The sequence below is a fragment of the Arachis duranensis genome, chromosome 1 (assembly GCF_000817695.3).
Source record: "Arachis duranensis cultivar V14167 chromosome 1, aradu.V14167.gnm2.J7QH, whole genome shotgun sequence".
Lineage (NCBI taxonomy): Eukaryota > Viridiplantae > Streptophyta > Magnoliopsida > Fabales > Fabaceae > Arachis > Arachis duranensis.
In genome coordinates this window covers 94,204,104-94,271,114 of record NC_029772.3, presented here as the reverse complement: position 1 = coordinate 94,271,114, position 67,011 = coordinate 94,204,104, and the positions used below count along the sequence as shown (strand labels likewise).

Here is a 67,011-nt window from a genome sequence, read left to right as displayed (position 1 = left end):
CAAAAATATTTTATTAACTATAATATCTTTTTTATTTCTATGATTGTTATTTTTATTTTTTTATAAATATTTAAAGAGTATAATAAATATAAATTTATAAGTACTTAAAGAATATAATAAATATAAATTAATTGATGAGTTATTAAAATTAAAATAATAATTAATTTAATATTAAATAAAACTAAAACAAGGTATTTATTTTAATTATAACTAAATTAATTAGTTCAATCCGTAATTATTAATTAAATTAATAACTTAATCATCTTTAATCAGTTGGATTAATGATTTGATTATGAGAACTAGTTGGGAAAGAGAGAGTGAGTTAGAGAACCGTGGGCGTGAGTGTCCAATAGAAACAAAAGGAATGAAGTCACGACATACGTAATGCAATGGGTATCCAAACAAAAAGGGCCTAAACCTTGTTGCCCAAGCGTGGCTGTGGCTGACCAAAGAATCTGATGCCAGTCATACCCAATTTTTGTGGACCCACCAACAATTTCGGAGCCACACACTCTCTCTCGAATTGAAGAATGAAGCGTCTTTGACAATTCACAAATGAAATCAAACTTATTATAACATCTTATTTTCATAGCTCTATAAATACGCCCTCAAAACCCACACAAACCAATTCCTAATTCTCATATAAAAACTCTTTCTTTCTCTCTCTTTTTCGAAACCAAAAAAACAAAAACAGAATGTGTCCTTCTGGCAGGAGCCTCCGCACAACTGCCTCCTCCGGTTTCCGACCAGCCTTCGACATCCTCGACGCTGACCACGACGGAAAGATCAGCCGCGAGGACCTCCGCGCCTTCTACTCCTCCGTCTACGGCCGCGGAGAAGATGACGTCATCGGTGCAATGATGACGGTTGCCGACACCAACAAGGACGGCTTCGTGGAGTACGAGGAGTTCGAGCGCGTTCTCTCTGCCGTGGGAAACACCGAGAGGTGCGGCACCTCGAGACCGGTGGGGTGTGGAGCCATCGAGGATGTGTTCAGGGTCATGGACAGAGACGGCGACGGCAAGCTCAGCCACCGTGACCTCAAGGTATACATGGAATCCGCCGGATTCTCCGCCACCGACGACGATATCGCCGCCATGATACAGTTCGGCGGTGGAGACCAGAACGGCGGCGTAACCTTCGATGGCTTGCTTCGTATATTAGCTCTTGATTGTGCTCCGCATAATTAGTCAGTTAGTTATTGTTCGATTTGAATGAATTGTTATAATCGGTGGGAACGTGACGAATTAAACTTAAGTTTCTGTCTTGGTGTTTGTATTTTTTATTATTAATTTACAAAATGTTGTTTCCGTAACTATGGAAAATGGACAAGCGTTTTTGGCTTTTAGCATATGACAATGAAAGAAGCATATTCGTTACAAGTTGTGGTTTTGATGCAATGAGACACTGGGGTCTGCAGCAGAATGCAGTTGCAGATATGATATCACGTTCTATTGTTTTGATTAACTCATCGACTGAATCCAGAAAGCATTTTTTGATTCTTAGACACAAGTTTTTGAACTTGTTGAATTTCGTATAATGACAATAAATATCTTATATATTTCAACTATTATTCATATAACACATTTTGCTTCTTCCAATAATGAATACAAGAGCAGAACATACTATTTCAGTGCTAGAAGAGATTTTGTACACGAAAAACTAGCGTCATAATCTGGACATATTTAGTTAGAATATTATTTTACTATAATAGGACATATTTATTTAGGATATTATTTTGCTATAAGAAAACCTATTGTCCGAATTGGATATATGTACAGTATATAACACCTATAACTAGAAGTTAATCAACTTTTTTCATGAGCTTTTAAAACTTCAATTTAAGCTTTACCATGTGATTCTCTAAAATGCGTGTTTTATCGATTTTTAATAAATAATGGTCTAAGAGCGAAACCTACTTCTCTTTTGTGGGTATCAGTTTTATTTGTATCAAAATTTATGCCTTCGATTAAGTTTTCTGATCATCATCTTCGACACTATTTCCCACGTGCATAGAATAACTGCCATCAATTATATTCACTTATCACTCTTCTTCGATAAGACTTATCTATATTCTTCTGATCTCTTCTTTAACATATTTGACCTCCGTCGAGTCTGTCTCTTCGATTTCCACACTTGAATCAATCGATTAATAGAGAGTACTTAATTGGCTCTAATCCAAAGTTAATTGTAACATGTATTTGGAGGTTAATCGAAATATTATTTTGGCACTTGGCAACAATCAAAGTCTAAATTTGTCGAACATTGGTTTATCAAAGAATTCAATAACATCTTTATCGAAAATATTATTTTTTGATATAACAAATACCCCATAAATATTTATGTTTTCGACTAGAAAGAAATACTGTTATTCAATATTTTTTACAACGATACTAGGCATTTTTTTTATCTTCTTCCTGAAAATATTTCTCATTAACATAGTTGAATCTATTTTTAGGAATGAAGTTTCAACTGCTTTACCCCTAGAAAGATAATTCGATTTAAAGGAAAAGATTTTTTCCCTCATCGAAAAGTAAAAGGAACACCAGTATTAACTCGACGCAATTGTCGACCATTTTGGTTACCACCCATTCGATTTCGAAAAATGATATATCTATCACGGCCTGAAACAAAATAACTATATCGAGTTTGTTGCTGTTGATATTCTCCCATCTTTTCAATCACCAAACTCTTGCAAATTTTTTATCCATCCAATTCCATTAGCTATTCTTTGTCAAAATTTTTTATCATGCTATTCTTGAAGAGCCAAGGATAATAATTTTTTTTTTCAATTTATCGAAGAAAAATGATCTTCGATATAAGAAATGTCCCCAAGCATTTGTTTTCGACATCTTGAAGCAAAGTGGCTGTTTGTCGAACAATTAGATCTTCGACATTTTGTTGAATATTTTCAGCCACATTTATTTTCGATACCTTATTGAATTTTTTTATGACAACATATTACCCAAATTATAATAATTTTCCTTTTTTTCTCGGATTATTGTGGTAGGAGAGTTGTCATATTTGATTATTCAAAAAATTATGATCAAGATCCATGAATCCTTTTTTTTTGAATTTCCAACTTCACAATTTAAAAATTGAATAGAGAAGTTTTTTCTTTTTCGAAATTTGATCAACTTTATAAAGTTTCAAAGTTGATAAAAGATTTTTTTCTTTTTCACAATTATATCTAACAACTGTCAATAACCGCTTCTCAAGAACTTCTTTTTACAAATATATTTGTACATACTTTTATAGAGTACGCAATTCTTTTCAAAGTGTTCCAATATGCACCTGTAACTTGACAAAGTTTAAATTTGTCAAATATTGGCTTGTCGAAAATATTATTTTTGAAGATTTTTTTTGCTAGATAGACAAAAGCAAAAATACTTATCATTATTGAATATTATTTTCAACAAACTCATATTCAACAATTTCTCTTTTTTTTTCTTTTTTTCTTCTTTTATTTTTTCAACTTGTCGAACTCTCTCAACTAAATAGGATAAATCAGAAATATGCATATTGAGTAATTTTCGACGCATATACAAGCCAAGACCTTTGATGATTATTTTGACGATTTCGCTTTCAGGATCTATCGATTCTCCATCATCTCGTTCTATTGCAAGCAAATCTGTCTACGAGAAATTCAATTCTTCCTTATAAAATTGAGCATAAAATGCATTTTTCAATTGTGCCCCTGTTAAAATTGAAATGGGTCTCAGATTTGAAAACCAAGTAAAAGCATTTTTCTGTTAATGAAGTAGGAAAAAATTTTATTCTCAGGTTTTTATTATTTGCCAAATTTCTAATTTGACCATATAGCGAGCTATATGCTCGACAATTGATAAGGGTGTTCATGGATCGGATTCGATCCGAAAATTGCGGATATGAATCCGATCCGCAAGGCTATCAGATCAGATCCGCACACTAATCGGATCGGATTGCGGATTTTGTGTAGGTATCCGTATATCCGATCTGCATATCTGTGTATCCGCAAAAATAAAGAAATAAATAAATAAATATTCTTTTTATGTTTTATTTTAACTAATAATTATCATATATGTTGTATTATTTTAATTTATTATTAAAGAAAAATATATTTAATATTATTTTAAGAGTAAACGTATTTTTAAAAATAGAAAAATGAATTTTATTGATATTTTTTAATAAAAATAATCTTTTTAAAATATTTTTGTGTTTTGCGGATATATTTGATATCTGATATGATCCGATCTGCAAATGTGCGGATCGGATCGGATCCTAACTAAAAAAATGTGGATATTGGATCCGATCCGATCCTATGATTTTAGTGCGGATCGGATCAAAATTTTGGCCATATTCGATCCGCGTTCACCCCTTACAGTTGACTCTCCAGCCTCTTCTAGCAAATTTTGTAATTATTTTGAAATTTTTTACACCCATTGGCACTTCTATCATTTGCACTGTAGCAGGGAAAGGATAAACAAAATATGGTCGATGCATGAGACCCACATTGATACCCATTCTATTGAGGACATCCTCGACAATCTTTGTCACTTGGTAATGATATCCACACTCTGTGTGAAGTTTATTCAAAACTTCATCAGCATTTTGATCTCGTCGAATGACATAAGAGATATTTTCTTCCCTTTCAAGATTGTTAAATACATTCTCCTCATTATATCATACATTCTCCTTGTCTACTACCAAATCTTGGGGAATATGCTATCCCTCATTATAATAACAATTTGAGCAATTCTCTCGACTTGTTTAGCCAGTCGATCATATTTTGACTCATTGTTAGCCAGGATAGGATTCACAATAGTAGTCATTTGATGAGTCAACAGGTTGACAAAATCATGATGGCTTTCATCAATATATTGTCTAAACTCAACCATCAACTCTGAATTATTCGGCGAAAAGCCCACTTGATAATCTCGATTGATGTCAGGATATGAAAAAGAAGATTGGTTAGAAACTGTACCCGGCACATTTTCAAATCTAACTGGAAATGTGTAACTGCATATGGGAGGCATATAGCCAGGAGGAAGGCCAAATGGAGGCCAACTTGCGGTTACTTGCGGTTGATTCTGCACTGGGGTGATCCTAGCACGTGGATTTCGCCCACTACCACCAACACTTGCACCAATAACTGCAATATTCTCCTTAGAATTATACTCTGCATGTGAAATCAAATCTACAGAAGTTTGTGTATCAGTTATTGGGGCGTTATTACTTATTTCTGCATTGTCATTTGAAACTTCTTCAGACATGATAACAATTCTACCACTTCTTAATAGCATGTGCCAAATATCAATACTGCATGTATAATGAAACAGTGGAAAACAAAATATTTTGACACAATTAAATTTTAAAACTGTCCCACCGGGCGTGCCAATTTATTTTGTCAATTTTTAACAAATCGACGGTGGTTCAATTCTAATGGTCTAAGAGCAAAACATACTCTTCTTTTGCGGGTACCAGTTTTATTTGCATCAAAATCTATGCCTTTCACAATGACGAAGAAGAAAGAACCAAACTTTGCAGAAATTCGGAATGAACAATAACACTTAAACGGCTTGAATAAAAGGAAAATTAAATTACAGAAAGGAAGAGTGTTTGGAAAAATAAATAAAAAATTAAAAGATAAAGACTGGAAAGGGTAAAAGTTGCTAAATTTAAAGGAAAGCAAAGGTAAGGAAGATAAATTGCATGAAAAGAAAGTTGCATGGAATTTAAATGAAAAGTAAATACAAAGAAAAAAACTCTTGACTGACTCAGAAAGTCGCTGTGGATGTGAGTGAGTGTGAGTGTTTTTTCTGAAAAGATTCCAACCCTTTCTTCATCTGCATCTTGTCAATTTATAGGCCAATCCGTCCAATTATTTGCTGATACGTCATTCTGACTAGGGGTGTTCAAAACCGATCCAGACCAAACAAAACCGATCAACCGAACCAAAAAAACTAAAAACCGAACAAGCCGACAACTGAAAAAACCGAGAAAAAATCATATTTTGCTGTTTTTTATGCGGTTCGGTTCGATTTTCGATTCTAACACTGAAAACCCTAACCAAACCGAACCGAACCGGTCAACTTAAAAACCTAAAATCTATTAGACCATTACCCCACCCCACCCCCACTAGATCAGATAACCTAGTGTTCTACACTCCTAACCTAGCGCAGCCACTCTCTCTCAATGAAGCCCCATTACCTCAACCCCTCATAGCCGCTGATGAAAGGATTTTTGACGGTTTAGAATTTCTCAAATAAAATCTCGTCGAAGTATAGTTTCTAAACCAAGCAATAATCCTTTCATACAAAAAGTTGTTTGTCACTAAAACAAACCCCTGAATTTATAAACCGAAGTATTCAAACCTCGGGTCGTTCTCCCTAGGAATTACAATAAAGTGTCTTGTTATTGGTTTGAGTTGTTTTGGGGTTTTGGATAAGAGACATGAAAGTAAATGGCAATGAAAATAAACTAACAACTATAAAAGGCTCTTGGCAAGGTATGAAAATTAGAAGTTCTATCCTAGTTATCCTTCTCAATTGTGATGAGAATTGTTCATTGCTACCACTTAGTTAACCCTTGCTAATAAAGGAAAGTCAAGTGGATGAATTGACTTGAGCCACAAGTCCTAGCCAACTCCCAAGGAAAGACTAGCTTTAGTGCACTCCAAACCAATTAGCAATCTCTCCAATTACCAATCAACAAAGGAATTAGATAACTCAAGTGTCACTAATTACTCTACCTAGACCAAGAGGAACAAATTCTACACTAAAACTAAAAGAGACATTTCAACAAACACATAAAGTGCAATAGAAGTGAACATTATTAAATGCAAGAATTAAAGGAATCCACAACTACAAAAACAAGAGATCAACAATAGAAAAGTAAAGAAGAACAATTATTATGAATTACCTCTTATTGAATTGAAAGAAAATGGAAGGAACAATACTAGATCTACAACAAAATATAAGAACAACATAAAGGAAATTACAACAAAAGAGTAGAAGAAGATGAATGTAACAACAAGAAATTGAAAGGTAGAAGTAGAATAAAGCAAAGATTAAAACCTAGATCTAAGAACTAAACCTAATCCTAATCCTAATCCTAGAGAGAAGTGAGAGCTTCTCTCTCTAGAAACTACTTCTAACCAATCCTAATGAGTGTGTAATGATTGGAATTCCCTTTGCTCTTCAATCCTTGGCTTTAAATAGCATCTTTGGCACCAAAGTTGGTTGCAATTGGGCCCCACAATCCTCAGAATTCGTTGGCCACGTTTTCATTAAAAAATCATAAAACAGCACCGACGCATACGCGCACAGCACGCGTACGCGTCCATGGGGTGATTCGCAGGTGCGCGCGAGCGCCAAGTGCGCGCGCGCATCCATGGGCAAGTTCAACTTCTTTGACTTTTCATGATTTCTCCACTTTGCATACTTTCCTCTTCACTCCTTTGATCCATTCCTAGCCTTTTCAATCTGAAATCACTAACAAACATATCAAGGCATCTAGTGGAATCAAAGGTGAATTGAATTTAGCTAATTTAAGGTCTAGAAAGCATGTTTTCACATCTAAGCACAAATTAGGAGACAATCACAAAGCTATGCTTATTTCATTAAATAAATGTGGGTAAAAGGTCATAAAATCCCCTAAAATCAATACAAGATAAACCGTACAATTGGGGTTTGTCAGCCGCGCCTCCCCAGCCCTTCCCAGCCCTGCCTCCCACTCTCCCATCACCTCACAGCCCCACCTAGTCCCGCCGATCCAGCCCCTCCCAGTCTCCCCGAACCATAGCCTCGTAGCCCCTCCCAGCAGCGCCGAGCAGTGCCGTGCTGTGCCGGACCAGCCACCCATCAGCGATGTTCAACCGTTCCTGGCAGCGCGAACCAGTGAACCCAACCCCTCCCAGCAGCGCCGAACCTGCGCCTCCCAGCCCCTCCCAGCACCTCTGTTCTATGTATTATCTATTTGTTGTTGATTGTTCACTTATTTGTTGATGATTTTTTGAAATTGTTAATAATTTTATTTTGTTTTAATTTCTGCTACTGTTTGAATAATTTATGTTCTATGTTCAGTGTATTTTTGCAATTGCTAATTGTTGTTGATTGTTGTATTTGTTTATGCAATTTGTTGTATTTGGGGGTTTTAGCTTATGAATGTGTATTATTTCTAGTTGTTAGAGTTCTAGCCTTCTAGGTTCTGATTGTTAAAGAAGGTGTGTTTTTTATTGTTAGGGTTCTAGGATCTGATTGTTAGAGAAGGTTGTCACCTCTTAATTTAAGCAGATTTTGATTTTTTTATGACAGTTCCATTGATGGAGTTATCAAGGAGAACTTTACGGAATAGTTTGTCCTATTTGTTATAACACTTATAATTTTGGTTATGATGTACTAAAAAAGAATATGCATGAATATGAATATCTTGATAAGAATGGAATGGATTGTCAACTCTTTGAATGAGTGACTGATTCCTTATTTTAAACTCAGTGACTCTGAGATCTTGTGGAGAAAACTCTAAAAGTGGCTCCAAGACTTTCCTTTTGTTCAAAATTATAGTTACATTAGTAAAATTGCATATATGATATATGTGTTCTTATAAGAATAAAAGGATAACTTGAGTAGATATTATACATGCAAAAAATTGTCACAAACAGGTAGAAAAGGATGAAGAGGCAACATTTTTAAAAACCGAATAAACCGAACCAAACCAAATCGATTTTAATTGGTTTGGTTTGGTTCAGATGGTTTCGATAAAAAAACTGAATCAAACCGAACCGCAGTTTAATTAAATGATTAGATCGAATGATTTTTTTCTCAAAAACCGAACCAAACTGCACCACGAATACCCCTATTGACTAATGCATCCTCCTAATTAGAAGCACTTGTCTCAAAGTCACGGGAGATAAGTCAAAGTAGAAAACCTCATAGTTCTGATAAGTCAGAGAGTCGAAGCAAGTCAAGAGGAAAGTACAAGCCAAGAAAGGAGTTCTTTTGTCACCATTGTGGCAAGTCAGGACATATCAAGAGGTATTGTAGGTTCTTGAAAAGAGAACAATCAAAGGGAAGAAACGAAGACAAAGGTAAAGATAGTGATAAAGAGACTGTTGCTATTGTTTGTGAAGATGTTCTTATCACATATGATAAAAATTATGTGAATCTTGTATGTGATTATTTCACTTGGATTATGGACTCTGGTGCCTCATGTCATGTCACTTCGAAACGTGAATTTTTCACTTCCTATACTGCTGAAAATTTTAGCAAGATCAAATTGGGAGATAAAAGAGTGTGTGATATCATTGGTATGGGTGATATGTGGCATGAAACCAACATGGGATGCAAGTTGCAGTTGAAGGACGTTAGGCATACGCTAGATATGCGGTTTAATCTCATTTCAGTGAAGGCATTGGATCAAGAGGGGTATTGCACTTTCTTTGGTTGTGAAAAATACAATATTACCAAAGGGGCTCTCATTATTGCTAGAGAAGATAATAGTCTCACTACTCTCTACCGGCTGTAAACAAAGTTGTGCAAAGAAGATGTGAATGTAGCTGATGATTCCTCTTCTGATTTGTGGCACATACGTCTTGGTCACTTGAGCGAGAAAGGACTAAGCGTCTTAACCAAGAAGCACTCACTTTCCGTAAAAGGTACAACTTTAAATACTTGTACTCATTGTTTTGTTGGAAAGCAAGCTAGAGTATCATTTCATATTTCTGGACCTCATATAAGATCACATGTTCTAAATTTAGATCACATTGATGTTTGCACTATGGATGCTAAGACACTAGGTGGTGCATCATATTTTGTTACTTTTATTGATGATTATTCTCGAAAAGTGTGGGCTTTTGTTTTGAAATCTAAAGACCAGGTGCTCGGTATCTTCAAACACTTTCATGCAAGTGTTAAAAGAGAAATAAGAAGAAAATTGAAATGTGTTCGAGCGGATAATGGTGGTGAATACAGGGATCCGTTTGAAGACTATTGTAAAGGACATGGAATCAAGTTTGAGAAAACGGTTCCTAAGACTCCTCAACATAATGGAGTTGCAGAGATAATGAATCGCACTATTAATGATAGAGTCAGGTGTATGCTCTCTCATGCAAAGTTGCCTAAATCCTTTTGGGGTGAAGCAATAAGAACTGCAGTAGATTGGAGAAAGTTTGGAGAGGAAAAGATGATAGTTACTTGCGAGTGTTTGGTTGTAGGGCTTTTATTCACATTCCAAGAACTGAAAGGTCCAAATTGGATGGAAAGTCAAAGATGTGTATCTTCATGGATTATGGTCACGAAGACTTTGGTTACAGATTATGGGATCCGATAAGGAAGAAGATAATTAGAAGCCGAGATGTGATTTTTCTTGAAGACCAAACTATTAAAGATCTTGAGAAGACAGACAAGCAAACAATAACTGTTAGACATTCTGCTGATAATGAACCTGGTCCTTCCACTAGACCTCCTATTGATGGAGAAGATGTACAAGTTGATAATGATGGTGATGATTTGCATGATGAACCTACACCTCAACCTGAGGTGCCAAATGTTGAAGTTCCACCTGAACCACCAGTTGAGCCTGAATTGAGAAGATCTACTAAAGAGCGTCATCCTTCTCAAAAATACTCTTCTCATGAGTATATGATGAACATTGAGACTGGGGAGCCAAAGAGCTACTAGAAAGCTATGTCTGATGAGCATAAAGAAGAATGGTTGAAGGCCATGCAAGAAGAAATAAAATCCTTGCATGAGAATCATACTTTTGAATTGGTGAAGTTGCTGAAGGGTAAGAGAGCATTCAAGAATAAATGGGTGTTCAAATTGAAAGCGAATAAAAATGTCTCACGACCAAGGTACAAAGCTCGATTGGTTGTGAAAGGTTTTGAGCAAAAGAAAGGTATTGATTTTGAGGAGACTTTCTCTCCAGTTGTGAAGATGTCCTCTCTTCGAGTTGTGTTTAGATTGGCAGCCAATTTGAATTTAGAGGTTGAGCAACTTGATGTGAAGACTGCATTCCTTCACAGTGACATAAATAAAGAAATTTATATGGAGCAACCCGAGGATTTCGAGGTTAAAGGAAAGGAGCACCTTGTATGCAAGTTGAAGAAGAGCTTATATGGGCTGAAGCAAGCGCCAAGGAAGTGGTACACGAAGTTTGATTCCTTCATGGAAGCTCAGTAAGACTTCTTCTGATCATTGTGTATATGTTAAGAAATTCTCTGATGATGAATTTATAATTCTTTTACTTTATGTTGATGACATGTTGATTGTTGTCATGATATTAAGAAGATTGAAAGTCTTAAAAAAGACTTGAACAAATCCTTTGTTATAAAGGATTTGGGTCCTGCAAAGAAAATCCTTAGCATGAGTATCACTCGTGACAGGAAGAATGGAAAACTGTGGTTGTCGCAGCAGAAGTACATTGAGAAGGTTTTAGAGAGGTTTAGCATGAGTAATTCCAAACCTGTTAGTACTCCATTTGCTAGTCATTTCAAGATGACTTTGCAGCAATGTCCTACAAGTGAGAAAGAGAAAGCAGAAATGAAGAAAATTCAGTATGCATCTGCAGTTCGCAATTTGATGTATGCTATGGTTTGCACCAGGCCGGATATTGTTCATGCTGTTGGAGTTGTTAGCCAGTTTCTCTCTAATCGTGGCAAGGAACATTGGCAAGCAGTGAAGTGGATTCTCAGATACCTTAATGGTACTTCCAAAGTTTGTTTATGCTTTGGGAGTGGCCAATTTGTGTTGGATGGTTACACAGATACAGATATGGCTGGGGATCTTAATTCAAGAAAGTCTACTTCTGGTTATATGATGACTTTTACAGGGGGAGATGTGTTGTGGCAATCTCGACTTCAGAAATGTGTGTTGTTTTGTCTACTACAGAGGCAGAATACATTGCTGTTGTTGAAGCTTCTAAGAAACTCTTGTCGATGAATAAATTTTTACAAGAGTTAGGCATCAATCAAGAGAAGTTTGTGTTATTTTGTGAAAGTCAAAGTGCTATCCATCTTAGCAAGAATCCGACATTTCATTCCAGATCAACATAGAGGTGAGGTGTCATTGGATATGTCAAGCGCTTGAGATGAAGTCATATGCACTTGAGAAGATCCACACTGATGATAATAGTTCAGATATTATGACTAAGAGTTTATCTGCAGTGAAGTTTGATTCCTGCAAAGAGAAGGTGGGCTTGGTGGAGCAGCCTATCTCCACTTGAGTTAGTGAGGGAGAGATTTGTTGGTGGGTCCCCAACCTCAAGTGGGACCCACAACCTTTTAAAATAAAATAAAGAAATAAAGAAATAAAGAAAGTGGCTAACGCCACGAAGAGAGAGTGAGAAGCTTTCTTCAAATTCCAAAAAGAAAGCATAGAAAGAAACAGGGTTTTGGCGTCGAGAGAAGAAGAAAATTAGGAAAAAGGAGCATTGCCATTTTGATCACATTGACTTGGTAAATTTGCTCCATTTCTTAATGAAATTTTAGTATGTTGTTTCTGATGTAGAGATGAACATTAGGATATAACTTGCTAGTTGTATTGCCTTCTCTTTTGCCTGATTTGAGATACCCACTTTGTGGAGGGTTTAGGTTGATTCTATCAATTTTGATGATGTATTTTGTTGATTGTTGAGATGTTCTAGTGTCACTAGGAAGACTGTTTGTGTACCAAGGTTGTCAAACTCGCGAGTCTAAGTAAACTCGTGGAGCTGACCTAGACTCGACTCGCGAGTTAACTCGTAGACTTGTACGAGTTCACTTGATAAATTAAAATAATAGCATACATTATAACAAATACTTTAAAATACACATTCAAATCATCTATAATTAGTCTTATACAAATACAACATAGAACACACAAAATTAAAAATTCTAAATCTGTAATACTAAATCTTTAATTGAACATTGAATAATATCAAATAATCAAATTAATTCTAATAAAAATAATTAATTACTAATCAACCATGAATAGATGAACCATCTGGCTATCTAACATAAACGATAAGCAATAAAATTTTAAAAGCAAAAAAAAAACTAAATCAAGAAGCAAAGGCTCAAAGAAGGGGCAAAAGGCATACAAAAAATAGAGGATACAGAAGAAAAGAAGGGGCAAAATCCCAGCAACAGCAGATTGAAGACAAGGGTGCAGCAGGCAGCGGTGGTGAGGGTGCAGCTGCAACACGAAACGACGGCGACAAATAGTCATGGATTTCATGACGATGCAAACCAGAGCAAAGATAGGACTGTAGGAGAAGTAGTCGAACTCATAAACGGTGATAGCACGATGGAGTTGCAGACAGTGGAGATGTGAAGAAATACAAAACAGAGGACAACATAGGTAAAATTCGCAAAGACAATTGCACAAATCAGAGCAGAAGTAGCAGACGCAGGCGAACAACGGCAGCTCGACAAGGAACGACGACTGCGACAGAACATGGAGAAAGTGAGACTTGAGAGAAACAACGCAAATGAGTGAGTTGTGAGTGAGTTTTCTTTCATTCTTTGGGAGTGTTATCGTAATCCTAATAAAAAAAGTATTTTTTTTGGTTTCAAAATGACGTTATTTTGAGCAAAAATGAAGAAAAACACAAACTCGCCAACTCGGTCCTAGACTCACGAGTTTGTCCGAGTTTGACTGAGTCTAGCCGAGTCTAGCCGAGTTTAAGCAAGATAGAGTCTATGTCCAAGTCAACTCGATTCCATATCTAAACTCGTAAACTCGTACGAGTTTACGAGTTAACTCAAGAGTTTGATAACAATGTTGAGTACCCATTATTCTAATAGTGGAAGATTTTACTGGACTAGATCCCGTGAGTTTTTTGTCCCTCTTTTAAGGTTTTTTCACGTTACAATTTTGGTGTCGGGTTGTTTAATTTCTGCCATTATATTTGTTGTTTTGAGTATCTTTAGTATTGCCTATATAATCGCACAAATTGTGAAATAATTATTTTTTATGCTTCCGCTATTAGACAGGTTCTTGTTTAAACCTTTGTTGAATTTTCCAACATATCATAAATGTTGAATTTTGGGAGATTATTAAGGGTTTCAAATAACAGTTGCTAATGATTCCTAGAATATTATTGTGAAGTGTAACTCTTTAATGACTCTTCAAGTTATTAAAATAGGATGTCCAAATTCTCACCCTTTGTGCAGCTTTTGTGCAAGATATACTAATCCTAAATAGACACATGCAGAATGTTAATTGAAATCACATGTTCAGAGAAGCCAATGCAATTATAAATATAATGACCAAAAAGGAACATAATCTCCCCATCCGTCTTCACATTTTTTTATGCAGCTACATCTGATGTTATTTTAACTTTAGTTTTTAATATGTATGGGTTTTTTTAGACTTAGAGACTTGTAATTTTTCTTACTTTTTTGGAGTTCTTGACCCTGCCCCTTTATAAGAATTTTTTCTTTTACTTATGTTGTTTTCAATCAAGTTTATTTAGAGAAAAGAAAAAATATATTTTTTAATTAAAAGGTTGACTGATGTGCTTGTAAACAATGTTATTTGCAGTGCAATTTTGATCGAGTTTAAAAGAAAAATAAATCCAATTCGAAGTATATAATTTATTACAGATTGGATTACATATGTTTGATTTTACTTTTTAAATTCAATCAAATACAAAAAAAATTAACATTTTATTATTAAAAATAAAAGTAACTTTATATATGGATTTGGATTAGATTAGTTAAATTTTGAGAAATAGATACTGATCCAACCTATGTAGTTTCGTAAAAATAGAATTTAATCTAATTTAAATTAGTATAATTTTTAATTGATTTTGGATTGGATAGCATATTTGTTTGAATTGGTTTGAATTTAAATATCCTTATTTGTAAGTAATGATAAATTTATATTTAACTTTATTTTATATATTTAATGATTTAAGTTTAAACTTTGAAGTGTTAACATGTATTTTACATTTATTTTATTTAATTTATTGATAATATAAAAAATATTTAAATAACTTTTAACAATGATAATTAAGTCTTATATACATTACAAAATTTTATTATTGTTGTCTACTTTATCAAAAAAATATTTTATATACGTATATAATTATTTTATAAATGTTTTAGACATGAGATTTTAATTAATTTTTTTAAATGCTAAAAATTATCATTATCAGTAGCTTATATTAAATACTCAAAAAAATATATAAATTTTCAAGATATAAAAATAATGTAATGCTACTTATAGATATGCATACTGATGAGTTTGGAAAACTCTAATTTAATTTTGATGATAAACAAACATTATTAAAATAATTAATTACAAAATTATTAATTTGATGTTAAATTAATTAATAATTGTGTTCTGCAGGATTTTTAATGTGGACTGAAAATAAAAAGAAAATTACAAGCCCAAGTACATTCAGCATTGATACAAAAATATTTTGTTTGGCTGAATTATTGTTCTTGTTATTGGGCCAGAATTCAAACTATCATAAGCCCAATTCATCTTGCATGCTTGGTCCGAAATCATAAGGAAATGGACACAATGCACTTCTTTAACTAAAACCCATTCCTTTAAGCATGTTACAAGCTTCCAACGGATTCCATTTCCCACTTTGGGATGGATTTCAAATTTAATTTAAGCATTGGAAACATAAGTGAGAGAGAGAAATTGATTTGATGGCTTTAATGATCCTACACGTCTATCAGTAAAGGAAAGTGGGAAACTTGAGTGCACTTTTATTCCTTCTCTTTGCTACATTAAATTATTTGATCAAATCAATTGAATATCTTCTTTCTTCTCTCTCTAATCTTTCTTTCTTCTTCTCTTCGGTCATGTCACAGCAACCATGGAAGCTACACTAAGCTACCAAAAGAAAAAAGAAGAAGCTGCATGCATCAAGACCATCAAGTTAATGATGGCGCGAAAAATAAAACCAAAAGTATGTTGTGGCTGAGATAATCACCAAATGTGGTAAGATTTGGTGAGGTAATCTCGGATCCTTCATACTCAAAAAGAAAGATGAAGATTCGGCCAGCAAGGGAGATTCTTGAAGTATGGCTTGTCTTTGATTCTGCTCAACCACCACAGGAAGTAGCTAGAGTGGCGAAGTGTGGTTGAGGCAGAGATTGAAGCAGATGAAGTCATCATCATCATGAAGCATCAAGGGGCAGAAATCCATCTTGGAGAGCAAGCCAAGGATGGAGAGCTCGGATTGATGAAGCGTGATGATCAAGAAAGGACTAGAGGTAATTGCATGTTGGATTTTGCATGGTTATCTCTTCTCTCTCTATGTGGCCGAACCAGTTCTGTTTCTTGAAGGAGGAAGAAGTTAGTTTGGGTATTGGCTTCAAGTGTGGAGACTTCCCTCTTCTTTAAAAAGAGAGAAAAGCCACTGTTTGGAGCAAGGAGAAAATTTGAGAGTGCAAGGCACAGAGTTTTCAGAGCTACCTGAGCTAACAGTTTTCTCTTCTTCTTCAATGTTTTCTGTTTTGTAATTTTTCTGTTTAATTTTGTCATGTCTTGAGTCTCATGGAAAAAGACAAACAAGTGAGGTTTGTATGAAAAAGTCATAGAGCGGAAAAAAGCAGAGAGTGCAAAATTAAAAGAAAAAGTCATAGATGTCTTAGAGTTCCTTTGTTCATCTATGTTGTGTTTTATGATTCTGTGGGAATCCCCTTGTAAGTTGGGTTAGCACTTTACAGTTGAAAGCTTGGCAGTGACCAAGTCAAGTTCATGATTGGGTTTAGAATTCTGGACTTGTCCCAGATAGGAAGGGTAGTTCTTAGGAAGAATTGGTGTATGTAATCAAAGTTGATTATACTGAAATTTCATCATTGTTGTGATGGAGACTGGATGTAGGCTGCACTGCACTTAGCAGCTGAACCAGGATATATCTTGGTGTACTATTTCTTCCTCTTCTACTTAAATTCTGTTTCTGCTGCCCAGGAGATAAAGCCGAAAAATATCTCGTGACAAGTGACGAGACAAAAATCAAAAAGTCTCCTGAAGTTGTTACAAAGACCAGCAAGTGTAATTGAAAGAAAAATGGGCTAAGATTCAATCTCCTTCTCTTAGCCACCGAAAACCATCACATACTTTACTCTTAAATTAATACAAGAAGATATAAAATTTAAGATAAGTTATTTAACTAAAATGAATGAATTTTAAAATTATCCAATTACAAGTTTACAACTTTTTTATATATCTATGTAAATATTATAGGACAAACATAAGACACTAGCACAATTTAGGTGGAACTAATACTAATAGAATATTAATATAATAGAAATAGAACTGTGTTTTTTTTGTATACTCTTCTCGATTTTGTTGTTATTACCCACTTTACGCAATCGATCTGATCATGTAAATATCCTTCAACATAACGTAGATTCTTCCGGCGAGAGGTTAAAAGTATCTTTTGACAGAACAACGTTTTAGAAAAAAGAAGCGATCACACTTTCTTAGTATTTTTTGTGGTTGGGTTTATCATCATAAAAGTGTTTAAACGAAAATCACTATAGAATTTAGCTCATTTTTTAGGTAATCAAAGACTAATTTATCGTTGAATAGTGTATATATACTGTTAATTTTTAACTCATTCAAATGTCCTAACTATCTCTCATTTCAGTCTAACTATAATTTTTTACTATCTATCATTCTAATATACTAAATAAAAAAATTAAATTAAATAAAAAATTATTAAATAAAAAATACTAAAAACTATTAAAAGTACTAGAAAGTACTAAAAATATTAAAAATATATATTAAAATTTATTTTAAAAAGATTATTTAAAACTTTTTTATTTTATTATTAATTATTAAATTTTTTCTCTCATCTTCAATCTCATAAATAATGTAAAAAAACTAGAAGTACATTAAGAAAGTTAAAAAAATAAAAAAAAATTATCTATTGAATTGGATAATATATTTATTTATATAAACTAAAAATATTAAAATTATTTCTAATTAATAATTATACATACACTTTATAGTAAAACGAGGATCGAAGATGGAATAACAATTTTCACTGCTTGGATTTGAGCTCGTACTCATTTATTTTTATTCAAAGTAGTAGGTTCATTATAAAAAAATTAATAAAACAATTTAACTTTAATTTATGTCACAAATTAATTAAGTTATGTTAATTTAATTGTTAATTCATTAGTCTATATTAAAGATTTAAATTTTGTAACGACGAATGAAGGATAGAATAAAAAACCAAAACAACACAAGCCATGCCGATAAATTAGTGCTAATTGCTAATGATCTTCTCCATATTATCCTGGCAAAATTACAAGGTGTTGTATAACATGTGTATAATCAGTTACAGGGTACAATGAATTATCCTAGGCAATATATTAACATAAACTGCTGCCCACTTCAGGGTTTATGCATAGACAACTTTTTCAGAAGACTACGTAGCAGTTCTGTTCAAACACTTGCTCCACTTAAATCGGGCTAGCCTCTCAATTTTTTTATTGATTTTGTAAACTGATACATTCTGTAGCGATTTACATAAATATATGAAAAAATTTAAACGTGTAACGCTTTAGAAAAATTATAATTGGGCAATTTTAAAATTCATTCATCTTATTTAGATAACTTGTCCTAAAATTTAATAATGTCAATAAAAAAAACAAACATATAAATCTTAATATCATACGTCAAAAAGTTGTTTGTCATCAATAATATCTCAAGATCAAAATATGTATAAAATAGTTATTGACTTAAATTCTCAATGATATTTTATATCAATAAAGAATAATACTAAGTATGAAGGAAAAATAAATAACCTCAACAGCATTAGCTTTTGTAACATGTCTATAAAAAAAACATATTTGATAAAGTTATTAACTGTATTATGGAGAAGGGATTTTCACTTTGTTTATGGTCATGAGTTCGACCATAATATTTATTTAGAGTTTGATTTTGGTTAAAATTCACTCAAATAGTGAAATATACTCATTTTAATTCAAGTAACATTACATTTTTACTTCTTTAAAATAGAAAAATAAGATACATTTAAAGTTTAAAAACTATCAAATATAATTAAAGATTTCATATTCAAAATCTAATTCTATTACCCTCAAACAATGTTGTTAGTAAAAATCAAACTCATAATTTAAAAGAAAGACTCCTTAATTGGTAGATACTCTTAGATAAATGATCGAATGGTATCTTAATCTTTTTAACACAGCAAATATTTGTTTTTTGACAAAAAATAGTTGTATTGGACAAACAATTAAACTTAAATTCTTGAATAATCAATATTACTTTTATTTCTATTGCAACAACTTTTTTTTTGTGAAAAGTGCCCGTATTAATAATTGTTCATCTTTAAAGTTTATTTATTTTTAATATTAAAAATAATGTAAACTTTAAATTTAATTAATTTTATTAAATTTTTAAAATAAAAATTATTATACATATTTTTATTAAAAAAACATTTTGTATATTTTAATATCATCCATTACGCATACATATACTAGTAATAATAACAATTTAAGTAAAATAAATAGCTCACTTGTCTTTTTTTTTAGAAATTAAACATACAGTAATAACTTAATTTAATAGAGTATCCGAGAAGCCGCTAATTAACAATATTTAGTAAAGTTTTTACTTTTTGAAAGTAGCTATAAAAGCTATTTTTTAAAAAACAGCTTTTCAAAAGCACTTACATTTGGTAAAATTAAATTAAAAATGACTTTTAATAAATATAAACACCACAGTTATGTTTGATAAAATAGCTTTTAAAACTTAAAAAAATTATAATAAACATATTTATAACAAAGAATAATTTCTTTTTTCAAATTCTTTAAAATTTTATATAATATTTTAAAATAAAATAATTTTAAAATAAAAAATTATTTATATATTGGCTCACTTTTACATATCACAAAAAATGACTCTCCTTTACAAATCACAAAAAATGAGACACATGTCTCAAATAAATTACTCTTATGATTATATATCTATATTTACATATGTATATACATGTTATTATAATTTTGACTAATGTTCATGCAAAGAAAATTTTATGATTAGTTTTCATAAACCAAGTTAACCTCTTCACATTTTAAAGATCAAATAGAAAACAAACAAACATCATAAATTTACTGAAAAAATACAAAAACAACGTACAAAAAAGTAATATAAATAGATAGAAATTCATAATGTATTTGTGTTGAAATCTATAAATATTAGGTTGAAAAATTAAAAAATATATGAAAACTGTATTAGAATTTGTAAAGGTTAAGATAAAAAGTTAAAAATATATAAATATTTCAATAGTAATATAATAACAGAAAATATGATGAAAAGTTAAAAATATATAAAAATTTCAATGACAATATAATAGTAAAAAATATGTACTGAAAAATAAATAAAATTTGATAAATACAAGCCAATTTTAAAAAGATCCCGCTTAAGTGCTTTTAAAAGCACTTCTAATTTTTAAAAATTATAAGCACAAAAAATTTTTTAATTTACCAAACACAAAATGAGGTGTTTGTGCTTTTTAAAAGTACAAACACCTCATGAAAAAACTTTATCAAACTAAATTTTAATCTAATATAAACTAAATTTTTTTTGCGAAAAGTGCCCGTATTAATAATTGTTCATCTTTAAAGTTTATTTATTTTTAATATTAAAAATAATGTAAACTTTAAATTTAATTAATTTTATTAAATTTTTAAAATAAAAATTACTATACATATTTTTATTAAAAAACATTTTGTATATTTTAATATCATCCATTACGCATACATATACTAGTAATAATAACAATTTAAGTAAAATAAATAGCTACTTGTCTTTTTTTTTAGAAATTAAACACACAGTAATAACTTAATTTAATAGAGTATCCGAGAAGCCGCTAATTAACAATATTTGGTAAAGCTTTTACTTTTTGAAAGTAGCTATAAAAGCTATTTTCTAAAAAGCAGCTTTTTAAAAGCACTTATATTTGGTAAAATTAAATTAAAAATAACTTTTAATAAATATAAACACCACAATTGTATTTGATAAAACAGCTTTTAAAATTTAAAAAAATTATAATAAACATGTTTATAACGAAGAATAATTTTTTTTTCAAATTCTTTAAAATTTTATATAATATTTTAAAATAAAATAATTTTAAAATAAAAAATTATTTTATATATTGACTCTCCTTTACAAATCACAAAAAATGAGACACATGTCTCAAATAAATTACTCTTATGATTATATATCTATATTTACATATGTATATACATATTATAATTTTGACTAATGTTCATGCAAAGAAAATTTTATAATTAATTTTCATAAATCAAGTCAACCTCTTCACATTTCAAAAATCAAATAAAAAACAAACAAACATCATAAATCTACTGAAAAAATACAAAAACAACGTACAAAAAAGTAATATAAATAAATAGAAATTCATGATGTATTTGTGTTGAAATCTATAAATATTAGGTTGAAAAATAAAAAAATATATGAAGACTGTATTAGAATTTGTAAAGGTTAAGATAAAAAGTTAAAAATATATAAATATTTCAATAATAATATAATAACAGAAAATATGATGAAAAGTTAAAAATATATAAAAATTTCAATGACAATATAATAGTAAAAAATATGTATTGAAAAATAAATAAAATTTGATAAGTACAAGTCAATTTTAAAAAAATCCCGCTTAAGTGCTTTCAAAAGCACTCCTAATTTTTAAAAATCATAAGCACAAAAAATTTTTTAATTTACCAAACACAAAATGAAGTACTTGTACTTTTTAAAAGTACAAACACCTCATAAAAAAACTTTATCAAACTAAGTTTTAATCTAATATAAGCAGCTAAAATCACCCAATGAAATCAATCGCTTTACCGTGCGCGAATATATTCCCCACCGAGAATAGCATATGGTCCTATCTTAACTATGCTCTATAAAAGTGTCTTTTCTTAAGACTGACAAATGAGAAATAATATTATCACAGGCATCAACAACTCAAAGGAACATTCAAATCTGAAACACATGAAGACTGGGTATCTTTTTATAGCTACAGACAGCTAGATGAAAAATGTACTGTCCCTTCAGCTTGCTGCTACGATTATAAACTAGCAATGTTGGTGGTGAACTGGTGATGGATGCTTTTGTTCAATTAGCAAGGCGATGTCTGATTATTCCGCGCTCTTCATCCAATACAAAATTGGCCCTTGAAAAGTGACTACTGTTGAAGAATGGTTTAAGATCATATATTTCGTGCTCTTGAGCCTGCAATTTAAAAACACAAAGTGGTGAGTTAAATTCAGTGCTATCTCAGCTCAAAAACAAACACAAAGAACAAGTGTAAATACCTTATTGTGGAGATCTTCCACTTTGACATCTATATGTTCAAGACCTGAAGTAGATCCAGCAATGATTTCTTCAAAACGCAAAGCATTCTTGACAAGCTCGCGGAGAAGGTAAAGCAGCAATTCATTGTAGTCCTTCTTGAAAGTCATATATTTTCTAAAGCTCTGCAACAGTAAACTCACTATTTAGATAATAGAAATATGTAACAATATAGCATGCTAGAAAGATACATTCATAGATTAAATAGCACTCTGCAGCAAAGCCAAAATAATTTTCAATACCTTTTGAAGAGCTTTCTGCACTCCAAATTTCTGGGTTGAAATGAATGAATCAAGTAGGACTCGAATTGCCATGTCCACATCCTCTTGTGTGACATGGTGCCTGAGATGCATCCTCGCATGAGCTTCGGACATCCTTATCATTGACTCAATATGCCTTACAGCAATAGGGACCCCTTGACCATGCTATATATGATAATAACGATAGCATCTTAGTCAAGTCGCATAGACAATTAATCACGAACAGAAGTTTAGCAAGAGAAGAGACAAAGGGTTACCGAGGATTCTTTCCGCAGTTCGGCATAAACATGTGTCAACTTATCCAAATCAGCATCATGTAGTCTTGGAAATACATTTAGTTTAGCATAAGTAATATACTTCTTTAGCAACTCTTGTGGAAGTATCTGCAAACAAAGTCCACTCAGAAACAGAATCCACAATATAAGTTTATCTAACAAAACAAAGTTGTTAGCAACAGCAGTCGGATTTGATTAAAACCTCAGGATCAACAGGCATGGCAGACGCATAATCATCTTGGGACTCAGTTACTGACTTTTCGTCTCTGTTACCACCCTTTGGTTGTGACCTAAAGTGACTGTCCACTACAAACTTTGCAAGCATTTCATCAGTGACCGGATCAACCACATCCTGCACAATCAAGAAGTCCCTTAGTACATACGAATATGGATAAATCAAGAATCTATTGAAGAAGCAATGCAATGAATTTAAACATTACCTTCACAACACAGAGGATGTCAAAACGGGAAATAATAGGGTCTGTCAATTCAACATTTTGAGAAAATGTTTTGGAGGAATCATATCTGTAAATCAAAGTTAAAGGTAACATCAATTAGAAGCTTGGAAAATGAGGGTAAAAATAACTAATACTAATAAGCGACCTAAGGTTGAACTTAAATACACAGACATTAGAGACCCTTCAGTATCAGTGTATCACATATTAGAACCTTATCTGAGACACTAATAAGCAGAGCAGGTTTACACTCAGATACAAGCAACCTCCTATTTGCTTACCTTCCTCCAATAGGATTGGCAGCAGCAATGACAGAACAGCGTGCCTGAAGAGATGTAACAATTCCCGCTTTTGATATGCTTATACTCTGCTGCTCCATGGCTTCATGGATACTTACCCTGATGTGATAAAAAGAGAAACAGTCATACATAACCAACAACTTCCTCCGCAGAGGATGGGGGATTAACAATCTGATATTGAGAAATTTCAGGCTAATCTAATTTCTGTTTATTACCTGTCTTGGTCATTCATCTTGTCAAACTCATCGATAAGGCAGATCCCTTTGTCAGCTAGGACAAGGGCTCCCCCTTCCAAGGTCCACTCCCTCGTGACAGGATCCTTGTGAACTGCTGCAGTGAGACCCACAGCAGACGCCCCCTTGCCGGTGGTGTATACAGCTCGTTGCCCAGTTTTCTCAACGTATCTTGCAGAAGAAATTTGAAATATAAATTAGTTAATTAATTGATCACCATTATAAAGTGAAAGTCTAAGGCATGTTGACAAGTTCTTACTTGAGAAATTGCGACTTCGCTGTTCCTGGATCACCAAGAAGTAGAACATTAATATCTCCTCTCAGTCTGTGCTTTCCTTGAACATTTTTTTCTTGACCTCCAAACATAGCTAAAGCTATTGCAGTTTTGATGTCTTCATGACCATAGATTGATGGAGCAATAGACTTGATAATCTGAAATTTAATTCATAGCACATTAGAACCCAAATAACTAAATGATGAAGTAAAATATATCAAGCAATAATTCCATAGAACAAACCCTTTCTCCTATTCTTGGATCTTTGCTCAAATTCTCAATCTCTTCTTTGTCTTCCTGAGTAAGTTTGTAAGCAGAGAACAGATCGTGCTTCTTTGTGACATAATTTGCTTCGACAACAGTGGCAAACACAGGAAAACCATTCTTTGTGTTTAGCGACAAATCGAAGTTATTAGTATAGATACCTGTGACCTCCTGAAACAGCAGAATAATGTACAAGAAAATAAGGAATCATCCTACAAATCACAAACCAAATTAAGAAGTCCAAGCAGAGGACAATACAATCTCTTCCCCAGGACGGGCACAGTCAATCAGATCGTTCAATAGTATAACTTCCTTGTATCTTGGTAAACGACCTGCAGGAACAATTCCTGGGCTCTCTTGGAGAGTTAGCTTCTGAAAATTCCTGTAAATTGTCTGCAGCAATCACAGAAGGAAAAGGGTTAATTTTCTTTTTAGAGAGATTGTCAACTTATATTGTAACAGAAAATCCAAAATGTTAAATCATCTGTGAATAAAAAACAATAATACAACATTTCACTTGAACAAGCCTCATGCAAACATTTGGCCTAATCAAAGTAAACCAACAAGCAGCACATTGTGCATCCGTAATTGTAATTTAAATATCCTCACACTCAGCTTCTTTATCAAATAACAGAGGGCATAAAACACAAGGATTTGTGGAACTGTACCTGCTCAATATTGACAGTAAATGGCCCTTTTGATTGACACTCAGGACAGGATCCAACTCTCACCTCTGAGTAGGAATTCTGGAAAAAAGGTCCCAAAGTTGCACCACATTTATTACAGTCATACTTCACCTGTTGCAACTGGGGAAAGACTCCTGAACGTCTAGTTACAACTCCCCCAATTCGAATCATTGTATTCAAGTGAATTTGTCTGCCAAAAGAACCAGCTATTGGTTTATTATCTTATGAAAGCTAGGGGAGAAGTAGGATAAAGGAACGGGTTGGTTTGTTTCTGTTACCTTATATTCCGAATCTGGTCATAAACTGGTAAGTTTGTTATACGAACATAAATCTTTTGTTGTATATTTTTGTAATTTGGATGCAACTGAAAGACAACATTTTTAGCAACATCTTCCATTACTTCCAAGACAGACTGAGGTGCATCAGCCAGCCAAATGGCAATGTTGGGATGGACGTAGATAAATTGTTTGTAATCTATCTCCAAACTACACTTATTGGCTGCAATTAAAAGAGACCAGAAAAAAAGGGAGGAAAGATATAAGCTGACGCAAAGAAGATATTGTCACTACCAGATGTACAAAATTTTAAGACTCAGTAGAAAATATATTACCTAACACCATCTCATTTATCAGCCGCACATATTCAAAGTCACCGTGTTCATTTTTAGGATTAACATACGTGAGCAAGAAATCCTTGAATTTTCTAGCTATGAAGCGGCGGACTTCATCTCTTGTAACCCATTCTCTAAGTGTTCCTTGAACGCGGTACATCTCATAACCACCTTCCTCATCAAAGTCATCCTACATTTCATGTACCCAAGTTAATTGTTAACATAAACTTAACAGCTTAGATTGTGGAAGCTTTAGAATAGAATAAATAAAGCATACAGTACATCATATTGATCATCCTCGGTTTGATCAGTCCTCGGAACATCATCTCTAGAGTGTCCTGGCTGTGACCTTCCAGGTGAACTATGCAACCCATCGAAATCATCATCGCTCAGATTAGGAGCCCTGGCATCAGCTCGAGCCCTTTTGGAGGGCCTGTAACTGTCATCATCAGTATCTGCAATAGAATATTCAAAGATAAATCACCATTGCCTTAACAAAAATAACAGAGAGCGAAAAAATAGCTCTACATATACTGTAAAGTAGTGCAAGAGCACGTAGAAAATATGAAATTATGCAGCACATATATTGGTCTTAAATCAATACTTCATGATGAATGACATTTAAAATTTGGCTGGGACAATCAAATCATTGCATCACCAGGAACAGGCTCAAGTCAACAAGTTATGTTCACGGATCTAAATCCAATGTAATGGATATATGTAACTAGTAATAGAACTTATTATTAATTATTAATATTATAAAACGAAGGACCCTAAACATTAAAAGATGAAATGAGGCACGTGTTAACAAATTGGAATCTGAGGCCAAAATAAAATAAGAGGAGAGAAAGTAAAGGTTACCTTGGTCATGGAGAAGCTGAGGGAACTTGCGATTGTTAAGGCGACCATCACGAGCATCTAGTTCCACCTCTGCAGCCCTTCGATCTTCCATTATCTGATCAAAATCCCTAACATCCTCCACTGAATCATCCAGCCCAGCCGACTCAAACTGATCGTGGTCATCCAACCTCCGATAATCACTGTAAACAACAATACACAAATAAAAAAACTTAGAAATGAAGAACAAAACGGTATTGGAGATTTTGAGGGGGGAAGAGAAGGAAGAGGAATATGAGGACTGACTCCATGTAGTTGTCGTTGTATAGATCCTCTCCATCTTCGTCCTCTTCCGGGTTTTCGTCTTCAGGCTCATCCTGAATGATGTCGGGGTCAACGGAAGCCTCGTCGTCTTCGGAAACATGGCTGGTGTGTGGAAGCTGGTCGGTGTTGAAACCGGCGGAGGGAGAGGTCGGTGATTCAGGTTCCGGCGTTGAAGCGGGATTCCCTGGATCCATGCTTGTCTAATCACTCTTTCAAGTTTCAACAACTGAATCTGATTTTTTTTTCTCTTGATCAATCTCTCCGGTGATGAGTGGTGAGTGGTGAATGGTGAATGGTGGCTACTGAACTAGTCTAGGGTAAGATAAGAGGTATCAAACCGCTCCTCTTGGTGGGGTCCCTCCCTTTGGCGGGAAAACTTTGGCGCCAAATCTCGTGCTCGCTTCTTGGGCTGATTCAGATTGGACTCCACTAGGCCCAAACCTGCTATTACTTAATCGCTTCCTTTTTGGGCCCTGCCCATTATTATTTGTTTAAAACCTGTTATTATGACCAAAAAACATGGAGGTTACGATTGAGTACTTATGATAACTTAGGCAGCGTTTGTTTCCAACTTTTCATAGACTCGAAAGAGATTGAAATTATTACACCAAAAAAAAAAAAAGAGATTGAAATAATAACCAAGGATATTTTAAATTTAATAAATATTTTTATTTCATATATATATATATATTTAGCTTAAATCAAATAAAATATTAAGATTCAATTTTATACACTTCACACTAAATATAATATAAAAATTTAATTTAATCTTAATATCTCTTTTAATATAAGTTTTTCTTTCAAACGTAATCTAGTAGTTTTGACCCAGAAAAAAACTTAGTATTTAAGAATAAAAAAAAAAAGATAACTTAGTATTAAGTTAATCTACCTTAAAGTTTTGAGTTGGATATAGTGTCTTCTTGTAATTTCTCATTTAATTTTTCTTCGAAATTTTTTCAGTGGTCAAAAATTCTCCACAAAAATAAATAAAAAATACTAAATATAAATGACTTTGAATTATAACTCAAATGGCATAATCTATTCAATTAAGATGTCACAGGTTCGAGTTTCCCTATCTTTCATAAAAAAAATAGTCTGTTACACATAAATTTGATATTGGTGATAACAACGTTCATAAATATTCAAAATGAAGCTCAATATATATACTCTAAACATACTGGAATTCTTTAACATTTCTATAACTGATCATCTGAAATCGCCACTCATGTTATTGGATTTTGCCTTTTGATATGAGGACAAAATAAGTTAGAAGGAGGAGAGAGAACGCATAAGAAAAAGCTAATGCAAATAAAGAATATAATAAATACATAAACTTGTATAAGAAGCTGAAACAAGATGCTTATTACGGTACAAGGGTCATTATTTGTGGCGTGGGTCATTAAGGTGAGAAGGGGGAGCAGGGGAATTAAGCAAAAAAATAAGTGTCATTCAAATACAGTTATACCTAATTCATAAATCATAATTGTGACTCTGTAAACCAATTAAATGGAGTTGTGTGACATAATTGTACTGTACAACTACATACTGTCATTGTTTTTCTCATCTTCTCTTTTTCATATATTTACAATTTTTCATTCAAAGCATAATTTGAGGTTAAAAAGCAAAGTTAAGCATCATGATGTAGCAATTCTCCATTCTCTTTGGCGCTCAGTGTCTTATTGTGTCTCAAACAAGGGTGGCAGAGTTGCTGGCAAGTCATAATGCCTAGTAGTAGTATAGTATGGGGTTAAAAGTAAATGCCGAAAATGATCCAAGAGCATCATTATATATCATCAGGGATGACGATCTATAATAGTGATAATCAATTAATCATATGTGATTAAATCATAGAACATGCGTATGCCAACATCGAAAAGGGTCGAGTCATTGAGCACAGAAACATTTATTTATGTTATATATATCTCGATCCTGAGCTACTTCATCCAATGGAGTAGGGTCAGGACAATGGACCCCCGATTTTGAACTACCATTATGATAGCACGAACAACGAACGGGAGCTTAGTGGAAAGCATGCCCTCAATTAACAATAAGAATTAAGAATTATTATATAATACAAAACAAATTAAAGTAGGGGTAAACATCGTCTTCTTAGGTCTCATCCACTAATAATTTGATTTTTGTTTTCTTCTTTTCTAGAAAAGCTACCAATCATGATTTTGACAAAAAGCTATTCAAACCATTATTCTAAAGTAGTAGTTTTAAAAGAAAATTATGTCATAAATATGAAAATAATTGAAAATTAAGTTGATAAGATATCTATTGAAGGATTTGGGACCCATATGAAAAATGTGGAGCATGAGAGTCCACGGATATATGTTATTCCATCACCACAAATTAATGGCATGTATTTCACAACAAAAATGAATCTTACTTATATATAATTAATTATAAATTTAAACAATGCTACATGTATAAGCGTTTTAGTAACTAAATTTACCATAAGTCCAGTTAAAAATTAACACATGCACACATTTCTGTTAAAAACTTAAAATACACAAAAATTTATCGGTATGATATAAAAATTTTTGCAGTTAATGAATAAATTTAGGCCAAAGTATAGGTTTTATTGGTCGAATTATAGGAAATGAATCAAGACTTATTCTCTAACTAATAGGTGACAGTTACCGAATAATACGAAATAAATTAAACTAAACTGTAACAACCGAATTTAAAGTATAACGATTGAGTTATGTGTTGGTAATTTGTGAGTCGTGAAAATCCTAACCTCTTAATATAATATTTGAATTATAACTTGTAGTCGTCGAATTATAATGACCAAATTAACATTAATAGTTAATTTTAATAATTAATTTTAATATATAAATAATATTTTTTAAATAAAAATACATGCTTGTAAAAAAATTTCGATGTCTACAACTGCTAAAGGAAACAAATATCCAAAAGCCAAATGAAAGAAAAAAACAAAAGAGGTGGCGGGGATAGGAAATTGGCAGAGAAACAATCCAAGAGAGCACATGCATCCCTCTTACTTTTATACTTGTTTAATTGTTAATGTTAGTATATCATCAATTCATCACACACATTCACACCTAATAATCATTGCACGGAATAATGAAAACAAATTAAATAATTTTGCGGGGTCTAGCTCATTCCCGAGTCAATTAGCAGAACCATGTATCCATCTACATCTAATCTAATCCAATCCAATCCAATCCAATCCAATCTTACTTAACAATAAATTAAACGTCGAGACTCCAATATTTAGCAATTGCGCTTATTGGAATTGTGTTGCTTTTTGATTTGGGGTAAAACTGGATGAAAACCAGGTGATATGGTACAAGGAAATTCGGGATAGGGTAAATTGGTATCTAATCATTTTTATGTCAGATAATAAAATTATTTATTAAAATAATCTCTTATCTTAAATATTTTAAATTTTTTTAAAATGTCATAAATTAATCTTTCATTTTAGATATTAAATTGTCTGAAAGTTTTAAAAAATAGATTAGTTTATATTTTTTTTTTTTGTGACTTCTTTTTTTTTTATTAGATACTATCTTTGGCTGGATTATTCCTAACTGCATATTTACAATACCGACGTGGTGATCAATTGGACCTTTGATTAATTAACATCTCGTTTGTTTAGTGATGTTTATTGACCTCCTATTTCTTTTCTTTGTTTTAACCACAATCCCCAGGAGGTCAAATTCAGCCTTTAAACTACTGTTTAATTATTTCATTGTCATTCTCCAATATAACAAGAATGGAATCACGCTCTGTAGGATTTGAACCTACGACATCGGGTTTTGGAGACCCACGTTCTACCGAACTGAACTAAGAGCGCTTATTATTTATTTTTTTTTAATAACATAATAATATTATATTATTAAAATATTATTAAATTTTAAGTGATCCCAATACATCTTGCTTGCATATACCATATACTATATATAAATATTGATATTTGATCCGTTAGTTATAATTCGATTCAAATAAATTTATAAATCAAAATTTGCTTAAAACTAAATAAATATGTCCTATATTAGTAGTATGTAAAGTATGTGTTTTGTTTGCTTAATCGATTATAAAATTAAATAACTACGTGCCAATTCAAATCGACACAGAAATTTTTTCGCAAATCTCTCTACACAAACCTCAAGCAAATTACTAAAAGACAGTGTATGGTCAGCCATAACACTTCAAAACAGTTACGAAAATTATTAAATCACTCTTCCATCTTATCCCATGACAACAATAAAGACGTCTCACGATCCACAAATTCAGCCCAACAGAATACACAAATTCAATCATAATTTTAGTCTTTTATCTTATCTTATCTTATAGTTATCTTTATCTTTATCTTATCTTTATTTACTTTTATCTTTCATAGGCCAATGCTCTATATATACTTAGTTTTACCTTCATAGTGAACAATTCAATCAATCAACAATCAATAAAATTTCTTCATTTTTTCTTTTCTTTCATTATTATCCTTTCACAGTTTTATTATCTTTGCGTACTCTTTCCGTTTTATCATGGTATCAGAGTTCCTCTTTAGCTCTGCTGACATCCATGGATTAAGGAAAAATGGCATACCAGCAACTTCATCCAGAGCCTCTTTTGAACCTTGAGCTTTTGCCAAGTCCAACTACTCATTATCTTTGTACTTTCAATACTTTTTTTTACTGTTAACAATTCTTCAAATCGAGATTTATTCTTGAATACTTGGATCATTGATTCTGGTGCCACAGATCACATTGCATCAAATTTGTCTTGGTTTATTTCTTACACACAAATTTCTCCTAATATTGTTTATTTACCAAATGGTTCTCAAACTACTGTTTTTTGTAAAGGCATGTTCAATTTTCACCATCCTTGATTCTTCATGATGTTCTTTATTTACCTCATTTCAACTTTAATATTATCTCTGTTTCAAAAATTACTTCAGCACTCACATGTGAACTCATTTTTTCATCTTCTTTTTGCACTTTACAAAGCAACAATTTGGGAACGATTGATTTGGCCAGAATAAGAGAGAGATTATATGTTTTTAAACCCAATTTCGGTGAAAATTCATCCACTAGACCACTACACACTCCATAAATTTCATCCAATCTCCACCCATTACACCTTCCAATATATGGCATTTTTGTTTAGGACACCTTTCTGGGTAAAGACTTAATCATTTACATAAACAATTTTCCTTTATCTCTATGCATAATGATGAGGCTTGTGATATTTGTCACCTTTCTAAGCAAAAGAAACTTTTATTTTCTCAAAGTTTTAACAAAGCCAATGCAAGTTTTGATTTATTACATTTTGATATTTGGGGTCCGTTTCGACAACATTCTATTCATAATCATAAATATTTTTTTACTATTATTGATGATTTTAGCCGCTTTACATGGGTTACTTTATTAAAATCAAAAGGAAAAGTGCAAAATCAAATAAAAAATTTTATTACTTTAAAATTGAAACACAATTCAACTCAAAAGTCAAAACTATTCGTTCCGATAATGGACCAAAATTTATTTTACCTGATTTTTATGCTTCAAATGGGCATTATTCATCAACGTAGTTGTGTTGAAACTCCTCAACAAAATGGAAGGGTAGAACGCAAGCATCAACATATTTTGAATATAGCTCGTGCTCTTATGTTTCAATCTAATTTACCATCATCTTTTTGGTCTTATGCTGTTAGACATGCTGTTTATTTACTTAACAGAGTTCCATCATCCGCAATTAATTTTAAAACACCATTTGAGATTTTATTCAATCATCCACCAAATTATCATGACCTTAAAGTTTTTGGATGTTTATGTTTTGTTTCTACCCTAATGGCAAATAGATCAAAATTTGATCCAAGAGCCAAAAAGGCTGTATTTATTGGCTTTCAAAGTGGTTTTAAATGATATATTGTTTATGTTTTAGAAGATAAAAGAATTGAGATTTCTAGAAACGTGATTTTTTATGAAATGATCTTACCCTTAGTCATAAAAATGCCCAATCCCATACACTCAGCCCAACATTGCCAAACACACCTTCTCAGAAACAAGATTTAGTTAGTCTTCCAGTTGAACCCTCACCTATACCCATTGATCCAACTCCACCTAGTTTTTTATTTTCTCCAACAACCTCTCCTTCTTCCTCACTATCGTTACCTAGCCAAGTTGAACCCATGACAACCGAATCACTTTCAACACAAACACCCATCTCTCCTTTCGCACTAGACACCAGTCCACCATAACCTTCTCATCCCCCGTCACCTTCTTCACCACCTGAGCAACTCCATCTTCATCATTCCGACCGGCCTCACCGACCTCCAGCATATCTCTCTGATTACTTGTGTAATTCCTCTCTCATCTCTACAAATCAATCTCCCTCAAAGTGCAAGTATCCTTTATCTTCAGTCATGTCTTTTTCTTCTCTTTCATCTTCACATAAAAAGTTTCTTTTATCTCTACATTCTGAAGTTGAGCCAAAGTCTTTTAAGGATGCCAATCAACACTCTAATTGGCGTAGTGCTATGAAAGATGAGTTGGATGTTCTTGAGCTGAACAAAACTTGGCGTCTTGTTGATTGCCCTGCAGGGGTTAAGCCGATTGGCTGTAAATGGGTCTATCGTATCAAACGCGAGCCTGATGGTTCAGTTGATCGATATAAAGCACGCCTTGTGGCTAAAGGGTTCACTCAAACTGAAGGTGTTGATTTCTTGGAAACTTGCTCCCATGTTGTCAAGCCTACCACCATCAGATTAGTTTTGGCATTGGCCTCTATGAAGCGTTGGTCCATACATCAGTTAGATGTCAATAATGCTTTCTTACATGGAAATCTTTCTGAGGATGTTTATATGACTCTACCACCCAGATTTACATCTCCTCAACCGAATCAATGCTGTAAGCTACTAAAGTCACTGTATAGTTTACAACAATCTAGTCGTATGTGGTATGACAAACTTTCTCATCTTTTGCTATCTCATGGATATCAGCAGACCTCATCTGATTATAGCCTATTTGTTAAATTCATTGGTGATCAAATTTCTATCCTTTTAGTCTATGTTGACGACATTGTTCTCACTGGTAATTTCATTTCTGAACTTGCTGCCATTAAGTCTATTTTGCACCAACACTTCCAAATTAAAGACTTGGGCCCGTTAAAATATTTTTTGGGTATTGAAATTGCTCAATCAGAGAAGGGAATTTGCTTATCTCAAAGAAAATATTGTCTTGATCTTTTGGAGGATTCTGGTTTATTAGGTGCTAAACATGCCTCTGTTCCAATGGATAGTACCACAAGACTATATCAAGACAAAAGTCCCCTACTATCCAACCCTTTTGTATATCGCCGTTTGGTTGGCCGTCTTATCTATCTCACCACTACTCGACCGGACATCATGTATGTCACTCAACAATTAAGTCAATTCATGGCATCTCCTACTGAATCTTATCTTCAAGATGCCAAGCATGTATTACGATATCTGAAAACTAGTCCCGGCAAAGGACTTTTCTTTCCAAGGGAATCAGAAATTCAGCTTCTTAGCTTCAGTGACTCTCATTGGGCCGGATGTCCTGACACTCGACGATCTTTAACAAGTTATTGTTTCTTCTTAGGCAGTTCTTTAATCTCTTGGAAAACCAAGAAAGAAACCATCGTTGCCCACTCATCCACGGAAGCAGAATATCGTGCACTTGCCAACATAACTTGTGAACTTCATTGGATACTAAATGTGTTACAATTTTTACGCATCTCTCCTATCCGCCCACCAATTTTATATTGTGATAATCAGAGTGTTCTTCATATTGCTGCTAACCCGGTTTTTCATGAACGGACCAAACATTTAGAGGTTGATTGTCACTTGATTTGACAAAAAGCTCAAGCTGGAGTGATGAAACTTCTCCCAATTCCCTCTTCTGGGCAACTAGCCGACATCTTCACCAAGCCTTTGTCTCCTCAACCCTTCCATCTTAATTTGAATAAGCTTAGTATTCTTGACATCTTTTATCCTCCAGCTTGCGGGGGCGTATTAAATCACTCTTCCACCTTAGCCCATGACAACAATAAAGACGTCTCACGACCCACAAATTCAGCCCAACAGAATACACAAATTCAATCATAATTTTAGTCTTTTATCTTATCTTATAGTTATCTTTATCTTTATCTTTATCTTATCTTTATTTACTTTTATCTTTCATAGGCCAATGCTCTATATATACTTAGTTTTACCTTCATAGTGAACAATTCAATCAATCAACAATCAATAAAATTTTTTCATCTTTTCTTTTCTTTCATTATTATCCTTTCACAATTTTATTATCTTTGCGTACTATTTCCGTTTTATTAAAAATGCTGATAACCATTTCAAATACAACTTTATAAATATAAGTGACTCACTAGATCACACGTACGTTATCTACTTGGTCTAAGGAGAGACGAGTTTGAACTTGCAACTCAACTAACTATACTTTGAAATCGGTTATCCACGCAGGAACATTTGGTGCCCACCGTAGGGTAGTATATCTAAACCCACCATCTTTTCTACCTTATTTTTATCCTTTTTTAGCAGGATGTAATTAATGGCAGATGAACAAAATCTTGCAACGCACTATAAATTTTAAAATTTTCGAAGCGGTATGCTGTTTCAGTTACATGCTACCCATTTTCAATTTTTATATTTACATAAGAAATGTTGGCCCCGTAGGATTATATAATTGTTTGGCCAAATAGTAAAATTAATTTCATTATCTTTGATCAAGAATAAAATTCCATAGGATATAAACAATTTGAATATGAATAATTTCGTACTTTCAAGATATTAGTTCAAAAAGACTTATTATCTATTCTACTCCTTTAATAATAACGAATCTTTTAAATTCATTTGGAATCCATATATTAATTGTGAATACAAGTTCTGTTTTATTTTTTACCATTTTTACTCTATTCACAATATTTATTCTTATCCTAATTGTTCTTTTCCTTCTTATAACAATTTTAATTAGTTTTCAATAAAGTAGCATAAATGCAAAATTATTTATTTTTATTGACACAATAAGATACATTTATTCTTAATTATTTTTATCTATCGCAAATTTCTATTGCTGATAAGTACTATTCTATTTTTCAATTACATTTTGATTGCTCGATACTCATACGATTCTATTTGTGTTGTTCCTTCGTTAATTTTAATTATTTGTTTCTTCGGCTTTAACCAATAAAACATGTGTTTGCATTGTCACATTTAGCTTCTTTTCTAAATTGAAACTGTCTTATATATTACCATATCATGAAATGCTGACGTTAATATAAAAAGACAAATTTGGAGTCAACTCAAAAATAAGGTGATGGAAAGGACCAGAAATAAATTCTGCCAAATGCTCTGGTAACATTAGCATTATCTAATGATACATAATATTTAACTACATATTTCATATCTACACTATCTCATATCTGCATTTTCAGTTCTCATGTTTTCGTTAAAAATTTTAAATTAGCACAATTATGCAAGTATTTGATCAAATAAATTGATTTTATTATTTCTGATATATAACCAAGAGTTAAATCATATATGAATCTAAGTCAGCTTACAACAAAATTTTTCCGTTCTTGGTTGGTTGCTCAGTATTTAATCCATGTTACTTTATTTAAGTCTTTTTCTTTTATTTTCTTCAATTATTTTGCTCCCGTAATAAAGGAATTCAGTTATAGTTTTAACTGTAAATCCCGTTAAATTAGTCAATAAATTAGTTCTTAACAAAAAAATTAGAAATATGAATATTATATTAAATTAGGATAGAGTTAATCGAAAGAAAATTTTGACACTAAAATGAATCCAGCCTTCTCATCTTCTCCAATTCAGCAATATACAACGCTGAAACAAAAGGGGGGGAGGAGAAGAGAAGCTTGCCGAAAACCTTACTGTAACTTCAACTCACCATAATTCCTCCGTCTGAGATCCGATCGTCGCACCGTTTGCGGCCACGCAATCACCGCGTCGAGCTCTACATTTCTACCGGAACAATTTTATAGGTAAGTCATTAATCTCTCTAAGCCACTCTTTTTCCCCAATTTTTTGAAAATTGAATAGAGATGTTGAATTTTTTTTTGCTTTTTGATGTTTTAGGATCCAATTAACTTGAGAAAAATGTCCACTCTTACTTATGTGAAACTTGGGTAAGGTGAGGATACTATAAATTCGATTTAAATTACTGAATTTATGTTTTGGGTATTAAATTGGGTATATATGTGTTATGAATGTGTATTAGTTTGTGAATAAATCATTGGAGCTTGAAATTATGGATGTTGAAATTTTGGTGGAGGCTGGGCATTGGTATTTTGTTGAGCTTTTGGGGCTGTGTTTGTTTTAAGTGAATTGTGTTGATCGCTACGTGGAAATCGGCCAAGGTATGATTTAGGTTTCTTGCATTTAATATATAATATTCTATGAAAACTTAGGCTAAATGACCATAGAATAAGTTTGAACGTATGTGTATATTGTGGTTTAGTATCGTGTTGTTAAATAAGGATTGACATGGTGCTGAATAGTTGATGGATTGGTAAATTGTTAATTATTGATTTGAGGATACAAGTATGTAATTTATGAGCTATGGTTTGGTTGTGGGATTTGGCATGTGTACATGTAATTGTGGTTGGTGGATTTGGCATATGTATGTGTAATTATTGTTGGTATGAATTGTGATTCTCATGGTGGTTGTTGTGTTGAGGAAGAATGACTTTTGGAGCTAGCATGTGCAGGTTATTGTATTGGTAACATAGGAATTGTGTTGAATGAGGAAGAGGTTTTGTAGGTTTATAAAAGTTGGTTTTTGGCCGAACTTCGGCGAGTCATAACTTAGCTTTCGGACCCTCAATTCGCTCCCAACTTATTTTAGAGTAAAAATTGGGTTCGTGAAATTTATGCCATTCGAAGAACAGGAGAAAAATATTTTAAATCGAAGAAGTTATGATTGTTGGAAAATTGTACCTAAAAACTGTCTTTTACTACAATTATGTAGCTTTGCTACTGAATCTGTTTTATTTATTGACACTTGCTAAACCAGGTCTATTTACCTCTTTTCTCATCAATATTTCTGTGTCAAAAACACTTTTTTGATTAAACTATTCCAAAGCATCAAATAGTATACAGAACAATTATCATGCAAATCATGCTACCTCTGTCAATCTCACTAACAGTTATATGTCGGAATAAATCCAATCATATTTTCATCTATAAGTTCGATTCAATCCAAACAACACACTTATACGTCGAAACAACTCTACAAATTTGCATTTATAAGTTGAAATTAGTCAAAATTAAGCCGATGTATACCAAGAACCTGTTTTTTTTAAATATTTTATTCTCCATGCCATTAGATTAAACTTGGGCCTTATCCTCATTATTTAACCATTATTCTTAATCATTCTAAAATTTCTTTTACCTTACTATTCACCTGCACCAAAATTGCAAGCATGACTATCACTTTTCTACATATAACAAGTTGAGCTTGGGGGCTACTACTATTACTATCACCATTCCAAACTATGATTACAATTACTATTTCGAGCTATATTTATCATTCCGATTTATAACACCACAAAAACTCATAAGCTCAATCTATTTAATTGAAAACTTTCACAGGTCGAGCTTTAAGGCTATGATCCGTTGGCTATAACTCGGTTTAAATAAACCTATAAACTGGAATCTGCTTAAAACTAAATAAATACGTCCTACATCAGTACTACGTGGAGTGCGTGTTTTGCTCTCCTAACCGACTTATCCGATAAAATAAAATAACCACGTGCCGACCCAAATCGGCACAGAAATCTCTCCGCAAATCTCTCTACACAAATTCCAAACAAATCATTAAAACACAGTTTTACTGCATGATCAGCCATAACACTTCAAAACAGTTACAGAAATACTGATAATCGTTTCAAATACAACTTTATAAATATAAGTGACTCACTAAATTACACATTTTTACTGATTTGAACGTTAAAGTGTCTTTGCATGTGTCCACCAACGTCGTTCTTGAAAGAAGCCGACATATAATCCACTTAGTTTAAGAAGAAACGAGCTTAAACTTACAACTCAACCACTTATACCTTAAAATTGGCTATCCACGCAGGAACAATGTTGTTTCCATTATTGCTATTTGCTCCATGCTATATATCCAAACAACTAGAGCTCTAGAGCTTATGTCCAGTAAAAATGTGTAAATAAATAAATATATAAGTAAAAAAAAAAAGAAACCTATGTATGTCGTTCCGTACTTTTATAATTCCTTAGCTGTAAAAGTAGAGAATAATATGGGAGGGGTTAAACGATGTCAGCACTGCAACTAACTGGCCATATTTTTTTTCTTTTTTTTTTAAAGCGTCTAAGACGTATCATTTTCATATTTTCATTTTTCTCTTTTCTTTATGACACAAAATTATAATCTTTAGCGTATAATGGTAAAAGGTTGTTTTTGAATTGGGAGATACTATATACATACCTCTTAGATTCGGATCTACGTTTCAAGATTTTTGCCTTTTCCAGGCGTAAAATAAATAGATTAAAATACAACATCTGTTTCACTTGAAAATCTTAATTTTTCAAAATTCCACAAATATGCTTTTTACATTTCTTAATAAAAAAAATGAGAATGGGGTCTAAAGTCTAAACCAAAAAGAAAAAAAAACTACAAAATGTCACCCACGGGCTAGTACTAATTGCTATGCCAAGCATGCCTTTAATTTCTTTTCAACTTACCATCTATAGAAATGGAAAAAGTTTAAGGAACCAAACTAGAATGTTGTCAAATTGAAATTAATTAGATGAAAAATAATTTTTATTTTTAATTTTAAAATTTAAAAAATTAGAATAACAAATTTCTTTTTGTAATAGACCTATTTTTCAATTAGTTGGCTCTAAATTTGCTATATCCTAATTAATTTTCTAACGGAATCGTTCTAAGTATATTAAAAATATTATACACACAAAAAATCAATCACCATAAAATTATGTATAAATACATATAATAACTAATTTTTAATATGTATTTTATATTTTAATATATATTTTATAATATAATTAATTTAATAATTGATTTTTTATGTGTACGGTTGAAAATATATATATTAGCAATATAGTTTAATTTGCTGAAGGTTGATTCACTTATTAACACAGATGGTGAAAAGACAGCAAAAGCTTCCACTGCATATGATTCCTAAAACATTTTTTGACCTTGCTGAAAAAAGTGAAAATAAATAAGTTGAAGGAAATGAGGTGGGAAAACACATAAAAGTGTGGTAATAAACATAAGAAAAAGTAAAGTAAACATTACCTGTATCAGATAAGCAGCATTGAAAGCCTTTTTTGGGTTGCATGCACATGGGAAGATAAACTGCAGTGAACACAAGATTGCAAGTTAAATGAATTTTGGTGGGTGAAAAAGCATAGCTTTACAGGCTGGCTGGGCTTACATGCCATCCCGACAAGAGCCGGAAATACTTGAAGCAGGACCAGAAGAGGGCCTCATCAAAGGCCCAACAAACCCGTTGAGTAAGTATTATACCCACTATAAAAGGCTTCACACCCTTTCTCTCACTTGAATCTTCAATCTTACCTGCCATAATCAACTAACCCTCTCTTCCTTTTAGAATCTGCAATTCTTGGAATCCTATCTTGTACGTCTGAATCTAAATCAGATAATAAAAATGGCCTCAACAACGGTGGTGTCAAACCCAGCACCAACAAGCACGGACCGGTCACGTGACTCAAAGAGGAAGAAGAAGAAGAAACTGCAGAAAGAATATCTTCAGAGTCACTTCAAATGGAAATCGCAAGCGCAGCAACAAATTTATTCCTCCAAGCTCCACCAGGCCTTAGCGAGAGTCAACCTCGCCTCCACCTCCGTCCCCCGCCGCGGAAAGGCCGTCCGAGAAGCCGCGGACAGAGTCCTCGCCACCACAGCTAAAGGCAAAACACGGTGGAGCCGCGCCATACTCGCCAACCGCAGGCTCAAGCTCAAGTTCTCCAAACAGCACAAGAGACAGAGAGTGGCGCAGCCTGCGCTCACCCGATCCAAGAAGCCACGTGTCAGCGTTTTACGCCTCAAAGGGAAGAAGAACTTACCGGCTGTGCAGAGGAAACTCAGGTTCTTGGCGCGACTCGTTCCCGGTTGCCGGAAAGAACCTGTGCCGGTCATTCTCGAAGAGGCCATCGATTACATACCGGCGCTTGAGATGCAAGTCAGAGCCATGGCTGCTCTTCTCAACCTTCTCTCTGGCTCCGGCTCCGGCGCCGCCGCCTCAGACTCCTCTTCCGGCGCCGGCACAAGCTCGGCGCCGCCAAGCTGATGATGACACCTTTGGGCGTGTGTGTGTGTGAATGACTGAATGCCATGCCAGGTGTCAATTTTTTCAATTATTATTATTATTGCTCACCTTTTTTTTTCTTTTATATTATATTTATAACCATCTGTCTCTTCTTGCAAGCAAAGCATGCTCTCTGTTATGTACGTACATATATAATTCTGTTTTCCCCCTTTTTCTTTTTTCCTCTCTCTAATTTAATTATTCTGTTTCAACTTTCAAGTAAGCTCAATATCATAAGCATTCAAGTTAGCTAGCAATATGTATGTGTTCCCTTTCTATATTTTCAGGCGTGACTCTCTTTTGATTCCGGGAAAGAAAATGATTTCAGTTGAGTGACAAGTGCTTCATGCTACTTTCAAATTTTTTAAAATTATTGATTTTTGAATACAAACTTTTTACTATTAAAACGTGAACTCAGCAAAATCCTTTAAAATATACAACTTTTTTTTGGTTGGGATAATAAATGCATTGCCATATTTGTTAAAAGGTAAGGAATTTACGGTATGCACCTATGTAGTTATATTGCACTCTGCTTGGATCAGAAATTCAGAATACCATCACGAAATAAAGAATTCCGAAACTGGGTGGTGGCAGCTTTTTTCTTAATTCGCTTTATGTTAATCACTCATTATCTTAAGTCTAATAGAGTAGTATTTTTCCAACCCTAATTATTATTTGTGTTATCTTAACTGACTGTGTCCAAAGGTAGGAAACGGACAAATCAGAAAACATGATACTACTACCAGATAACCTTTTATTTTTCACATGCACATTTTCTTTGATTTTTCACAGCTACAAGTCATTGAATGACACTTAGGTCATCTTTTAACCTTTTCCCGAGTTTGAAGCCTAAATGTGTGAGAATTTATTGTGCTTCTTTGTGTACAGTGGATTAGGCTGTTATTTTTGTGGCAGTGTGTGAAAAGCAAGTAATGTGCATATGTCATTGGAATTGATCAATAGGTTTGTGAATACTTGAGTTGAGGGGGCTAACTCCACTTCAAGCTTCTTTTTCTTTTTATTTTTTATTATTATTTTTTTTCTTTTTTTCAGAAAGCGCCAAAAGCATGCTTATTCGGCACAGCACAATGGCCTAACATACCATGTGACTTGTCGCCCCCACCTTACTCAGCCCCACTGACATTTTCACATCACCTTCACCCTCCTCTCTTCTATTCCCAGCAAAGTTCCAAAACCCATGCACCCTTATATACACCATTTTGTTAAGACATTAATTATTAAAAAATACTTACTGATTATTAAATGTAAATTAATTTCTAGTCTTCTTTCTTTATATAATAAAGAAAGCAAGGATAATTTGATCATGTAGAATCATGGTAAAATTATAGAGATTTAACAAAATTTTAAATCGGTTGATTTCTTCTTTGGGTCAGAGTGTGGAAAAAGAAGGTAATTATTCTTATTAGTACTTTAAAAGGCTTTTGCAATTTCTTTGGCACATTCATAAAAATAATAAAAATAAATAAATAAATGAGAAAGAAAACAACATAGGATTGAGAATTGGTGTGTATGTATGATATGACCCTGACTGAGATGGTGAGGTGAATGGATGACATGCTGTTCCTGATAGGGCAATGGTGTGAACTGTGAATGACTTAAATAAATGACTAATAATATTATTACAGGGTTGACACTTGTCCTTGCTATTTTCAAACTTAGGCACACGAGTGAGTGACTTAGTTTCATCGCTTTCAAGTTTCAATATAAGTGCAATCAAACACAAGGGTTGGATTGATTAATTGACCATCAAAGACAATTAATATTGAGGGCCACCGTACCCAAGCATTGAAATTTTTCCTGTTTTAATTTTGGGTTACAGTCTTTAAAGTTTATCACATGGAGGGGGGTAGCATTAGCAGCATTCTAGCATTTATTATCTCAATACCTTGCTTCCCATGTGGGTGTGACTAATGGGAGGGAGAGCCCAATTGAGGATTCTGAAAACTACCCACAAAATTCATGAGAAAACAAAGTGAATTTTTAGAGCAACTCACTATTAAAAAAAGGCACTCTACTATATAGATTGGGGTGGTACAGAGAGAAAATATAAATTCTTTTTATAGTTATTTTTTATTATTTTATTGTTATTCAAAATGTGAGTCTTACTTTTATCAATTTTTCTTTTATCATATTAAAGAAAATATCTATAAACTTACATCTGTACCTTATAATTCACCTTAAAGAAATACACATACATAAAAGGTCCTTGTTGTGTGTGTCAACATCACATTCCAACACTAACACATACATATAAGTATGATATTTTTTAACCAAGTTGGGTTGGTTCAGTGGTTAGTTAACTATTCCGTTGTACATGCAGCAATCCATTGAATAGCGACAAATTCTTAAATGGAGCTCTGATTCGCGACGAATTAGTCTTTAACTTATCGGGTTAAGAAATATCATGAAAACCAAACCAAAATCAGCATGATTTTTTTCAAAGCAAATTGGGCTAATGGCTATGGTCACTGTTTACTAGCTACTTAATATGGTGTTTGCTTAATTAAACAAAACTCGTGTCACCAACTCTCAACACAAATGTTACTGTCACTACAAAAACAGATTCATGAGAATAACTGTATGTGTGAACAAGAAAATCAGCTACTACTAAAAATTATTCCCTGTGTTCTCCTTCGTTCAAGCAATCCCCTTAATTCCCTCAAAATGTTTTCTTCTCCTAAAGATATTATTATTATTGTTATCGGTTACTTTACCTAATTAATAGTGGCCCAGTAATTGTTTCCATCAATATTCTTATGCAAGATTTGACCAAGTGATATGGTACGATAACGTATAAAAGGAAAATAGCAACAAGGGGTATATATATGTGGCAAAATAAACTTCCAAAGTTAAAGCATTTTGATTCTTTATTTTGTTAAAGACGTAAGAATTAGGAAACCTCGCTAACCAATCAGGGTTTCTAACAACTAACATTCGTAAAATATAATTTACACATAACAGCAGAAATCTCGTATTTATTTATTATATATCTGTGGTGAGTTGTTGTACTTACGCGGTTGCACTTAATCCACTTTCTTCCAAGTTCCAACTCCGATCCTCACTAACTCTTTAATTTTTGCCTTCTTTACAAGCCCCACAGAAAAAAAGATACAGATGGTGTTATCTACTATTTATATGAAATATCTTATCTTGGTGTTATATAAATAAGGTAGAAATTTATCTGCATTTATCTTTATATAAAGTTGATATTTAAAAAGAAGACCACTTAAATAAAAATGATTAAAATATATTTTTTAATAATTAAAATTTAATATATATAATTATTTAAATTGTGTTATTTTTGTTAAAATTAAGTTAGATAAATTAAATAAAAAATATTAATTTAGACCGATTTAATATATAATTTATTGATTTTTTTGTCAAATAAATTCGTCTGATTTAATTTTGGTTAAAATAATACAGTTTAATTAATTATATGTATTGAATTTTAATTATTAAAAAATATTTAAAAAAAAAGATATTTTAAGATCTTTATTTTAAGTGACTCTTATTTAAAAATCGTTAAATAATTTATTAAATTTTATTAAATTATTATCTAACTATTGTCAACTATCCCATTTATATGAAGATAGTACATGAGTCTTCACCTGTAATAATGACTAAGATTACTATTTAAACTTTGACAATAATTAGAAGAGCAACACCACTTGTTGACGTTTTACATAAGATAATAGATTTTAAATAAGCGATTTCTATACATTTGGATATTTCTTGCTCTCTGTATGATGATTTATTTTCATCAATCAAAATAAGAAGCAAAATAGATTGATGTTAAGTATTATTAAATAATCTAATCCCATGAGAACTTTATTTATTTGAAGAAAAAAAGATTGATGCTGATCATCAAAAGTGAAATTCCAAATTAAATTAAATTTGCTGCACTAACTCTTGGAAGTATAATCATAATTAAATTGAAAGAGGGCGGCTCCACAAAGCATCAATTCAATTTGTTAGTGCTCCGCATGTGGCATACAATGGTGGCTTAAAGCAATCACCCTTATGTTACTCAAAATCACAAGCTATTTGTTTCTGCTTTATCATCACTACACTAGATATAGAAAAAAGGAAAAGAATAGAAAAATAATGAGAATACTAAATAATATGAATAATAGATATGTTAGATATTTAATTTAATAAGTATACAAATGATTATGTTAATTATTTTTAATTGGATAATTATTTTTTTGTTTAATTTATTTATATACAATTAACAATGACTGAATGTTCAATTCACTAATTATACATATGTTATTCCAATATTAGAGTTTAAGAGGTAAGTTAGAGATGAAGAATTTTTTTTATTTTATTAGGTCAATTTTAGAACCTATTATTTATATTATTTACAAAAATTATTATCTACTTAATAAAACCGAGAAAAGAATGTACAGAAGGAAAAAAAATATATGTTTCCTTACCAATTGAATTTAACGTTTAATTTTATAAATTTTTAGTCATCTCATTTAAAGTTATATACAAGTTATCTGTTTTTACTTTATTATCACTACACTAGATATAGGAATAAAGTATATTGAAATAGAAAATTAGAGTAGAAAAAATATATCTTTTGTTAGTTATGCTTTTATCTATAATAAAAATATAATATCCTATAATAAATATTTAGATATGTTAAATAATTTTAATTAGAGAAAAGCTCTACATTCATGTAAAAATTACATGAGTGATATTCAAGTAACTTTCACTCCACGCCCCACACCTCTATTTATTTTACACACGCATCTTATAACTTATATAACGAATCCTTATTTTGTATTATCAACGTTTCTCAACCTAAATTTTTCATACAACGTAAATTTCTTTCGCATTGTTCTTCATGCTCTTCAACCTAATTAAATTCGTTGTTATCCTCTTTAGCATTTTTTTTCTCTGCATTATGGATCTGGATTGATTCAACGCAATTATCTTCGTCGTTCATCTTCTTCTTCGTTTTCTTCTTCTTCGATCTGCACTTTTGAATTGAAACAATGAATGAATCAACTTCAAATCAGTTAAATGAGTGCGATTTTGATTATTCTTCTCAAACGCATCAATTTGATGAGGTTTGAATTATTGAATTCTGAATCGAATTTAATGGAATGAAATTTCTAATTTTATTTGAAGTGAATTGAATGGACTGAGGTGATCTACATATGAATTGAATTCAATTGAATTGATAATATATAACTGTGAGTAATTGTGAGTGTCAGTAATTGTGAGTAACTCTAAGTAAATGTGAGTAACTTTTCGGTTCGGTAAATACTAAAGAGGTGGTTCATCACTTTCATGTTTTTGGTTCGGTCCGCAGAAAGGAGTCTAACAAAAATTAGACTAATATATTCTGTTTTCTTCCCTAAGTACTATATAATTGTTTCACCGTAATTAAGATTTCCGTTCACCATAACTAAGATTTCAGTTCACCATGAGTACTGTGTTTGGTTCACCATGAGTACTGTGTTTGGTTCATTCTGCACTATTCAAAACTCTTCTTTCTCACCTTCTACTGCTTCTTCACCAGAGAAAAAAAAAGAGGAAAAGACAAAAAATATAGCAGCAACAACAACAAAAAAATGACGATAAGGTTTCAGGGTTTCAGGATTTTAGGGTTTAGGGTTTATGGGTTCAGGGTTCAGTGTACAGGGGTTCAGTGTGTTTCAAACTTTCGGTTTGTCCCGTGTATTAATTTCGGTTCACCGTATTCATAGATTAGGGTTTAGAATTTAGGGGTCTAGGATTTAGGGTTCAGGATTTTAAGGGTTTAGGATTTACAGTAGGGTTCAGGGTTTAGGGTTTAGGGTTTAGGTTTTAGGGTTTTAGAGATTTAGGGTTTATGGGTTCAGGGTTCTGGCTTTAGTGTTTAGGGTTTAGGGTTTAGAGTTCAGTGTTTAGGGGTTCATAATTTTTTGGTAAATAGGAGAGCGATTTGGATTACTCTTCTGAAACGAATCAAACTGATAAAGTTTGGATTATTCAATTTTGAATCGAATTGAATGGAATACAATTGCTAATTTGAATTGAATTAAATGGACGGAAGTGTACTGAATTGAATTGAATTGATAATATGTAAATTGTAGGCAGAGTTATTTGAATTTGATTTTATATAATGGATTGTGTTTCGTTCCCTCAGTACTATACAATTGTATTGTTTTCGGTTCACTATGAGTACTATGTTCGGTTCACCATGAGTACTGTATTTGGTTCACCATGAGTACTGTGTTCGGTTCATTCTGCAGAAAGCTGTTTGAATTTGATTTTATATAATGGATTATGTTTCGTTCATTTAATACTATACAATTGTATTGTTTTCGGTTCACCATAACTAAGATTTCGGTTCACCGTGAGTACTGTGTTTGGTTCATTATGCACTATTCAAAACTCTTCTTCCTCATCTTCTATTGCTTCTTCACCAGAGAGAGAAGGAGGAAAAGACAAAAAAATACAGCAGTAACAACAACAAAAGAATGACGATAAGGAGAAAATACGTGAAGAAGAAGGAATGCGAAAAAGGAGAAGGAGGAACGCGAAGAAGAAAAAGACGCTCCGTGTGTAAACGAGCGCGAGAAGAAGAAGAAGAAGAAGAAGAAGAAGAAGAAGAAAAAGAAGCGTGTGGAAGAAAAAGCGTTGGACGATTTCGTGTATATTGAACACATATATTTCACGTTTCATTTAATGATATTAAATTTTTTTAGTGTTGGACCAACTTAATTACATGATTACATAGATGTGTAGCGTTTCTATTTTAATTAATACTAATTAATCCTAATATATAATCTAGTGTTAAATCACAGGATGTGTGGGTAAGACTTGCTCGTAGATAATGTCATGATGCAGAAGAGACTATTAGAAGTGGAAAGAATCTTCATACTAAGGAAGTGATTGAAAATTCTAAGGTCTTTGAGTAAGAATACTTGAGTGAAAAGACCTTTTTAAAGGTCATTACGAATTTTGTATCATTACCCTTTACCCGTCGATAAAAGTCACTGATATAAATGAGAAAATAATATGCTATCACATTATCTCCATTGTAAATAAATATTGAAACATCATATAGGTGAAAGTCATAACTAACAATGTAGTCTCTTGTAACATGATGATACCAAACATTAAGAGTTTGTTTAAAGTTATATAGACAAATCGAGAAAGAGAAAATAAAAAAATTTACCATGTATTATTAATTAATTGAACTTAAAGTTAAATTTGATAAATTGTCAGCCATATTATTTGAATGTGCAGCTATCACTCATATTATTTTTATTTACAGGGAACATAGAGGTTCTCCAATTGTCTAACAATTAATTTACACAAGTAACAAAACCAAAAGATTCTCCAATTCCTTGATATAGCTTTTTTTATTATTTTTATTTACAGGGAACATAGAGATTATTACATGGTTAAAATTAAAACTAAAATTATTTTTATGTGATATTAATAGTTAACAATTATTAAATAATAATATATTTAAATTTGTTAAATTATTTAATAATTTCCAATTATCAAAATGTAAAGTTAATTACATACACTATAAAAAATAAGGGGTTTAGCCACGGAAAAATCTGTGGCTAAACTCCAATAAAACTATGACAATTATGCTTTTGCAACAAATGAACATCCGTGGCTAAAGAGAGAGACGCGTTTTTAGTTGGCCACGCTTTTTACTCCAATAGCCACGGTTTTAATACCCGTGGAGACATTTTGTTAGCCACAACTTTGGCACGTTTAGTCACACTCTTTTCCGTGGAAAAATAAAAGAATGCATAACGAAATAATTATTTCTGCCACACTTTACCCGTGACAAAATTGACCAGGCCGGTCTTTTTGGCCATACTTTTTTCCGTGGCTAATGATAAAGGTTAAATTAAAAAAAATCATAATAAAAATATTCCTTAATATAAAATTATATTATATAATATTAAAAAAATAATCACACTCCTATACGTATTATCCATAGTATAAAAATATAAAATTAACAAATACTTAATATTGAAAAACAAATATCCTAAATTAAATGGATTTAATGTTAAAAAAATATCCAAATAAAAATATTACAAAATAAATATCAAACTTTGCGAAAATGATATGCATTTCTTATTACACAGACGATCCACATGCAAAAATATTTCCAGGTAAATAGCAAAAAAAATACATCACTTCAGCCACTGAATTATACCCCTTGTTGATACTTCAGTTATTTTGTGTACTCCAATAAAATCTGCTAAGCAAGATAGAGATCAGGAATTAAACTAATGTATTGATAGTTGATACATACAAGGAATATTGAAAAAAATAGTTATTAAGCATACTTTCAAAAGAGTTGCTCAAATCTATCGTTTTTAGTCATGCCTCAGACAACACACTCATCTCCACCAACAACAAGATAAGAAGAGAAAATTTAGATCGACCCAAGACTTGTATTATAGTATTTTAGAGAGGCAAAATTTAGAGAGACAAAATTCAGAGCACTACCTCCAGAGAGAATGACGGTGAAGGAGGTGCAATGGAACAACTTAGGGTTCCTTTAAGTCTTTTTGGTGATTCGGATTTGTCGGTAAAATCATATTCTGTCGATTTTGCTTGTTTCTTTGGTGACTCGGACTGACCATACTCGAACGTCCCTTCTCTTCCACAGAAATATCCACCTAGAATCTAAACAGAAACTGATTGAACGAAACAGATTTATTTCGAAGGTTAGCTAGCGGAGGAGCTAAGAAATTACGATTTGGAGAAACCGAAAAAGAGAACGTTATCAGTAAAAGAGGTTGGCTGTTTATTATCAAACTCAAGTAACAAATAGAGATTCGGGGAATAGTGAGAGGAAGTTATTCTTAAAACTGCGTAAGTAGGCCATTAGATAAAGGTTGCACTGCTAAAAATTTCATTCATCTTATTATAAATGTTAATTTGAATTTTGTTTAGTGAATTAAGTATAACTCTTTAATTTAGAATAAAATTCAATTTTAATAAAAAATATCAAATTGTAAAATTTACAACCTTAAATTATATTTTAAAAATTTCACATACTTATTAAAATTTTGACTCGTTGAATTTAAACAAAAAATTGACATCAGTAAAAATTAAAATAGATAAACTTAAAGTTCAAGAATTTGATACTTTGGATTGAAAAAGAATAAAAGTTTTGTACATATTTAAAAAATAACTTCTATAAAATTAATTTTAATTTATTTTTTCATTAAATTAATAAATATAGGTGTAAAACTAATATTTTGAATTTTAAAAATTAGGATTCTCTTCATTAATGTTGTCATAAATTAACAGTGAGTAATTAATAATGAGTAATTAAATTAGTTATTATTTCAATCAATCATAGTTAGTATTTTTTATTTTATAAAATTAGTTAGAAATATTTTATCAAATATAAATATGTACTCTTTTTGTATTCTTTTGGTACTTTTTTTTTATAATTTTAACATTCATTTTCAATTGAATCATTTTATTTCATTACTAAAGTCTCTAAATTTATGCATACTATAAAATTGGGCACCGATATTATAAAATTAGATACCGAAACTGCATTTGATTAAGAAGAACACAGACAAAAAAATGTAACAACTAAAAATTTTAAACAGTAAAATTGTATGTATATAATTTAATCTCTTTAGTTACATTACAATCTGATTTTTATACAAATAATGAATAACATAACCACGTTAAAAAACTACTATTAAATAAAAAAATTAACCAAATCAGCGCATAACCAGTACTAGATAAAAAAACTCATAATTTAAAAATATGGCAGAGTTTAAGAATTATACGAAGAGAGAAAATTGCACATCATTAACAATATTTAAAATTAAATCATTAACATATTTTATTAATTTGTCGTGGCACCACTTAAAAGGAGGGAGAAGAAATTAACAATTAAGAAATTGAAAAAGCTTGTTGATAAATCAAATTTACCTTAGGTTAGAGTTTAAATTTGAAAAAAGTATAAGCCGTATAAAAATATTTTGAGAAACATGGAAGAAAACACTAAATTAAGTACAAGAGGTGAAAATTGTTTAATTTTGTCCATTTTTAAGAATGACAACGCAATCCCTCAAAATAAAATCGATCCTTCGGCCCCATTCCAAAAAAGAGAAAAACCACGTATTAGGTAAATAAAAATGCTATAAATTAAGTTGGATTGGTTGAGTGGTCAATTCACTTGTCCGCTATTTAAGCAAGAGTAAGAGATTCGAATTCCATCTTGTGAATGCAGCAATCCTTGACCTATCGGGTTGGGGGATACCGTGGACAAAAAAAAAAGCCATATCTAAACCAACTTGAGTTAATCAATAGTCAACTCACTTATTTACTAAAACAAATGTTGAAAATTTGAATTTCATCTTATGCATGCAACAACTTATATCCACGATGAATTAGGTCTCTGTTTCCTGATTTCGTAACACAACGCGGTCCCTATAAGTATTTTCCGTCAACTCTAAACGGAAAATGCTGACGTGTCAGGTTTAGAAATGGACAAGGTCTAATTGTCTCTAAATTCAAATTGATTAGGGATTTATTTGTCCTTATAATTTTTTAAACAATATTTTTTAGATTATTTTTTATTTATTATATTATTTTTTTTCCAATAAATTATTAAATATATGGTATAATAAGTACAAACTATAATAAATTATTCAAATTTAAAAATATCATTTATTATGAAACTAAATAAATCATTCTCAAATATAATTTTTAAATACATAAACAATTTTTCACAATAAAGTAAAAACTAATAAACACATTACTTGATATATAGTAAAATATTTTTGAGTAATAACAAATTTATTTTTTTATCTCTTTAAACTAAATTAATAATTCTATTTGATATCTTTATACTAAAATACACCATGAGTAAACTACTAAATACTAATACTAAATGAAATAATTAAAATATAATTAATATATGATGGAGACCATTTATAAACTCAATAAATTTAAAGTATCAATAATATTATTAATCTATTAATAATACATATGATCATAAGGTTATAGATTGATAAAGATTTATCAATATAAGAATAATATAGATTAATTAAAATTTTAAGTATTAAAAGTTTCTTCCCTAGATAATTAATAAAAAAAATCTTAAATACCTTTTTCATCCAAATACTAATTAACACCAAGACGAAAAGAGTCTGAATTATTGTCAAATATTACCTATAATAAGCTCCAACCACATCCCAGGAAAAGCATTATTGGACAAAAACTCCATATCTCAGTGGCCTCACAAAAACAATTAATTAATTAATACGGTACTATATATTTATATATATGTGCTAATGAACGGCATAAAATCATTATTGACATGTGGCATGTTAGGCCTCACCCCAACACCATGAACCATATTGTTACCCACCACTTCTCTAATGTAAATTGTTGCCATATGCCCTGCACCATATATATGCATGTGAGTACAACAAAAGCTATAGGGAAAAAGAAAAGGACAAGCATTATTATTTGAACAAATAAATTCAAATTAAATTGTGAATAGTTCATTTATTAAAAGCTTTTCCTAAACCACATGGAGGGGCCATGGCCTTGTCCATTAAACTCCAAGAAAATACAATAAAGTGGGGAAAAAAAAGAGAAAAAGAAAAAGTTAGTGTATTGATGGCATACCCGTATATGGTTATTACCACACTCTGGAGATTTGTGAGATTAGGAAAAGTTCGTTTTCAAGCAGAATCCATAGACCATAATACAGAAACACACACATATATCGGTTGGTTTCGTCTTTTCCCTTGGCGACAATTTTTACAAATTTGGACTATATAGTAGGAAAAATAAGGGGGGATGGATGGGGTTTAATTAATTAAGTGTAATCTTTTAGGGTAATAATATACATTATTATTATTATTTTCGGTTATAACTAACAATGACATGGCACAAGTTAGATAGATGACATGATATATATGCGCAGTTTTCACTTGTATTATTTCATATGAAAATTGGTTATCTACTTAAAATAAGAAATTATATTCGTCCCTAGCCTATATTACAAGTTAGTAGTTAGTGTTAATAGTCAAATCCGTTTTTAAAAGAATTTGAATCCTCTAAGTTTAAATTTTACTTTAAAGAATAAAGTGTAATCTTTTATCATTGAATAGTTTCTTTTTCATATTTATTTTTGGTTCCACCTATAAAATCAATAGTAAAAAATCACACTTTACTCTCTAAAGTAAAATTCAAACTTTAGAGAATTCAAATCCAAACTTAAAAATCAAAATTAGGAATGAAGGTTCTTACATTGGTAGGCTGATTTAAGTTAGTTTAACAAATTTAACCAACATTACATTGGATACTATTAAGAGTGTGCTAAGTGTTAACCATGTCAGTTATTAAGATGACAAAATAATTAATGTGATTAATTAAGTTGTCTGGAAACTATTTTAATTAATTTAATTATTCAAGAAAAAAATAGAGATCAAAGTATTTTTAAAAAGGATTTGAATCTTCTGAAGTTTGAATTTTACTTTAGAGAATAAAGTGTGATCTTTTACCATTGATTTCATAAGTGGGACCAAGAATAAATATAAAAGAAAGAAACTATTCAATGATAGAAGATTACACTTTACTCTCTAAAGTGAAATTCAAACTTTAGAAAATCCAAATCCTTTAAGTTTATGCTTTTACTTTAATAACAAAACTAATTCGATTATTCGACTCTCTGATCTTCGTTTTCAGAGAGTTAAATTTTTTTTTTCAAAAATACATTTACTTTCACACATTCCAACGACTTTCTGTGGCTTGTTTAAGTTCATTTTTTAAGTAGAGTGCCTTCCATTTCTTTATGTTTTTTTATATTTTTGCAATTTATATTTTCGGTAAACTTTAATTTCATTCTTTTTCTTGTCAAGTTTGATTTTTGTCAAACCTAAGTTCTTCGAAATTTTGTAAATACTTAGCATTTGCATTAAACACTTTGGTGTTCTGAGATGTGTTAGATTTATATATTCATATTATTTACGTGTTACTGTTGCAGATTATTTACTTCATGTTTATGATTATGTCAAGTATTATATTCTTTTATTATCTTCTTTTTCATTGTCAAGTAAGAAATTTTGGCGCACTTTAAAATTGATACTCGCAAAAAGAAGTTGATTATGCTCCCAAATAATGGATCTTAAACCATGATTTTTCCTTTGATCATATGTCAAATAACTATTTTTGACGTCAAAACATAATCAAGGTAGTAAACTTGGAATACAGGGTCAATAAAGATAATTTACCCAAATGTTAGAATATAATTTAAATAGCAGTATTGAAAACCAACACTTTTCAACTAACAGAATAATATATTGATCATTAAGAAGAAACATGCATCTAAAACTAAATGTTAACGTCACCAAAAAAAAAAAAAAACTAAATGTTAACAATATTCAAAATTCAACTAAAAAAATTTAAAAGTGAAATAGAGTAAAACCAATTTAGGATATAATATAAAATTTAGAGTATAAAATTTCATATTTGGAATTCAGGATTTAATATTCAAAATTTAAGGTGACCAACGATAGGTGATCATAGTCATAGATGGTGATCAACAATAATGGTGACCGACAAGTAATTTTAGGTAGTCCATGGTAGTGAATGAAATTATAGTGTCAAGGAATTAGAAGAAGGAAAAATAAAGTAAAAGAATAATAATAATGGCTAAATTGTTGTTCGAGTGGTGTTGATTCTCTATATTTTTTGTAATTTAATTAATTGTATTATTATTCAATATAATTAATTATCTTAAAACGATTTTTTTGTAGAAGTTGTTTAATTTGATAGGGTCTGACAATCTACAAAGATACTCTAATAAATTCAATGCTAGATTTTGGCACATTACTGCAAATTGATATTGGATTAGATAGCCATGTCTCAAGAACTAAAGTAGAGGAGATCATCTACAAATTAGACTTTAACTCTTGATGCATTATTGATGTTGAAAAGTTTTCGAGAGGGATTTAATGCCTTTGGAACAAAAAGAATTAACATATTGAACCTGTTAGTGCCTAAGGTAGTTTATTCACCTGAAAATTAAGGATAGTGAAAATTTGGTGCCTTTGAAACAAAAAGAATTGACATATTGAACCTGTTAGTGTTTAGAGGTAGTTTATTCACCTAAAAATTAAGGATAGTGAAAATTTGGTGCCTTTGGAACAAAAAAAAATTGACATATTCAACCTGTTAGTACCTAAAGGTAGTTTATTCACATGAAGATTAAGGATAGTGAAAATCGGATCTGACATTACACGTGTATTTATGGCAACCCCCAACCTAAAACATGCAGTGCCTTGTAAAGTGAGCTGAAAAATATTTCAGCAACTACTCAAGGGCCTTGATGTCTTGGCAGAGATTTAAATTCCATCATTTCTCTTAAAGAAGCTAAGGATAGTTTTAATTTATCCAAGAGTAAAGTACCATTTCTACTCACGGAAGTTGAAAACGCTGACAAATCTACCTACGAAAGAAAGAAACTACCAAATGTAACCATCAATCGTGACATCTGTGGGACGAAACTAACCAAGCCTTGTTCCGGCGTTGACTCCGTTAATAACGCTATCTACGTGGCTATTCACGGCGTGACATGGCTTGGGGAGCTTCACACGTGGATTTTACAATTATAATTATATAAAAATATAAATGGATTTCAAAATTTTAATTTTTTAAAAAAAAGGAAAGTAGAATTGAAGAGTTATCAAAGGTACAACTCTTCGCGCGTTTCACAGAACAGAGGGTAGAGTCCTAAGAAGAAACTGTTCATCTTCTCCATTCACAGAAAATCTCCGGTGCCGACGATAATCTTCGTGTTGAAGAGAAGGTGGTTGTTGTTGTGGATCGTGTTAGCTTCTGGAGTTCGGTGATGTCATCCATAGGTAAGTACTAACCTTTGAAATTTCTGTAATGTTTTCCTGGATTTTCGGTGCATGGTTGTGAATTTATGATTTTTTATTAGGGTGTCTTTGTAGTGGGTATGATGTGGTTGTGAATTGGTTATGTTTTCTGTATATGTGTATTTGCAGATGGCAACTATCCACATTACGTTAGTTATTAGTCACAGAGGAAAATTTGTCAAGGGTGATGATGGAAAACTGGCATATGTTGGAGGTGAGAAAACAGAAATTGAAAGAGTGAATGTGGATACTCTTAATAAGTTCTTCATGAATGACTTAGTAAAGGACATAGGGTACAATGATGTGAGCGAGATTTACTGGCTTGAACCTGGGAAGGAGTTGGACGGTGGGTTGAGGTTGCTTAGACTAGACATGGATGTGGTGACTATGTACGAAGCAGCCATTGCTAATGGGAGGAGAGTTGAAGTGTTCACTGATCATCCAATTGACCTTCCTGAGTTTGTAGAAGAAAACAATGAGCCTGAACCAGAGGTTGAGATATTAAATGTTAATAGGACCCCAATCAAGCACAGAACCAAGATTTGTGTTAAGAGGACCCCAACCCCAAAGAAGAAGAGAAATAGAGTGGTGAAATTGAGTAAGAATGTAGGAGGTGTGCATGGACCGAATGCTGAAATAGAGGATGATCCGATAGATCAAGATTTCCATCATACCACAACAAACACACAACAACCAGATTTAAGCCATGATCAACCAAATATACCCACCCATTCACCTAAGGTAACATTTGATGAGGCACCAAGAATCGTTCGGCTCTCAGATGCACCCAATGAAACCAACTTACCGCCGTCTCAGCAGGTGGTGAGGACTCCTCCATAGCCTGAACAACCAAATGTATCAGCTGCAAGTGAAGAAACTGGACACCAAATTTCAGTATCGGCGGAATCAGTGGCTCCAACTGTTGATCAAGGGCCTACTGAATCTGTTGAGGTTTTCACACAGTACATTCCACAGCCTTGTCAAGAACAAGAGTTTCAAGAGCAGAGCATTCAAAATGAAAAGGGAACAGTCGGTAGTGGTAGTCAACCTAGCAGTTCACAGCCCGGAGTAGATATAAATCCAGATGTGGGTGGTGGTAGTCAAAAGAAGAGGAAGAAAAGATCAACAGTCAGGCCTCCACCTTCAGGGCAAACATTCATACCTAATCAGGATCCAACCAAGCATCCTTCATTTTTTATACCTGTGGAGGGTGAACTTATGTCAGAGGCAAGTGCAGGGATGCATTGTTACGAGTCAGAGGTGCTGGATTCTATTGCAAGTGATGATGAAGACAGTCAACATGCAGCATTTCCTCAAGCGAATCCAGATGCTCCAGTAAGGGAAGTAAGGTTGGAGGTTGGCATGGAGTTTGAAAATCTGGACCATTTCAAGAAGGCAGTTAGGAAGTTTAACATCAACTTAGGCCGAAGCATATTCTTTCCAAGAGTGGATTCAACTAGGTGCAAGGCCATATGCTATGATGAGAGTTGTCCGTGTCAGATATACTGTGCAAAACGGTCATTTCCATTAAGCTTTCAGGTGAAAACATTTGTGAATGAGCATACCTGCAGTAGAGTTAATAAGAATAAATCTGCAGATGGTAAATGGGTTGTAGAGGAGCTTGAGGACAAGATCTGTGATCATCCAGACATGACTCAAAGGCAGGCACAATATTTTTTCAAGAAGGAGTATGACGTGATTGTGAATGAAAGGAAGATATACAGGGCCATGGTGAAGGCCAAAGAACGAATAGAGGGCTCAGAAATAGCTCAGTATGCAGTTCTTAGGGACTATGCTAATGAAATTATGAAGACCAACCCTGGCTCCACTGTGAGGATTAGTACTGATTTTGTTGAAGGGACTGGGCATAAGTTCAAAAGGATATATATATGCTTGGAAGGGTGTAAAAAGGGTTTTTCGAGTGGCTGCAGGCCCTTTATAGGGTTAGATGGAACTTTTCTAAAGGGATACTACCCTGGCCAATTGTTGACTACAATTGGCCACGATGCCAATAACCACATATACCCTATATCGTATGCTGTTGTGGAGTGTGAATGCAAGGATAGCTGGAAGTGGTTTCTCGAACTCCTACAAGAAGACTTAGGTGACGCTACAATCAATGGAATCAACTTCATGTCAGACATGCAGAAGGTAAGGGCTGAATTCGTGTGCTATGTGTATGTGTTCACTTTTAGTTTCTTACAATGTATCATGCATACCTCTTGCTGTCATAGTTACTAACCTTCATATGGTATATTGATATAATTGTGCTGCTTTTCTCATCTAGGGCCTCATCCCTGCTATGCGTGAAGTGAATCCAGGAGCACATCACAGATTTTGTGCTATGCACATATGGCAGAACTTTAGAAAATAGTGGGGGGATACAGAATTGAAAATTGCTATGTGGAGATGTGCCAAGGCCACAACCTCCCAAGAGTTCAATGCTGTACTAGATAGGATCAAACGTGTTAATCCCCATGCTTGGGATTATCTAAACAGGATCCCTCCAAGTCAATGGAGTAGGAGTGGTTTCAGTGAATACCCAAAGTCTGACAACTACACGAACAACAATTGTGAATCATTCAACTCTAGGATAAAGAAAATGAGAGGGAAGCCTATTATAACTATGCTGGAAGAGGTGAGGTGTTATATGATAAGCATAATTGCAAGAAACAAGAAGGCGTTGGTGGGATATAATGGAGTAATCACTCCTGTGCAGCAGAGTAGGCTGGAAAAAGAGAAAAGGGAGAGCAACAAGTGGCGGCCTTTTTCCACCGGAGATGATCCTGGTAATGTGTATGAAGTACAGTGCCTGCCACATAAGATTATGGTGGATATAGGAAAGAGGACTTGTTCCTGCAAGTTTTGGCAACTGACTGGTTTGCCGTGCAGGCATGCATGTGCTGCCCTTGGATACCAAAATAGGAGGCCAGAGGAACATGCTCACAACTGGCTCTCTATGGGGGCATATAATAGCACATACGAGTTCGTCATCCAGCCGGTTCCTAGTCAAGAATATTGGCAGCATGTTGATCTACCTCCAATATTGCCCCCAGTATACAAGAAGCAGATTGGGAGGCCAAAATTGAAAAGAGACAAAAAAAACGACGCCCCAAAAGATCCCACCCCAGATCCTCATAGGGCCCCAAGAAAGTATGGCCCCATCACCTGCAAGTACTGCCTGAAGGTAAACCTTATTTCATTTGGTTTCATTAATTGTGCTTTCAATGCTCCATGTTTATTTCATGTTAAATGTATTGCAGACTGGACACAACAGTCGTAGCTGTTCCAAGAAGAAGGAGGCAATGGCTAGGAGTGGTGGGGGACAAACTTCAACTCCAACACTCAGCTGCTGAAGATAATGAGGAGGATGCGGCAAGAATGGAGGAGATGTTTTGGGAGGAAACTCTGGAAGCTGTTGAAGCTGCTGAAGCAGCAGCATCTCAGCCACCACCTGTAAGTGTACTAATTAAGTTACAAAAACTCTTTACAACTGCTGTTTTATCAACCCACTCATATGTGTCTACTCTTATAGGAAACCAACCCAGCTCTTCAACCAGTTCCTAATCCAATGAGGTCTCCTTCAACTAGGCCACCAACTGCAAACAAGCCACCAAAGAAGAAGAAGAATCTACGAAGACCACCACCAACTACTCAGCAACCACAGTATGCTCCAACAACAACAACTACTAGTAGTGCATCACCCCTGCCATCTGATGTGCCACCCACTGTGACACCTCAAACCATGCTAGCTGCCTCCCAGGGCACTACTTCCAGGTTCATGGAATTCATGCCAGCTCCCACAATGAGAGGATCAACTTCAAGTAGGTGGCCGCAGCCTGCCTTCCTTCCACCTCGAATTTTGAGGTCCACCACTGCACACTTGAAGGAAGGGTCAAGCGGAAGCAGCAACTCCACACCAAATCCTTGAAGGAAGATTATGTTCTTTTTTGTACTATCCATGGCAGTTTATTTTACTTTTGATGGATGTGTCAAATACTTTAGCTTCAATTGCTTATGTTTTGATTTTCGGTATGGGTGCATACTCGTTGTTGATAGCTCATACCTATAACTTGAACAATTAAGTAACTCAATTTCTACATACTTATCAGGTTATTTTGCTTGTATTTCGTGTTATTTTCGAGCAGAGAGTAAACAACGATTGCAATTAGTAATAGATAACATCTGCAAGTTACATATCTGATATCACTCTGGTTGACATTTTCTGAATTCCAACTGTCTACAAATGACATATTCAGAATCGAACATGGGTATTTTTGTCCTTAAATAACACTAACAACTACATAGGCTCAAAACCTCCTGAGAATCAGATACAAAGTATAGACAATGTTACACACCACCACCATTGACATAATCACAACCCAAACCCTAAGTTTACTAACTTCAGCTTCAAACCTCCCTAACATCATCAGCATCTTCACTTCAGCCTCAGCCTCATTAACGTTTTCCTGCACATTTCTTTTTGATAGTCCTCGTCTCAGACCCTCCCACTTCCCTTCGATTTCGTCTACCCATTCAAAGAAGTTGCAGTCCGAGTTCTATCCATGGCAAAAAAACTAAAATCAGACTCACATTCAACTCACATAGAACAGGGTGTACAACGGGTTACCTTCCAATTGGGACAACGGACGAACCACCTCCCAGGATTCATCGCCGTTCCTGACTGTAACAGCGTCACCCCCAACCCACAGTAACATCTGCCATTGAACTTCCTATCATGCACCCTCTTCGAAATTGAGCTTGCAGACACACTACCACTGCCGTTCGAAGGTGGAGTAAAAAGTCTTCTCCTCGACATTGCTATAATTTCCAAGATTTTCGTGAATCTAGGGTTAGGGATGGAACAAGGTTTGAATTTGGGAATTCTGGGGTTAAGGATATAGTATAACGGTCATACAACTCAGCAATCCACGTGTGAAGCTCCCCAAGCCATGTCACGCCATGAATAGCCACGTAGGTAGCGTTACTAACGGAGTCAACGCCGAAACAAGGCTTGGTTAGTTTCGTCCCACGGATGTCACGATTGATGGTTACATTTGGTAGTTTCTTTCTTTCGTGGGTAGATTTGTCAGCGTTTTCAACTTCTGTGGATAGAAATGGTACTTTACTCTTTATCCAAATACTCGAATGGATTCCAAGAATGCATTTTAAACTGCGGTCTCAATGATTTAGGCTTATATGGCCCCCTTTCACTTGGCAAAGAAATCAGATTAAACACAGGCCTCACAAGTTTTTATATAATTTGGAGTTCACAAGTTTTTATATAATTTGGAGTTCAATGAGTTATTTTCGATTATTGGAGTGAAACATCTACTTAGATTAAAGTCTAACCATCTTTTTATATTCCTAGATTTCGACACCATTGTGAAAAATAGGAGAGATAAACCGTTCAAGCTTCTTGCACCCTAGCTGCTCAATGGGGATTATAATAATTTGGTGAGAAACAATTGGTGCAAACAAGGCGATCTCATCAATAACATACATAATTTAATAGAAAAATCTATAGAGTGGAACAAAGAGGTATTCATGCATATTTTTAGAAAAAAGCAAAAGATTCTTCTCAGGCTTGAAGATATCAATCAAATCCTTTCTTTTAATAACAATGATCCATTTTTTGAAAAACTTTAAAGGGACCTTTGTAGGGAATACGAAACGATTATGGTACAAGAAAAAAGCTATTGGATGCAGATGTCCAGATGCAAAATCATTAACTCAGGAGACAAAAATTCGAAATACTTTCATTAGATAGCTAATGGGAGAAAAAGAAGAAACCACATACATTACTACGTTGAAAAAGGTGAAGACGAATGTATCGAGGATGTGAAAGAGCTGAAGAAGCTCAGAGTATCCGTTTTAAAATCATTATATGCTCCTAACATTTATGATTTGATTTTACCAGTTTTTCCATCATAGTTAAGTTTCCTAGGTTGGCCGAGACTGACATAGACCATCTGAGCAAAATTATTACCTACGAGAAAGTTAAAATGTTGTGTTCAATATGCAAAGATATGGTCTCCCAGCCAAAATTTTCCAATATTCTTGGGACATTGTAGCTTATTTGGTAGTGAATTGAGTGCATATGATCTTTAGGAATCTGGATAATATATAGCTGGAGCGAATCAAACCTTAATTTCTATTATCCCTAAAGTTTTCTCACCGAAAAATATTGCATAGTTCATACCCATTAGCCTTTGTAACATCTGCTACAAAATTGTTATGAAAGTTATTACAGAAAGAATTAACCCGCATCTGGGGCACATTATTTCTTACATCCAGGCTAGCTTCATCCTAGGGAGAATTTGTGCGGATAACATCTTAGTAGCACAGGAGGTGATCCATACTATGAGGATGAAAAATAGTGATAAAGGGCTCATGGCAATCAAATAGACTTGGAGAAGGCCTACGATCGTTTCAATTGGAATTTTATCATTGACACTCTTAAGAACATTGGCATTTCGTATAGTATTGTGAATGTTATTCACTTTTTCTTTGCAATGGATCTCAGTCAGAGAATTTCAACCCAACAAGAGGCATTAAATAGAGAGACTCATTATCCCCTTATCTTTTTGTTTTATGTATCAAAAGAATTTCTCAATTAATTAATTTCTTGATAGAGCATAAAAAATGAAAATATAAGTTAACTAAAAATGGCCCTCATTTATCTCATGTTGTTTCACAGATGACCTCGTTCTTTTCGTGTAAGCAAATAAGGAGTAGGTTCAAGTCATCAAGGAAGCACTAGAGACCTTCTCTAAAGCTTCTAGTCATAAAGTCAGCCTCAGTAAGCTAAGTCTTGCATCTTTTTCTCTAAGAATGTTAATCATTTCCCTAACCAGCAACTTAGAAAAATACTTCGGTATCCCGCTTATCCATGAGAAGTGTGAAAAATATTATTTTCACCCAATTATAACAAGATGCGTGCCAAATTGTCAAATTGAAACATAAAGACCCTTTCTTTAGCAGAAAGATGCACCCTTGTTCCATCAGTGTTAGCTATCATTCTAAGCTATATTATGCAGATAATGAAGATGCCTAAAGTGGTCTATAACCAAACTAATAAAATATGCATAAACTTCTTTTAGGGGTCGAATATGGAGAATAAGAAGATTCACCTTTTGAATTGGGATAACATTTGTTACCCAAAGAAATTAGGAGAATTGGGATTGCACAAGGCACAAGAGTCCAACAACCTTTTTCCCATAAAATTGGCTTGGGAGCTGGTGCATAATGAACAAGCACTTTGGGTGAAAGTGATGGAGACAAAATATGGATGCGGGGACAACCATATTCCAAAGGTTGTTAAAAGAGCTAATTGTTCTAATGTTTGGAGAAGTGTTGTTAAGATTTGGGACCAATACCAGAGTAACTTAATTTAGAGAATTGGAGATGGAAAAAAAAGTTTTTGGAAAGCTCAATGGATTCTTAGAATATCAAAGTTGAGCGAATTATCACTAGAACAGATCATGGAAGACAGAGCTGATAATGATTTAGCAACCTATGCTACAGTGGAGGAGGGATAGGACTGGGAGAAGTTAGCTCAGTTACTCCCAAAGGAGGTTATAAATATGATTCAGACTTTTAAAGCTCCTCAACACTCTCTTAGACCAAACTCCATAAGATGGTTACTAGACCCATATGGTAGTTTTTCTATCAAATCAACGTACAAAAGCTACTGTGTTGAAGAGAGGGATCGAAACCAGATTTACAGAATTTGTTAAAAAATCAGGATTACCTAGAGACAGAGAACTTTTGCTTAGCTCCGAAGTTATAATGCGCTTTTAACTAATTCTAAAAGAAGAGTTAGAGGCCTTACTGATAATGGGTGTTGCCCGAGATGCTCGGATCATAAAGAGAGTCTTCTCCACGTGTTGAGGGATCATTCATACGTCTGAGACATTTGGATGAGCAGATTAAACAGAGACCTATAGGACCTTTTCTTCAATCAGAATCTCCAAGACTAGCTCCTAGACCACTTGTCCAAGACCTCTCGTACAAGCAGTAGGACTTCATGGCCCATCTTTATCCTCACTTCATGTAATATCATCTGGTGAAAGATAAATGAATTAATCTTTCGCCAGGATAACACTCTCTTTCAGCAAGTAATCTCAGAAGTAAAAAAGGTGCCTATAAACTATGAGAAAATTTTATAACTTAGAGAGAAAAATATTAGAACTCTAAGAGTGACAAATTCGATTCTAGTTGAATAGTAACCATAAGAGGTTGGCTGGAGCAAAATAAACGTTGATGGATCGGTCTTCCAAACTTTCAATTCTGGTTTTTGTGGTTGCATTATCAGAGACTCGAACGACCTGGTTGTAGCAAGATTCATGATAAATATTGAGAAGGTAACCATCACAACTGCATAATTATGGGCAATTTACTTAGGCCTTAAACTTGCAATTGATATGGGGATAAATAAGGTAAAGGTAGAGATAGAATCTACCTGTACAGTTAATCTCTTGTAGCATGTAGCTACATATCTCCATGGAAACATCTATTGGGTATATGAAGATGGTTTTAAGGCACGATTAGATCACTTTTTTAGAGAGATATTTGTCCCCACACTTAATTGTTATAGGGTTGATGACAATACTCTCCCAAGATATAATGAAACCTAAGAATTTCTTAATTAAAAATAGTAAAAAATTCTCAACTCTCTTTAACAAAATAAATCTCTTAATAGTTAAGTAAAATGTACACTTAGTACTTGTATGTTTGAAATAATAGACAAAGATTTATTTATACATATTGTATATAGCAATTATAATTTGCTACGTACATAAATGATTGTGTCTTTTCTATTGCTAATAGATACAATGTTTTGAACATACATAATTCTTAAAGAGTTGTGTCCCTTTAGCTAATAGATACAATATTTTGAACGTACACAATTCTTAAAAGGTTGTGTCCCTTTAGTCAAATGGTACTAACTAGTTAGTAACTGTTTATTAATATTTATAATATTAATTAATTAAATTTGTAAATACCCTTCAATCCTCCACTATTTATAAGATTTAAATGCCATACAAGTATATACATAAATAATGTGTCACTAAGATTAAACATTTTTTTAGTGTAAATTTTAAAATTCTAACGAAGTAATAGGTGTCTAATTAATTAAACATATACTCTATATGCTAGTACCAAAAATCACACACATTACTTATACTCTCCAAGTTCAAGAGCTATAATTTTAAGCACTTATATGACCTTGTGTTCATCCTGATTTTATGAATATTTACGAGAATAAAATCTTTAAAATTCTTGATTAGAGTTGCACCGCTCATATAGTCATATAGGTGGAATCTTTTGATAAATAATATTATCATTCTATTAAGAGTTTTAACTCACCCTTCTAATTTCTTAAAAATAGCACTAAATCCTATATTTTTGTGCTATAATTGCAAAATAACTTGTTATTACCCATTAGACCTTGAAACTAGTGGTCTACAAGAATAAGATTGGGTTCTCATCATTTAACAATAATAGGTTTTAATCACATTTTAGTAGTAGTCTCTTTGATCTTATCCCTTGACAAACCTTTAGTCAAAGGGTCTGCTAAATTTTCTTGAGATCTTACATAAGAGATGGTAATTACACCATCATCTATTAGTTGCCTCACATACTCATGTCTCAAATTTATATGTCTAGACTTTCCATTATAAACCTTTTTAGATACTCGAGATATGGTTGATTCACTACCATAGAAGATTAAAATGGCTGTCGTCTGTTGTGGCCACATCTTTATATCATACAATAAAATTTTTAACCATTCCACTTCTTTACCTGCAGCTGATAAAGTTACAAACTCAGCCCCCATAGTAGAATATGTAATACATGTTTGTTTTTTTTAGGCCCAACTTATTGGTCCACCACCTAGGGTGAAAATCCATCTTGAAGTAGATTTGTTATCACTAAGATTTGTAATCCAACTTGCGTCAAAATAACCTTCTAAAACTGTGGGATGACCCCTATAATATAATCCCAAATTTATAATTTTCTTGAGATAACTAAAAACTCTTGTTATAACTTTCTAATGTTGATCGCTAGATTTTTCTGTAAACCTTGATAATTTGCACACAGTAAATACTATATCAGGTCTGCTACAATGCATTGCATACACTAAACTTTCTATAACACTAGCATATTCTAATTGTGCTATATGTCTTCCTATATGTCCTTCTAAATTAAAAATAGGATCATAGGGTGTGTTGGATTCTTTAACTATGAGATGATCAAATTTTTTCAGTATCTTTTTGATAGAATGAGATTGACTTAAAGTAAAGTCAACTTCTTTCTTATGCACCTTTATGCTTAATATTGTATCTACTTCACTTCAAATCCTTCATCTTGAATTTAGAAGTTAGATACTCTTTCGTTACACGAATTCCTTCTAAGTTTGTTCTGATAATTAACATATAGACAAATAATCACTCCATAATCTTTAGTAAATTTTGAATAAATATATTTATCCGCACTATTATGTGAGAAGCCATTTGATAACACCACTCAATCAAACTTCTCATCCATTGTTAAAGCGCTTGTTTTAGGCCATACAAAAACTTAATTAATTTACAAACTTTCTTTTCATTTTCGGGTAGCCCATAACTTTTCGGTTGCTCCATATAAATTTTTTCATTAAGATCTCAATTTAGACAAGTCATTTTAACATTCATTTGATGTATATGAAACTTGTGAATGGATGCTAATACTATAAGAGTCCTAATAGAAGTCATTCTTGCCACATGTGCGTAGATATCAAGATAGTCCAGACCTTCTTGTTATTTAAACCCTTTGGCCACTAACCTTGTTTTAAAGGTTTGTAATGAACTATCGGTGTGATATTTTCTTCTAAATACCTACTTACATCCTATATGCTTTGATCTTGGAGGTAAATCA

At 32.8% G+C, this 67,011-nt stretch overlaps 4 protein-coding genes and 1 non-coding gene across 5 annotated transcripts; 2 read left to right on the top strand and 3 right to left on the bottom strand.

Annotated features, from left to right (window-relative positions):
• The first annotated feature begins 623 nt into the window (after positions 1-623).
• On the top strand, positions 624-1,213 carry LOC107462792 (calcium-binding protein CP1). The gene has a single exon (XM_016081459.3). The coding sequence runs from the start codon at positions 696-698 to the stop codon at positions 1,188-1,190; it is 495 nt and encodes a 164-aa protein (XP_015936945.1). The 5' UTR covers positions 624-695; the 3' UTR covers positions 1,191-1,213.
• Positions 1,214-21,794: 20,581 nt separating this feature from the next.
• On the bottom strand, positions 21,795-27,138 carry LOC107462785 (DNA replication licensing factor MCM2). Its single transcript, XM_016081446.3, has 17 exons — positions 26,819-27,138; positions 26,537-26,715; positions 25,958-26,130; positions 25,676-25,865; positions 25,344-25,563; positions 25,048-25,255; positions 24,638-24,772; positions 24,359-24,550; positions 24,101-24,273; positions 23,824-24,012; positions 23,591-23,707; positions 23,295-23,379; positions 23,057-23,206; positions 22,837-22,962; positions 22,562-22,744; positions 22,283-22,444; positions 21,795-22,199 (listed from the first exon to the last, which is right to left on the bottom strand). Exons 1-17 carry the CDS (start codon positions 27,028-27,030, stop codon positions 22,083-22,085), a joined length of 2,811 nt encoding a protein of 936 aa, XP_015936932.1. The 5' UTR covers positions 27,031-27,138; the 3' UTR covers positions 21,795-22,082.
• Positions 27,139-30,588: 3,450 nt separating this feature from the next.
• Positions 30,589-30,662, bottom strand: TRNAW-CCA (transfer RNA tryptophan (anticodon CCA)). The gene has a single exon. It is a non-coding gene; the product is annotated as a tRNA-Trp (tRNA).
• A 9,759-nt stretch (positions 30,663-40,421) lies between these two features.
• Positions 40,422-41,422, top strand: LOC107462775 (transcription factor bHLH147). The gene has a single exon (XM_016081437.3). It carries the CDS (start codon positions 40,514-40,516, stop codon positions 41,153-41,155), a length of 642 nt encoding a protein of 213 aa, XP_015936923.1. The 5' UTR covers positions 40,422-40,513; the 3' UTR covers positions 41,156-41,422.
• Positions 41,423-60,401: 18,979 nt separating this feature from the next.
• Positions 60,402-60,910, bottom strand: LOC107463545 (uncharacterized). Its single transcript, XM_016082355.1, has 2 exons — positions 60,722-60,910; positions 60,402-60,650 (listed from the first exon to the last, which is right to left on the bottom strand). Exons 1-2 carry the CDS (start codon positions 60,908-60,910, stop codon positions 60,402-60,404), a joined length of 438 nt encoding a protein of 145 aa, XP_015937841.1.
• Between the last annotated feature and the right edge of the window lie 6,101 nt (positions 60,911-67,011).

Excerpts from the sequence above, each read along its gene's own strand:
- LOC107462792 (XM_016081459.3), top strand. The coding sequence starts at position 696 with ATGTGTCCTTCTGGCAGGAGCCTCCGCACAACTGCCTCCTCCGGTTTC.
- LOC107462785 (XM_016081446.3), bottom strand. The coding sequence starts at position 27,030 with ATGGATCCAGGGAATCCCGCTTCAACGCCGGAACCTGAATCACCGACC. Across the intron at positions 24,274-24,358 it reads ATCCAAGAATAGGAGAAAGG|ATTATCAAGTCTATTGCTCC; the intron begins GTTTGTTCTATG and ends ATTAAATTTCAG. Across the intron at positions 22,445-22,561 it reads TGCAGAAAGCTCTTCAAAAG|AGCTTTAGAAAATATATGAC; the intron begins GTATTGAAAATT and ends TTACTGTTGCAG.
- LOC107462775 (XM_016081437.3), top strand. The coding sequence starts at position 40,514 with ATGGCCTCAACAACGGTGGTGTCAAACCCAGCACCAACAAGCACGGAC.
- LOC107463545 (XM_016082355.1), bottom strand. The coding sequence starts at position 60,910 with ATGTCGAGGAGAAGACTTTTTACTCCACCTTCGAACGGCAGTGGTAGT. Across the intron at positions 60,651-60,721 it reads TCCGTTGTCCCAATTGGAAG|AACTCGGACTGCAACTTCTT; the intron begins GTAACCCGTTGT and ends TGCCATGGATAG.